Genomic DNA, 66858 nt, shown 5'->3' with positions numbered 1-66858 from the left:
AAGGATTGCCAGCAACAAAGTTACAGTCATACAATCATAAGTGGAAAGAGATTGGTGATGGGAACTATGAGAAGATTAATAGTAATGCAGATTTAGTAAATAGTTTGACAGTGTTGAAGGAATTAATTGTTTAGCAGAGTGATGGCCTTCGGGAAAAAACTGTTCTTGTGTCTAGTTGTTCTGGTGTGCAGTGCTCTATAGCGTCGTTTTGAGGGTAGGAGTTGAAACAGTTTATGTCCTGGATGTGAGGGATCTGTAAATATTTTCACGGCCCTCTTCTTGATTCGTGCAGTATACAGGTCCTCAATGGAAGGCAGGTTGGTAGCAATTATTTTTTCTGCAGTTCTAATTATCCTCTGAAGTCTGTGTCTTTCTTATATATGATGTAGTTACACAATTATCTTCTTTCTAATTATTGTTGCACGTGGCTAATATGGGGAACAATTACCCAAGAACAATAGTTTAAGGAATGGATTATAAACCTTTTATTTATCAACCTACAAGGAGAAGAGGACTACTACTTGCTAAAATATATTATCCTATCAGTAGAAATCATCTGTTTCATAGAACTTCAGATCCAACTTTTAGATGTATTTACCAGAAATACTAACTGCCTTAGCTGAGACAGAGGATAGGAAAAAAAGCATTTTCAAATTTGAGAGATTATAATAGCAGTGCTATTATATACCATATTATGATGTTTGGAAACTCTTTTGCTATTCTAGTGCTCCCTCTAGATTTTCTCCCAAGCATAATGCTGGCTCCATCAGAGCAAAATACTATTACATTTTTTTGTAGGTAGTTTTTAGTAAACCCAACATTATTTAAATTTTCCATAACTGAAGAACATATTGTCTCTGCATCTTGTTTTTTCAATTCAACAAGCTCAACAAAAATTGTTGGTGGGTTATCTGAATCCTCAACTTTTACGAAAACTATCGCAACTGGTTTGCATGGTATCATTGAGGCTTTGTCAATAATCAAACATATTTTCAGATTATGTTCAATAATGCTAGTAAACATTTTGGTTTTAATTTCTTTTGCAATGAAATCAACTATTTTCACTGCAGTCGACCGTGAATGCAATAGCAATAGCAATAGCACTTAGACTTATATACCACTTCACAGTGCTTTACAACCCTCTCTAAGCGGTTTACAGAGTCAGCATATTGCCCCCCAAAATCTGGGTCCTCATTTTACTGACCTCAAAAGGATGGAAGGCCGAGTCAACCATGAGCCTGGTGAGATTCGAACTGCCAAATTGCAGACAGCCAGCAGTCAGCAGAAGCAGCCTGCAGTACTGAACTCTAACCACTGCACCACCATGGCTCATCATAGAGTGCAATCCTATTTCCACATCTACTCCATTTTCAGTTTTCAATTCTATCACATTTTCTATGTCTGAAAATGATTTACATCCTTTTGCCAGGCTGAAAACTGTTTTGAATATTCTACAAGTGGTACCTAAATATTTTTCAGACCTCTTATCGATTCCTTTTGTTATAGCATCCTGCTTTCTTTGTTTTAAGTTCACTACGCAAATGGTGTGAGCTTTTGATGAAAAATGCTCCTTCATTTTTTTCCTTAGAGACGCTTGTTGCAGGGGTGAAATGCTCCCCGTTCAGACTGGCTCGGCCAGTCTGGTAGCAATGGAGGCGGGTGGTTTGGAGAACCGGTAGCAAAAATCCCTCCCCCGCCCATGCCCACCCAATCGCCCGGTCACCCACTTGCCCGCTTGTTGCTTCTTTCCGGCTTGCTCGCTTTTTCCGCCCGAATGGTAGGAATAGGTTGTAAAAAAATGCTTTAAACAGGTTTAAAAAAGGCTCTGATAATCACAGCTGAGTGCGCAATCCTCAGAACCTTTGTTTTTTTTACTTTTAAAAGCATTTTTAACAACCTATTTGTCGAATAGGTTGTAAAAAAATGTTTTTAAAAGGTAAAAAAAAGCTCTGACGATCACAGCTGAGCTGCCTGATTGTCAGAGCCTTTTTTTTTACGCATTTACCTGGGTGACATTCTCATATTCAGTGAGACCCTAGATGGACATTTAAAATTAGTATGACAAGTACTGAAAAAACTCCTTGCTGCCAAACTCTATGCCAAGCTGACAAAGTGTGAATTTCACAAAACCTCCGTAGATTATCTAGGCTACCGGATATCAAGCAGACGAGTGGAAATGGACCCAGAGAAAGTGAAAGCGGTGCTTGACTGGCAACCCCTACGCACTCCTGCTAAGCCAAAGGGTCCCCCTGGGGGAGGAAGGGATGGTTAGATTCATAATTCTAAAACCCTGTAATACTCTCTTTGCAGGATTCAATCTTCTTGGGGGCGGGAGGGCAGCCTGTCAGGCCATCTTTTACATTGGGGCTTCAGGCCTGCCACATTTTCTACTGTGGGAAAATGGGAGGGGGGATTATATGGAGACTAGCCTATGGGAGATATATAGTCAAAATAACATTCCTTTCTTAGAGAGTCAAGAACATCTTGCCCTGGCACCTGGAGTCAGATGACTGGGAGGCATCTCCAGTTGGGACAGTGTTTAATTGGGCCATGTGATGGACATGTGGGTGCTGGTCAGGGACTTGAACTTTCATTTGGGTGGGGAAAACTTGGAAATCTTCAGATTCGGGTTTTCCCAGATGTGCCAATGTGACATCTCTAATAAAATAAAACTTTGAGGAATTTCGAGCCTCGGAGTTTTCTTTCATTGGGGGTGTTACTTGGAACCCTGACAGAGTGATAGTCAGAATGGTACATAATATACCAAGTGTGTTTTCTTCATAGATATGTCCAAAAGTATTATTATACTGTCAGTTACATTTTCAATTCTTCTCCTAACAAATCCCACCTTCAATTCAATTCACCTGGGCTGATATTTTCATTGAGCTGTTAATCGATATCCTTTTCTGGTTAAACAAAGTTGGGAATATTTGTCTTAAAAATTTCCTTACACTGAACACTTACTGACATCTCTCAGAAAAGATTCAAAGGCATCTGGATTTTATGCTACCCGCAGACCAAATGTACTTTTTAATCACTGATATGGATGGTTGTCCAACTCAGGAAGAGTTGAGACTCTGGGAGATGTACAAAAAGCATCAAACACAAAACACAAAAGAAAACAATACCGATCAAAAACTGAAACAATTAAATGTAGATTGGAACTGAAATATTCTACAGGTAGTATTTGTCAAAGTTATGATAGACAGCAAAAAAGGGACTTATGACCTGGATTCAAAGGGCCTCTGGTGGCTCAACAGACTAATGCAGTCTGTTATTAACAGCAGCTGCTTGCAATTACTGCAGGTTCAAGTCCCACCAGCCCCAAGGTTGACTCAGCCTTCCATCCTTTATAAGGTAGGTAAAATGAGGACCCAGATTGTTGGGGGCAATAAGTTGACTTTGTATATAATATACAAACGGATGAAGCCGCCCTGAGTCTTCGGAGAAGGGCGGGATATAAATGCAAATAAAAAAAAAAGTTCCAACATCTGCCTATTTCCATGCTCATGTGCCCACATTCTGGGCACTTGGCAACCAGCCTGCATTTAGGATCGTTTGCAGTGATTGCAATTTATGGTGGGTTTTTTTCTGGAAATTGACATTTACTTCCAGTTTCTGGGAAAAAGAATGAGTTTGCTTAATGACAGTGGCATTTGCTTAATGGCCACTGCAAAAAAAGCTCAAAAATCTCACTTTATGAATGTCACAACTTATGACCAAAATTGCCAGTCAATTTCATTTGTAAGCTGAGGACCATCTACATAACTCCTGGAAATTGGAAATTCTGCTCATCTGGGGAAAGTGCCAGGTTTGGTTTGCCTTTTTGAAAGCCTGTAGGATTCTCAACCTGTTGCCTGGGTGTAAAAACGATGGCTCTGTTTTAATAAATTGCATCCTTAAAGCAGCACAATTACTGATTCAGAACCTAGAACTAAGAAGAAGTTTCCTGACAGTTAGAACAATTTGCCTCCAGAAGTTGTGAACGCTCCAACACTGGAAGTTTTTAAGAAGAGATATTGGACAATCTGAAATGGTAGGGGGTTGGACTAGAAGACCTCCAAGGTCCCTTCCAAGTAGTGGTAGGATTCCATTTTTTTTACTACTGGTTCTGTGGGCGTGGCTTGGTGGGCGTGGCTGGGTAGGTGTGACTGGGTGGGTGTGGCTGGGTCATCATGTGAGAGGGTGGGTGTGGCCAACTCCACATCACTCACCTCAAGGGGCACCTTGCCTTGCCCCTCTTGCCTGGCCGCCCAAGCTCTTCTGGTCTTTGTCTAATAATTTGTCTACTACTACAGTGTCTGGTTGATTATCTAATGCCTGCCTGTCCTTCTGGATCCGGAACGCTCACAAATTCTTAGCTCTATTATTCTCCACAATCTTTTGTGGAAACTCCTTGATGGCTGGCTGGAGAATTCTGGGAGTTAAAGTCCATACACCTTTCAGCTGAGAGACACTGATCTACCCCTTGGGTTCTACTTAGTGTGGTAAATCCCTGCTTCTATGGATCTGGTGCAGGGGTGAAATCCAGCAGGTTCTGACAGGTTCTGGAGAAACAGTAGCAGCAATTTTGAGTACTTCAGAGAACGGGCAAATACCACCTCTGATTGGGCCCAGGATTGGGGAGGGAATGGAGATTTTGCAATATCCTTCCCCATCCACGCCCACCAAGCCACGCCCACAGAACTGGTAGTAAAAAAAATTGGATTTCACCACTGATCTGGTGCTTAGTGCCTGTTCTGGTGCTGCTATGACTAGTAATCAGTGCTGCCTTTTACACATACACCACTTCAATAATTATAAAAATGATGATTTCTCACTCATTTCTTTACTAGTAGTAGAAACAAATGTCACCTAAAATTGGAACCCTATATTTAGATTCTGATGCATATTTATTGTTGTGAATGCTTTTGCAAAACAATGGCTGGGAAGACTTGCCACAGATAAAGTACCTATTTCAAATAACATTTCTTAATTGTGTATTCTTACTTGCCCTCTTGTACTGTACCACTGCATTTTGGATTCAAATGCAAAAAAAAAATATTTTGGAGAGCACAGAGAAAGGAATGCTGCATTTGTTTGCAATTCTTTAAAGCGAGTGCCAAGGCGCAGCAAAGGCGCGTCAGCGGCGGGGGGCAGTAGTGAAATGTTACTGGTTCGCACCGGTTCAGGCGAACAGGTAGTAAAAAAAAGCTACTGGGTCCTTTGAACCGGTATTTCCAATGGTCAGCTGTGCCGCGTGATTTAAAATTGCTAGAAAGCAGGAAATCTTGCTTTCTAGTGAATCTAAATTGTGCGGCACAGCTGATCCCCCCCTTGCTGTTCTACTCATCTTCCCAAGCCTCCTTTTGGTATGCACTGCACATGCGTGTGCACGCAGCTCACATTTGGTGCGCACCACGCACCACGCAGGAGCGTGCAGGAGCATGCAGGAGCGTGCTTGGCATGCACCGCACATGTGTGGCCAGTGAACTGGTGGCAAACCATTTCAGATTTCATCACTGGTGGGCGGCCGCTCGCTGAAGGAGGGTCTCCTTGTGCGTGTGCATCTTCCTGGCCCTGCCACAGCCAGTCAAGGAGTTGCGAGCAGAGGAGGAAGAGGAGGGTCACCGGAGCCTTAATGCAGGAATGGAGCGGCCCTGTACCTTTGCATCCTGCCGCTTCGGGCTGGAGCTCACACCCTCTGCACTCGGCCGAAGAGCTGCCAGGGGATGTGGGGAATAAGGCAAGGTGATGGCCGGAGCTTTAGTGCAGGAGAGAAACCGTGTCCTGTTGCGAGAAGAAAAGGAAGGGGGAGGAGAAGAAGGGTTGCCCGAAGGGGCCATGTACAAATCCTAGGAGTTTGTCTGAGCTAAGCTTTGGTGAAGATATAATGAAAGGGCTTGTTGGGCAATTCCTATTGTGGCTGAAGGATCAGACCTTGTTCAGACCTTGCTGCAGGGAATTTGCTTATGAATAGAGCTAGCTATCTCTTTATCTCTTAAGTGCTGACATCTGCTGAGGGCTATTAAGAAAGGTGGGGATTGCTTTCCAAGAGCATGTTTCTCCATTTCTCATCCAGGGAAATATAATATTCTGCCTTTTTAATATTTCCTAAAATTTTTCATTCTTCTAGGAGAGGGGTGGGTGCTAACTTTCTACAACTGGAAACTGGAAAAGACAAAACTGGTTTGACATGTTATCTTTGACTGAATTGGCATATAACAATCTGCTCTCTTACTCAGGCTTTCCAACTGCCAATGGTTTTTGTCTCCTCTCTCCTTTCCCACTTTGATTCTATGAACATCCACTTTTTCACAAGTACTTCAAACAGTGCAGCTATTTCCTCAAAGAATAGAAGAGAAGAATAGAATAGAATAACAGAGTTGAAAGGGACTTTAGAGGTCTTCTAGTCCAATCTCTTCTTAGGCAGGAAACCCTACACCACTTCAGAGAAATGGTTATCTAATCTTTTCTTAAAAACTTCCAGTGTTGGAGCATTTACAACTTCTGGAGGCAAGTTGTTCCATTGATTAATAGTTCTAACTGTCAGGAAATTTCTCCTTAGTTCTAAGTTGCTTCTCTCTTTGATTAGTTTCCAGCCATTGCTTCTTGTTCTACCCCAGGTTCTATGGAGAATAGTTTTATTAATTAAATTAAAATTAATTAAATAAATATTTTTATTAATTAATTTAAGAAATTAAAATGTATGTAGCTTTATGGGTTGGCATTAGTCCTAAGAGCCCCGAGTGCCTCACTCTGTTAATTTGCAGGCTTTGGGATTAATAGAATGGTGGTTTTCACCTTATGCAGTTGCTGGAAATGTCTTTGTTTTCCACCATTTACCTGATAGTCACAGAGAGGTAGAATAATGTTGAGACACAGGAAGTCCTCCCAGGTCAGTCCCATTAGGACAAAATTAGGACGTTGTTGAAAATTCAGACTGTGTGATGGGGCTTTTCTTCTGGCCTGACTAGCTGACCAATCACATTGACCTTAATAATGCAAAGGCTGGAGGTAGAAGCCCACTGGATGGACTTGCTAGGGCATGAAAGCTTATTTTTGTATAATATTCTCTTCTGTATGTGTGCTGTGCTTCGAGCCTGTGCTGACCCCTAGCGACTGCCTCAAAATTCCCATATTTTCCTCTGCAAGACTTTTGCACTAGAACAGTGGTTCTCAACCTTTATAGTGCTGCAACCCCTTTAATACAATTCCCCATGATGTGGCGACCCCTTTAATACAATTCCCCACGATGTGGCGACCCCCAACCGTAAAATTAATTTCGTTTTGAATTTATCGCACCTGAAGCCGTATTGGCTAGCGATCTGAACTGCTTGCGATTGCCTTGAGGACGGAAGCATTAAAGCGGAGACTCCTCCCCTATTAAGTTTATCGCGCCTGAAGCCAGATTAGGCTAGCGATTGGGAGTGATTGCAGCTGGCTTGAGAGGGAGACATCAAAGCAAAGATTTCTCTCTTTTTTAATTGATCGCGCCTGAAGCCGAATTCGGCTAGCGATTTGAAGAGCCTGCAGCTGGCTTGTGGAGTCAACCATTGGAGCGTGATTCTTCAACTCACAAGTATACTTCCCATATTTCCGATGGTCTTAGGGGACCCCTGGCAAATTGTCATTCGACCCCCAATGGGGTCCCGACCCACAGGTTGAGAACCGCTGCACTAGAAGATGGGAACCCACTGGTGACAGTAAAATTAACAATTGTAAATAAAAACTAAGCAAGGCGTCAAGAGCGTGGGAGGTGAAAACTGCACTGTTTTTTAAAAAGCAGGTTAATTTCACTAGAAATTAATACCAAATTGTGAGGAGACATGGACAAAAATGACCAAATATCTATCTCTATAGCACTGTGAACCATAAACTACACATTCAGAATTCTTTCTGTAATTACCGTATTAACAATTATGACTTTTTGATTGAAGTATTATGTTAAAAGGATCCTTTCTTGACTTAATGCCATCCAAAGATATTATCCTTGAAAGGATACCAAGTAAGGAACAAGGTAGGCTTAAGAATATTTACCTCTCTAAGTGGTTTATGGAGTCAGCCTATTGCTCCCAAACAATCTGGGTCCTCATTTTACCCATCTCTGAAGGATGGAAGGCTGATTCAACCTTAAGCCAGTGAGACTCAAACTGCTGAACTGCTCACAGCCGGCAGTCAGCAGAATTAGCCTGCAGTACTGCATTCTAACCACTGCGCTACCATGGCCCCTAATCCAGTGTAACAGTGTCTACAGATTAATTCAGCATAGAATAGTATGGTATGGTATGGTGTGGTGTGGTGTGGTGTGGTGTGGTGTGGTGTGGTGCTTCATTCCACCTTACATCTTCCAGTGTGCACACCTTGTCTTTCTTCATTTTAAACAAGGGTGTCTGCAGGGAATTATTTAAAAAAAAATCAAGATGGTAGTCACCTAAATATGATCAAAGATCAGTTTGTTATATGTGTTACACTATTATGGCTGTTAAGTTCAGGCAATGAAGAGGCAGGAGACCAATGAGTGACAACAGCTCTTTAGTTTATTGTGACCCAGCAAAGAACAACCGGCAAAAACCCCTCTTTAAATACTCTTTTGGTTGAGGCTTCAACCAATCAGCAACGTGCAATTTTCCCGCCCAAAATTCCCTCTCAAAGTTCAAAATAAATTACACTCCTTCCCTCCCAGAACGCTTTGTACCTCTATTTACATAATATTTACATGCTATTTCTCTACGTAGTCACGCAGGTAGACAGGGCGTCTCCTAACTCTTTCTGACCTGCGCAGTTCATTCTCTGGGAGAGAGTCGAGCTGGTCGGAGGGACTGTTTGTTCCTCCCAGCTCCTCCTCTAGGCCGTCCGGCCCTGGATTATTGGCTGAATCGTTCCTGTTGCCTTCAGGAGGAACCGGTTGGCGTCGCTGGACTTCATCGGAATCAGATAAGTCCTCCGCTCGCCTCGGGTTTGAGTCAGCTGCAGATTCAAACGATTGGTAGTCAGGGCCTGGTTGTTTGGTTTCTAGTTTGTTTGGTATACGTTTTCTTAATTGGTCTATGTGGCGTTTCCATACCCGGCCGTCCTCCATGTCTACTATGTATGATTTGGGCCCGGTTATGCCCAGAATTTCCCCCTTTAACCATGTTGGGCCCTCGCTATAGTTGTGTGCCCATACTGGGTCACCCACTGTCATTTCCCTGGTTTTTCCTTGAATACCCTTGTACCCGTCTGGGGTATAAGTTGGGTTTAGTCGGTCTAGCGGGCACCTGAGTTTCCTGCCCATTAAGAGTTCCGCTGGGCTGCGGCCAGTTGTTACACAAGGGGTCCTATGTTGGACGGCCAGGAAAGTGTCTATTTTCGTTTGCCAGTCGCCTGGACTTATCCTAGATAGCGCTTCCTTGGTGCTCCGAATGAAACGTTCTGCAAGTCCGTTCGTCGCCGGGTGGAAAGGCGCCGAGAAGGCATGTCTGATGCCCTCTCCCGCTAAATACCCCTCAAACTGGTTTGCCGTGAATTGCGGGCCGTTGTCAGAGACTAGGGTGTCGGGCAGGCCGTGTGTTACGAATAGATGCCTTAGGACTGTGATTACTGCTTCGGCCGTTGTGCTTTTCATGAGGATGATTTCTAACCATTTTGAGTAGGCATCTACCACAATTAAAAAGGTCTGCCCATGGAACGGCCCCGCAAAATCTATGTGAATCCTGGACCAAGGCCCCTGGGGTTTCTCCCACTCTCTAACTGGGGCTGTAGGGGGTAGCGACCTCGACTCTTGGCAGGATTGGCATTTCCCTACCCTGTCGCTGATGTCCTTATCCATTAAGGGCCACCATACATAACTCCTCGCTAAACTCTTCATCCGCACAATCCCTGGGTGGCCCACATGCAACAGTTCCAACACATTTTCGCGTAATTTTTCTGGGATAACTACCCTATCCCCCCATAACAGACACACCCTTGAACAGACAGTTCTGATTGTTTTTTCGCAAAGTCTTTGAAACGCTCGCCCGGGCGGGCCAACCCCTTTGCACCCAACCAATTACAGTCCGAATTGTAATGTCTCTATACGATGCCCTAGCCACCTGCTTGGATGTGACTGGGCCAGAGTTCAAAGAGTCAATTAGTAAGACGGGTGTCCCCGGGGTGGGGTCCTCAATTGTCTCTGGTAAAGGGCATCTGCTCAGAGCGTCCGCATGCCCTAAGTCTTTTCCTGGGCGGTGGAGCAATTTGTAGGAGTATGCCGCTAGGAAAATAGTCCATCGGGTCAGCCTGGGAGAAAGTGCCACGGGTGTTGGGCGGTCACCCGCTAAAAGCCCTAGAAGGGGTCTGTGGTCCGTGACTATCTCGAAATCTCGCCCGAACAAGTATTTGTGAAATTTCTTAACCCCGGAGACTATGGCCAACGCTTCCCTATCTAACTGGCTGTAGTTCCTTTCCGCAGAGGACATAGTCTGGGAATAATACGCTATAGGGGCTTCTGTTCCATTCGGTAACCTATGGCTGAGCACTGCCCCCACCCCATATGGTGAAGCGTCGCAAACTAGCACTAGTGGCAACGTGCCATTGTACTGGATGAGGAGGCTATCGCTGGACAAAAGGTTTTTTACCCCCTCAAATGCCCTAGCCTCTTCTCTGCCCCAGGACCACACAGCTTTCTTTGCTAGCAACTTATGTAGCGGCTCGGCTACTGTTGCTTTATTCTTCAAGAATACCGCATAAAAATTAACAAGCCCCAAGAATGCCTGTAATTCTGTTTTATTTTTGGGGGCTGGGGCCTTTCTAATGGCCCGTACCTTGCTCTCCGTGGGGTGGATCCCTTCCCTGTCTATTCGGTATCCTAGGAATTCTACAGATTTCACCCCAATGTGGCATTTGTTGAGCTTAACTTTAAGCCCCGCAGACCTAAAAATGCCCAACACCTTCCTTAGTTTTACCCCGAGTTCCTCTAAGTTTTCAGCTGATACATCGTCGAAGTATGGTACCACTCCTGGCAGGCCCTGTAATAATCGCTCCATTAGGTACTGGAAGAGCCCTGTGGCCACGCTAACTCCGAACTGGAGTTGCGTACATTTGAAAGCCCCACGGTGCGTGACAATTGTCTGCGCCTCAGCTGTGCTGCTATCTACAGGTAGCTGCTGGTAGGCTTGAGCCAAATCGAGTTTGGCGAAGACCTGCCCTTGCCCTAATGAGTGTAGCAAATGTTGCACCACTGGAACGGGGTATGCACTTTTCTGCAATGCTTTGTTAAGCGTTGCTTTGTAGTCAGCGCAAATTCGGACCAAACCGTCCGGTTTGACTGGGGTCACTATGGGTGTCTCCCATTTTGCATGGTTGATGGGGACTAATATTCCCTGGCTTACTAGCTTGTCCAATTCTCAGTCAATTTTAGGCTTTAGGGCGAATGGAACCCTCCTAGCCTTTAACCGGATGGGGGCGACTTGGGGGTCAAGGTTGAAAGAAATAGGGGTCCCCACGTACTTGCCCAGGCAATCCTTGAATACGTCCTCAAACTCCTTCAGTAGTTCGTCTCTGAGAATGACGTCGCTCCTGTGGACTTCGGTCACTCCCATGCCCAACGCTCGGAACCAGTCCAACCCTAGCAAACTCGGTAGAGTTCCGTTTACTATGGTGATCGTCAGGGTCTTTGTGAATTGTCCATATTTGACTTGGACGGATGTGGCTCCTCGAACAGGGATCCGATTCCCCTGGTAGTCCTGCACTCTCAGCTTCTGGGTTTGTAGCTGACGTTTAGCGATTGCTGGCAAGTCTCCCACGATGGTGTCCCAGGACATAATTGTGATTGACGACCCAGTGTCTACTTCCATGGGGCACTGCACCCCTTCAATGTAGACTTGGGTAAATATTTTCTTCTCTAATCGTGTCGATGCATGGCCCACTCTCACAGTGGTCTGGTTTAACTTCGCGCCCTTTTTAAATGGACCAATCCCAGGCCGCTTCGCTGCTCCCGCGCTCTGATTGGTCGGTTTGAATTTTTGGCGGGAAGGTTGGGGGGCTCGGCAGGCCCGAGCTATGTGTCCTTTTTTTTCACACCGCCGACAAACCGCGTCCTTGAATCTGCAGTTTTGCCGTTGGTGTTGCCCCCCACAACTCACACATTCGTCCCGGTCACCTCTCTCCAGCCTCCCGGTGTGGAACACCTCTTCCTCTTCCTCACCTTCCAATTCGGCCTGGACTTCCTCACTGTGGACCGGTGTAGTCTTTGTCCCGGCACCCTGCGCGTTTGGCTTTCGCAAGGTCTCCGCCGCCTTGGTGGACATCTCATGAGCTCTGGCTTCGTCCAGGGCTATCGCTAGAGTCAGGTTGCTTTTAGACAGCCGCCGCCTTTGTAGTCTGATGTCTCTGACCCCACAAATGAGCTGTTCGAGTAAGGAATCCTCCAAATCTCTGTACTCGCAGTGGTTTGCGGCTTTCCTTAATGCGGCCATGTACACGCTTATTGATTCGCCTTCTCGCTGTACCCGTTGCCTCAATTCAAAACGTTGGACGAACTTTGAGGGTACCGGTGCGTAGTGCGCTCGAAGTGTTGTTTGTAGTGTCTGCCACGGTACCGATTGTACCGGCGTTGGCTCTGAGAGTGACTCCGCCGTATCGAAGACCTCTGGACCGCAGTGCCTCAGGAAGTATGCTCGCTTCCGATTGTCCGAGACTCCCTGTAGTTCGTTTGCTTCGAGGAAACACTCGAAGCGAGCCATGTACGACCCCCATTTCTCCTTGGCTGGGTCGAATGGTGCTGGCGGCGTGTAGCTGGACATCGCTATTTTCCGCCTTCGAAAACTGGCTGGGTTTTTTGAATTCCTGGTTCCTTCAGCTCTTTCTTTCGATCTCACTGCCTCAATATCCCACCTTCGTCGCCAATGTTAAGTTCGGGCAATGAAGAGGCAGGAGACCAATGAGTGACAACAGCTCTTTAGTTTATTGTGACCCAGCAAAGAACAACCGGCAAAAACCCCTCTTTAAATACTCTTTTGGTTGAGGCTTCAACCAATCAGCAACGTGCAATTTTCCCGCCCAAAATTCCCTCTCAAAGTTCAAAATACATTACAATGGCCACCATCTTGGGTTTTTGACCTTTTCTGTGGAAATCTCTGTGTGCTTTATCAATTATCTCATTGATCCTATTTGCCTCTCTTTTGTATGTGCTTTTATTTTATGTTAATCTATGGTAGGCCAAAATGAGAAGGAATCTTTGGAAATTAACACATTTAGTCTAAGGCATAAACCTTCCTGAGTAGTGTATACATTTAAGTAATGTAACTCTTCTTCAGAAGAAAGCATTTACTGTGAGTGATATAGTCTATTTTTTAATTTAAATAGTCACATGCAATTTAGTTTAGGGATTTCTCTATGTAGATAGTAGTCTTCTGCCACTGCTGTAAAATGATTGGGAGAGGTATCAACCATCTAATAGATATTCTAATCAAACTTTGTTTCTGAATGGGGGTGGCACTATCACTTGTGAATAAATTACGATAATCTGATTTAGTGTTTCATCATCCATTTCCTCCTTCTCTCACTCAATTGATATATTCATGTTTCTTCTTCTGGCTGTTACTTTATTATTCATTTGTCTATTCTCCTCCTTAACTTTGTATGCCATTCTTTCCTTTTGTTAAAAGGCAGATTTTTATTTTTTAGGCCTATCCTTCTTATCCAATCCTCCTGAAAATCATTCATGTAGTCATTTCTATCTTTTTAAACATTGCTATGTCCTCTTGTAGCAGTATGTTCAGCCTGTTCCTTGGGCCATTCTAAGAAATGTGTCTTTTATTGTATTCGACATTATCATCAATGGAATCCAGATTGAAAGCACAAAGAGTAGAGATGGGTCTTCCCCAAAAACTTTCAAGAGAAACATTGGGAGTTTGGGATATGGGAAGGTAATGGAGGTGGTTTCAGTGGATCGTTGCTAAGGGGAAAACTCTGAAAAGCCCAACACTTAATGCGATGAATTTCTGCTAACCATAACCTTAACCCTACCTTTCCAAACCAGGACACATGGATGTTTTTACAGCATATGAGAAAACATCTCTAATTGATTAAGATAATGTTTGTATCTGAAAAAGGTGGTGTGAAAAACAAATCTAAAGAAATATATTGTTTTTGGTAAAATGGTAAAATGATTAATAAGAAATGATAAATTGGTCCACCGTAGAATAATCGACATTAAGAGATAAATCTGAAATATTAAGCTATAATAAAAAAATGGAAACTAAGGATGGATGTGACTATGTTTAAATCAAAGGGTTTCAATAGAAAAAAGGAATTAAGAGGAAACAAATTGATAATTTACAAATGTGCTGATTTTGAGAAATATATGTGATAAATGGAGAAATAAGATAATGAAATGAAATAAGATTAAGGAGATTAGGGCAGATGGTAATATTGATTATAAATTAAATATATAAGTAGAGATGAAAAATAAAAAAGTAGAAAAAAAGAAGAATATTATGGCAGAAATTAAATTATATAAATTATATTTGGGAAGTACTTTTTTTTTTTTACATTTATATCCCGCCCTTCTCCGAAGACTCAGGGCGGCTTACAGTGTGTAAGGCAATAGTCTCATTCTATTTGTATATTTACAAAGTCAACTTATTGCCCCCCCAATCTGGGTCCTCATTTTACCTACCTTATAAAGGATGGAAGGCTGAGTCAACCTCGGGCCGGGCTTGAACCTGCAGTAATTGCAGGCTGCTGTGTTCTAATAACAGGCTTGTTACAGCCTGAGCTACCACGGCCCCTTACATTATAAGTTGTAAATTTTGACTCGGTCAATACTTTATTCAGAAAAAATGCACTGTTTTTTGTTTTTTAATATATATATATATTAAATATATATATTTGTTTTCTGAGGTTTTCACGGGTGTTTGTATGTAGGTCTTTGGTTGTTCGGGTTTTCTCCCGCATAAGAAAAGGAAGAAACAGCTGCGATCACACATTGCTCCCAGAAGCACGAAGCTGAAGCCTGAAGATGACGAATGAGACTTCGTCGAAACGTTGCCAAGACATTTCCAATTTTACACGGGAGAAAACCCGAACAACCAAAGACATATATATATATATATATATATATACATATATATATATATATATATATATATATATATATGTATGTATAAATATATATATATATATATATGTTTTCCGAGGTTTTCGCGGGTGTTTGTATGTAAGACTTTGGTTATTCGGGTTTTCTCCTGCATAAAATTGGAAGTGTCTTGGCGACGTTTTGACGAAGTCTCATTTGTCATCTTCAGGCTTCAGCTTCGTGCTTCTGGGAGCAATGTGTGATTGCAGCTGTTTCTTCCTTTTTAACTGCTCGTATGGGTTTGAACTGATTGGGTGGGAGCTTGGCTGTGCTCTGATTGGATGGGGGTTTTTTTGTGCTCTGATTGACTGGGGGTGTGTCCTGTTTGGGTGGGGGCTTGGTTGTGCTCAGATTAGTCTGAGTTGCAGGGGGATTTGAGCTGGTGAGCTGCATTGCTGTTGTTTGGCTTCGTGTTCGTGGTCGTGCTACATCTTCATAGTACAACTTCTTCCCTAGTCCAACACCTTAAAGCCACAGGACACGATATTGACTTTAAAAAGACCAGAACTATCGCCAAAACTAAACACTTTAACAACAGAATAATCAGAGAAGCCATCGAGATAGAAAAACGCCCACACAGCATGAACAAATGAGATGATACTTCCCGCCTACCAGCCATTTGGAAACCCGCCCTTATTGACAAACGAGTCCCTAACATGAGGAATGACACCAGACCCACACTCACGAGGTCCACACAGGATGTCACCACCACACATCCACCCAGAAAGCAGACCCAAACCCACACTGACAGCAAAATTACATCGATGGTGGAAACGGAACACCAACCCCACTCTTTTCTCTCATGCTTAGGACTTGGCCTTGGACTGTCTTATACTATTTCTACCCTGGATTTAAGACCTTATATTCATTGGACCGAATTAAGATCTTGGTCCGGATATTGACCAGGAGATACCATCATGACTGTCCAGTATTTGTATTATTATATGCCCGTCCTTAACTGAGAACTAATTTTATATTACCATTCTAGCCAATTTCGAGATGGAGCCATCGTTTTGCCGATTTTTATCATGCGGTATTCCTCAAATGAACTCTTGCGCCTGCGAGGTGCCCCTGCCTCGCAGGAATGGCCCCCTACATTACCGAGGGCCGGCCTCAATGACGGGTCTTCGGACCCACAGAGGTGACATGCGTGTAAAAAGAACCTGTGGGGATTTTTAGATAGGGTATTTTTAAGGGGAGGGAGGGTAAGGGCGGGTGCTGGGGGTAGCCCGCCAAGGGAGGGGCCAGTCACTGCGCGTACTCGCGGCGGGGTTTTAATAGGTCCGAAGGTTCTGGGGGAGGGTGATGTTCCTGACGATAAGGGTGGTTCCATCTGTTTGGTTAGTGGGAGGGGCAGATATGGCAGAAGTGAGGGGCCGTATCGATCTTTGGGGGCGCATGCTCGCTGTTTAAAAGCGATCATGCGCCCCGGCCCTTCAGACTTTTTCCGTTCCCTGGGCGGCCAGGATCCTCAGAGCTTGGGCCTCCGGTTGATACTATGCAATGCACGGTCTGTGGTCAATAAAGCCCCCCTGCTTTGCGATCTTATGCAGGAGGGATCCGCGGACCTTATGGGCATTACGGAGACCTGGTTGGGCACAGAAGGGGGAATTCCCCTTGTCAAAATGTGCCCACCGGGTTTCCGAGCATTCCATCAACCGAGGGCCCAAGGTAGGGGTGGGGGGGTGGCGGTTGTGATTAAGGAAAGTCTGGAACCGAGGGAGACCACTGTACCTCAGATAGCCGGTTGTGAATCCCTCTTTGTGAAGTGGGGTCATAGGGTGCAGGTGGGCTTGTTGATCACGTACCTGGCTCCTTGCTACATGACTACAGCTCTGCCCGAACTGCTGGAGGTACTTGCCGGGGTGGTGGTGGAGACCCCCAGACTTATAGTCATGGGGGACTTTAACTTACCATCAACCGGCTTGGCATCAACGGCAGCTCGGGAGTTCATGGCCTCCATGACGGCCCTGGACCTGACACAAATAGTTGATGGCCCTACTCACATTGGGGGAGGCACACTGGATCTGATTTTTATCTCTGGACAGTGGTTAAATGATCTGGATTTAGGAGATTTAATTACCGAGCCAGTGTCATGGACAGATCATTTTCTCCTTCGTCTAGACTTTCGGACTGCCGCTCAACACCCCAGGGAGATGGGACCAACACGTTGGTTCCGTCCCAGGCGCCTGATGGACCCGGAGAGGTTCCTGATGGAGCTTGGGCCACTTCCTGAGGATCTAGCCCACGGCACGGCTGAGGAGCTAGTTGCGGCCTGGGAATGGGCCGCGACTGGCGCTTTAGACCGGGTCGCGCCTTTGCAGCCTCTGACCCGGCGCAGATCTCAACCAGCTCCTTGGTTTTCCGAGGGGCTGAGGGAGATGAAACGCCGGAGAAGACGCCTAGAGAGTGCCTGGAGATCCAGCCGTTCCGAGGCTGACCGGACACTAGTTAGGTCCTATAGTAGGACTTACCTAGTGGCACTGAGGGAAGCGAAGCGTTCTTACGTTTCCTCCCTCATTGCGTCGGCAGATAACCGCCCGGTAGCCCTGTTTCGGGTTACCCGCTCCTTCATCAGGAGGTGCGGGATGACCCCTTGCAGGGCCGTGCCGAGGAGTTTAGTGGTTATCTATACGATAAAATCGTTCAGCTTCGGAACGGATTGGATCAACACTGGGTAGATCCAGGTGAGAGGCTGGAGACACATCTTGTTGAGACTATTTGGGATGGATTTGACCCTGTGACTCCCGAGGACATGGACAGGTTGTTGGGGCGGTTGAATGCCACCACGTTTATTGGACCCGTGCCGCTCCTGGTTGGTGCTGGCCACACAGGAGGTGACACGAGGCTGGCTCCAGGGGATTATCAATGCTTCTTTGATGGAGGGGGTTTTCCCCGCCGCCTTGAAAGAGGCGGTGGTGAGGCCCCTCCTCAAGAAGCCCTCCATGGACCCGGCTGTTTTAGGAAATTATCGTCCTGTCTCCAACCTTTGCTTTGTGGCGAAGGTTGTTGAGAGTGTGGTGGCACGTCAATTACCCCAATACCTGGATGAATCTGTCTATCTAGACCCGTTCCAGTCTGGCTTCCGACCCGGGTACAGCACGGAGACGGCTTTGGTCGCGTTGGTTGATGATCTCTGGAGGGCCAGGGCCAGGGGTTGCTCCTCTGCCCTGGTCTTACTAGATCTCTCAGCGGCTTTTGATACCATCGACCATGGTATCCTGCTGCACCGGTTGGAGAGTTTAGGAGTGGGAGGCACCGTTTATCGGTGGTTCTCCTCCTATCTCTCTGACCAGTCGCAGACGGTATTGGCAGGAGGGCAGAGATCACCCCAACGAAGCCGTCGAAGTGCTGTCCCGGTGTCTGGAAGCTGTATGGGTCTGGATGGGGAGAAACAGGCTCAAGTTCAATCCCTCCAAGACGGACTGGCTGTGGATGCCAGCACCCCGGTACAGTCAGCTGCAGCCGTGGCTGACTGTTGGGGGCGAATCATTGGCCCCAGTGGAAAGGGTGCGCAACTTGGGCGTCCTCCTGGATGGGCGGTTGTCTTTCAAAGATCATCTGACGACCGTCGCCAGGAGGGCTTTTTACCAGGTTCGCCTGGTTCGCCAGCTGTGCCCCTTCCTTGACCGGGATGCCTTATGCACAGTCACTCATGCTCTGGTTACCTCTCGCTTGGACTACTGCAATGCTCTCTACATGGGGCTCCCCTTGAAGAGTACCCGGAGGCTCCAGTTGGTTCAGAATGCAGCTGTGCGGGTGATAGTGGGAGCCACACGTTGCTCCCATGTAACACCACTCCTGTGCAGTCTGCACTGGCTACCTGTGGTCTTTCGGGTGCACTTCAAGGTTTTGGTGACTACCTTTAAAGCGCACCATGGCTTAGGGCCAGGGTACTTACGGGACCGCCTGATGTTACCGAATGTCTCCCACCGACCTGTACGCTCGCACAGAGAGGGACTCCTTAGGGTGCCGTCCGCCAAGCAATGTTGGCTGGCGGCCCCCAGGGGGAGGGCCTTCTCTGTGGGGGCTCCCACCCTTTGGAACGAACTTCCCCCTGGACTTCGGCAATTGCCGGACGTTCGGACTTTCCGCCGCGAGCTGAAGACCTATTTGTTTGTTCGCACAGGACTGGCATAGGATTTTAATCAGTTTTAATGTTTTTAATATTTTATAATTATGGGGTTTTATTCTAAATGTTTTAATTCGGCCATTTATGTAATAAGTTTTTTAATTATGGTTTTATGTGTATATTGCTGTTGTTTTACTATGGCTGTAAACCGCCCTGAGTCCTTCGGGAGAAGGGCGGTATAAAAATTTAATAAATAAATAAATAAATAAATAAATAAATAAATAAATAAATAAATAAGAGGTTCTTTTTGAGGGAGTGCAATTAGTTAAAAGCTTGTCTCAAATCAAGATATAACAAATTACTACTAGCAATTTATTATTTTAACAACAAAAGTGATGTGGGTTTTAGTTGTCTCCTTATTTGTCTCCCAGTCAGTCCCTGAAAGGACAATCGATCCTTCTGGAAGGTTCTCTGGTGCAGCTTGTTATCATTTCCCCAGGCTTTAAAGAGAAGTCTTGATTGATTCCTGGGAAAAATAAACACACAATCACTATTCTGAAGCCAACAAAACTGTAACTTGGTTTTCCAATGGTGCCTTTGAGATATGGGTGCCATTTTCAAAGAGATTCAACCAGGGTGAAATCCAGCAGGTTCTGACAGGTTCTGGAGAACCGGTAGCAGAAATTTTGAGTAGTTTGGAGAACCGGCAAATACTACCTCTGGCTGATACTACCTCTGGTGGGAATGGAGATTTTGCAATATCCTTTCCCCAGGAGTGAGGTGGGAATGGGGATTTTGCGGTATTCTTCCCCTGGAGTGGGGAGGGAATGGAGATTTTGCAGTATCCTTCCCCGGCCACGCCCGCCAAGTCACATCCACAGAACTGGTAGTAAAAAAAATTGGACTTCACCACTGGGTTCAACCTAAGTGGCAGCCCTTCATAGTAGGCCAGTTCAAGACACAGGCAGAACAGAGATTCCAGGATGCCCTTCTCTGAAGTAAAGTAGAATAAGAGAATGTTATTTATTTTTGTTTATTATATGTATCTCTCCTTTATTATTTTTACAAATAACCCAAGGTGGAGAACATACCCCACACTTCTTCCTCCTCCTATTTTCCCAACAACAACAGCTCTGTGAGGTGAGTTGGGCTGAGAGAGAGTGACTAGTCTAAAGTCAGCCTATTTAGTATAAAGGGAACACACAGCACCTTTTTGGGGGTTTTTGAGATTAAGGCACCAGGCTAAAAGTTATCAAACTGTGAATTCTAATCCTATCTTTTTGACTTTCATGGCTAAGGTAGGATCAGAACTCACAGTCTCCTGATATCTAGCCTGATGCCTTAATCTTAACCTTAAAAGTCCACCTAAGGTGCTCTGCATTCCTCTTATACTAAACATGGAAGGGTTTGTAGAATCAAAATGCAGGACCCAAACAAGTAATCAAGGCTCGCTGCAGTATCTACTGTTAACAGTGTGCACTGGAGAAATTCCCTCGAGAAAATCGTGGGAGGAAGTCTTGCAGAGAAAAGGATGCTGTCAGGCTTCTCCCAATTTGGATATTTAGGAAAGAAAGACCCTCAAATCCATTTGCAGCAAAAGGTATACTTTTACTAAAGTCAAGTGGTTACAGCGCAAGAAAAGCTGGATCTGAGTATTCCTGCACAAAGCCTACCCTTTCCCCTTCTCCCAGGTCCTCCCAACTTGACCAGTTTAAGACTCCAATAATATTAGGAGTTTGGGTAACAGCTTTAAGGTTTGGTGCTGCTTTGGTGGAGTTTCGCATTCCATTCTCATGCTCATGATGTTCCAGATTGACACCTCTGGTTTCTGACATCCTGTCATCCCCCTTCTCTATGTCCCCCTTCTCCTCCCCCCTCCCATTTTATGGCAAGATGCCAGCAAAGTGAAGTAGGCTGAAGCCATTACGATGGCAGACCTGACACATTCATTCATATTTATATATTTCAAAATGGAGGGGGATTTATATGCATGCATACTCATTGGTAATTAATAACCTAACTGATCTCAAGTTATTTCCTGCCCTTCTGTTATCTAGAGAGGACAATGCAGAGGTGGGTTTCAGCAGGTTCTGACCAGTTCTGGAGAACGGGTAGAGGACATTTTGAGTAGTTCGGAGAACCGGTAAATACCACCTCTGACTGGCCCCACCCCACCCCATCATAATATAACATAATAACAGAGTTTGGAAGGGACCTTGGAGGCCTTCTAGTCCAACCCCCTGCCCAGGCAGAAAACCCTACACCATTTCAGACCAATGGCTATCCAACATTTTCTTAAAAATTTCCAGTGTTGGAGCATTCACAACTTCTGCAGGCAAGTTGTTCTACTTATTGATTGTTCTAATTGTCAGGAAATTTCTCCTTAGTTCTAAATTGCTTCTCTCTTTGAATAGTTTCCACCCATTGCTTCTTGTTCTACCCTCACGTGCTTTGGAGAATAGTTTGACTCCCTCTTCTTTGTGGCAACTCCTGAGATATTGGAACACTGCTATCATGTCTCCCCTAGTCCTTCTTTTCATTAAACTAGACATACCGAGTGCCTGTAACCATTCTTCATATATTTTAGCCTCTGGTCCCCTAATCATCTTTGTTGCTCTTCTCTGCACTCTTTCTACATTGTGGCAACATCTTTTTTACATTGTGGTGACCAAAATTGAATGCAATATTCCAAGTGTGGCCTAACCCCCATCTATTCTCTGCCTCCCGAGTCCCAGCTGATCGGGAGGAAATGGGAATTTTGCAGTAACCTTCCCCCAGGAATGGGGAGGGAATGGAGATTTTACAGTATCCTTCCCCTGCCATGCCCACCAAGCTATGCCACGCCCACCAAGCCACACCAACAGAAAGTAATAGTAAAAATGTTGAAACCCACCACTGGGATAATGGTCTTAGAAGAAATATTTGCATCTTGAGATTCAGGGGTGCCTATGGAAATATTCTGATAACATTTATCACTGGGCTACAAGGACACATTCCCAATATCTCCAAAAGTAAAAAATAATAAAAAAAGCTTCTTCCAACATGTTAAAAACAAGAAAAAAGTCAAGGAAACAATTGGCCCATTGCTGGGAGAAAGTGGCAAGAAGATGACAAGCAACAGGGAGAAAGCAGATCTACTTAACTCATATTTTGCATCTGTCTTTACACAAAAGGAAAAAACAATCCAACCTATCAAAAACAGCACTACAAAAAACAGATTAGAAACACAAGTTAAAATAGGGAAGAAAATGGTAAGTGAACACCTGTCTACCCTAGACGAGTTCAAATCACCAGGACCGGATGGATTACACCCCAAGGTTCTGAAGGAACTGGCAGACGTGATCTCAGAACCACTGAACTATATCTTTCAAAGATCCTGGAGCACAGGGGAGCTGCCAGAGGACTGGAAAAGAGCTGATGTAGTTCCCATCTTCAAAAAAGGAAAAAAAACAGATCCAGGAAACTACAGACCTATCAGTCTGACCTCAATACCAGGGAAGATTCTGGAAAAGATAATCAAGCATCGAATCACCGAACACCTAGAAGCAAACAAAGTAATAACCAAAAGCCAACATGGGTTTGTCAAAAACAGATCATGCCAGACTAATCTTATCGCATTCTTTGACAAAATGACAAAATTAGTAGACCAGAGGAATGCTGTTGATATAATTTACTTGGACTTCAGTAAAGCATTTGATAAAGTAGACCATAACCTACTACTAGATAAAGTAGAAAAATGTGGGTTAGACAGCACCACCACCAGATGGATTCGTAACTGGCTGACCAACCGCACTCAACGTGTAGTCCTCAACGGAACTACATCCACATGGAGGGAAGTATGCAGTGGAGTACCCCAAGGCTCTGTTTTAGGCCCAGTACTCTTCAACATCTTCATCAATGACTTGGACGAGGGATAGATGGGGAACTCATCAAATTTGCAGATGACACCAAGCTGGCAGGAATAGCTAACACTCCAGAAGATAGGCTCAAGTTACAGAAAGATCTTGACAGACTTGAACATTGGGCGCTATCTAACAAAATGAAATTCAACAGTGAAAAAGTAAGGTTCTACATTTAGGCCAAAAACAAAATGCACCAGTACCGTATATGTGGTACCTTGCTCAATAGTAGTACCTGTGAGAGGGATCTTGGAGTCCTAGTGGATAACCATCTAGATATGAGCCAGCAGTGTGCAGCAGCTGTTAAAAAGCCAACACAGTTCTGGGCTGCATAAACAGAGGATAGAATCAAGATCACGTGAAGTGTTAGTACCACTTTATAATGCCTTGGTAAGGCCACACTTGGAATATTGCATCCAGTTTTGGTCGCCACGATGTAAAAAGATGTTGAGACTCTAGAAAGAGTGCAGAGAAGAGCAACAAAGATGATTAGGGACTGGAGGATAAAACATATGAAGAACGGTTGCAGGAACTGGGTATGTCTAGTTTAACAAAAAGAAGGACTAGGGGAGACATGATAGCAGTGTTCCAATATCTCAGGGGCTGCCACAGAGAAGTGGGAGTTGGGCTGTTCTCCAGAGCACCTGAGGGTAGAACAAGAAGCAATGGGTGGAAACTGATCAAGGAAAGAAGCAACTTAGAACTAAGGAGAAATTTCCTGACAGTTAGAACAATTAATCAGTGGAACGACTTGCCTTCAGAAGTTGTGAATGCTCCAACACTGGAAATTTTTAAGAAAATGTTGGATAACCATCTGACTGAGATGGTGTAGGGTTTCCTGCCTGGGCAGGGGGTTGGACTAGAAGGCCTCCAAGGTCCCTTCCAACTCTGATGTTATGTTATGTTATTTGTCTATTAAATAGTCCCATTCATCTGAAAACTGATTTCCCCCACAGGCTGAATTTCATTCTTATGCTTTCTCTGTCTCAGCACTGAGTAATCTTCTCTGTAAGTTACTCTTGCTGGCTCCTTCCTTCCTTCCTTCCTTCCCTCCCTGTGCCCAAGATCTGAATTTGTTTATGCCGAGATCTAGAGGTTTCTCCAGGTTCCTCTTCCACAAAGGCCATTGGCATCAGCTTGGAGAGCTTCCATTTCACACAGTGAAGCTGAGCCACAAAAATGCTACTTAAAATGGTTTAGATTGCCAATGTGAAACTACTATTTACAAAGAAGTCTAGCCCCCTTCTGAAATCATCCAACTTTATCCCAACTACTACAACCAAGAACTGGATTCCTACCTTCTGTCTTCTTCTTAGTCTGATGAAAGAAAATCACATTGGGACACCTCTGCAGAACAATGAAAATATTTATTAAATATATATCAAAACATTATTGTTTGTCATATGGTCAGCCAGATGTTTAGACTGGATTTAACATTTTTTGTCCACCTACTCTGTCCTTCACAAAAAATTGGAATGGGCAGATATTTTTTGATGATATTAAAATTATCATTGCAGGATGTAAGCTATTCCAGATAAAGCTGCCTTTTACAATTGCCTGAGAGGAATTTTGTCAATGACGATGATGGTCAAGCAGTGATCCAGATATTTTGGAATTCATTGCTGTTGTTGTTGTTGTTGTCTTTATGTGAGCAACTAAGGCTTACTTAGAGGACATTACTAGAGACCTAACTCTTAGGACATCATGAAATATGCTTGCTCTACAAAATGTATCACTAGCATTACAAAATTGCCCAGTGTAAAATCAAATGAGTATATTTCAGCAAAGAGTGGCAATAAAATCAATTTTTAGAGATTGCTTTATGAGTGAGATGGGCGATCTCTATAGTTGATATATTTAAAAAAATACCTTTTTCATCAACCAGTACTCCCTTCTAAAGGCAGAACTAAAAGCTGAACTTACGTGTCTCTTCAGCCTTTGAAAAAAGCCTCTTTAAAAAATCACAGTGTTCTATCACCCTTTCCTGGAATGGCTCCGTATTAAGAAGGAAGAGATTCTTCTCTATGGCATTATAGAGTGGCCACTCATCCTTGCTGGCTGCTGACCCAGTGGGATTCCTATGGAGGAAGAAAAGGACATTGATGGAAACTAATCAAGGAGAGAACCAACCTAGAAATAAGGAGAAATTTCCTGACCATGAGAACAATTGATCAGTGGAACAGCTTGCCTTCAGAGGCTATGTGTGCTTCATCGCTGGAGGTTTTTAAGAAGAGATTGGACAGCCACTTGTCCAGAATGGAATAGGGTTGGATTAGAAGACCTCCAAGGTCCCTTCCAATTCTGTTATTCTGATGTAGCTTTCCCAAAGAGACTGGTTTTGACTTGAGAAACGACAACCAAGAGGAACTCCCAAAGGGGACTTTGAGGGAGTGAGGGATTTTGGTTTGGTGAAATCTCTTGGGTCTCCTCCTTGCTGATCCAAACCCAGGTCAGCTCTTCGTAGATTCTTGGATCTGCCAGTCCCAATCCTCACACCCTGAGCACCCTCCCTCTTGTGAGTTTCCCCTTCCCTACTTATTCCCTTCCAAGCCTTTGCTCGTTCTCTTAATGGAAAGGTAATGCTCTGTTTCTTATCTCCCTTTTTGCCTCCTTTATTCCACTTGGAGAAATAATGTACCCTAGAATATGTGTGATACCACTGAGCTCATAAAAGAACAATTATCTATAAGTGACATTATTAAGAATCCTTAAAAATTTTATGGCTGTTTCCAATACAGGTAGTCCTTGACTTATAACTATTCATTTAAGGTCCATTCAAGGTTACAATAGCACTGAAAAAAGGTGACTTACAACTGGTTCTTGCACGTTATCAAAATTTGGCTGCTTGGCAACTGGCATGTATTTACAATGGCTGCAATGTCCCGGGGTCACATGATCACCATTTGCAACCTTTCCAGCAGATTTTCAACAAACAAAGTTAGTGGAGGAAGCTGGATTCACAAAATCATATATTGTACTTAACAGTTACAGTGATTTGCTTAATAACTGTGGTAAGAAAGGTTTTTAAATTGGGCATGACTCACTTAACAACTGTCTTGCTTAGCAACAGAAATTCTAGTCCCAACTGTGGTCGTAAATCATGAACTACTTATATTAACACAACCTGTAAACATACGCAAAGAATAGCGTGCATTACTTTTATGGCTTCATTGCTTTAGATATAAAGTGCCTTTGTTGAAGGGAAAGGCTTTCTTTGGATTTAAAATACAAATTTTTGAAAAAAAGGGAACCACTTACCCAGTTCTGGCAAATTCTGCCCAGTAATGCATCATCTTATGGCTCAGCCTGGATTCAGCCTCTGTGTATGTTTGATTGAAAGGCAGTGCTGATTTAAGGGTTCCAAAAACAAAAGGAATCTCAGCACTGTGAGATGCCCCAATCCATTCAGGCCAAACTGACCATGAAGGGCGATGTGCGAATAAATAGGCATATACAGGACTCCCAGTTTTCCTGATATTTCCTGCAGCCTCCCTCATTGGGCATGCAAACATCTGATCTGTATAGAAGTGGGACAGAGCGGAGCGGTATTTCGCTGGGCCGTGATTTCCTTCACTGTATTTGAGTGCAATAGTCTGAATAAAATCTTCAGTTGCATTTGGCACCAACAGCTGTATCCCTTTCAGAAGCTGCTCCTGATTGATGAGATTGTGGGTGATGTTAGGAAAAACAAAGTGGACAAACGAGGCTGCTTCATCAGAGGTTTCACCTATGAGGAGAGGTTTGACCTGAATTTGCCCTTCCTCCATGAGCTTTTCTGGTTCACCAAGCAAAAACTCCCCATCTGTGGTTGGCCTGAAGGGAAAATTCACAAGGAAGCCACCTTTTAAGAACAGAGCTATTTCATGCCGAATAAGTTCAGAAACATTTTTTGTTTGCAGACAATGCACTATGCTGGTATTGTTGTCCTCGGAGCAGCCTAGCAGATGAACAAATTCCAGTGCTTTTTGTTTGACTTCCTCAGGAGACCTCCAAGCCCAGAAGGCATTGGCTGTTCCGCTCTGGATCACTGCTTGGGCAAAAAGATCCTGGCTTTTTGGTGCAAGAAGATGGAAATTCACACAAGCTCCTCCAGCACTGTGGCCAAAAATGGTCACCCGAGAAGGATCTCCCCCAAAGGCAGCTGCATTCTCTTTTATCCACTTCAGGGCCAGCTGTTGGTCCCATAAGCCTAGGTTCCCTGGAGCAGCTGGTGGCAAGTACAGAAAGCCCATGGATCCCAAGCGATAATTGATGGTGACCACAATGACGTTCTCAGTGGCAGCCAAGGATGCCCCATTTAATGCATCCACAGAAGACGTGCCCATTAAATATCCCCCTCCGTGTATCCAGACCAAAACAGGGACTGGTGAAGAAGGTTGTGGGTGTGGCACCCAGATGTTGAGGGAAAGGCAATCTTCTGACAGTGGTGTTTTAGGAGACCATATATCTGCTTCGGGGACATCCCGGAAAATAAATTGAGGACAGGAATTGCCAAAACTGGTGGCTTCCAATGTTTGACTCCATGGCTGATGTGGAAGAGGTTTCTGGAAACGCAACTTCCCCAGGGGAGGCTCAGCATAAGGAATGCCTAGATAGGCTGTCACAGATCCAAGGCCAGCCAGGAACTGCTTGCCCTTAATAGGGCCACTTCTGGTTATGACCACTGTGTCCTCATTAGAAGCAGAACTGGAGGCTAATGGAAAGGGAAGGAGGAGGAGGAGGCAGCACAAGAGAGACGGGCACAGCAGACAAGACATTGCAATAGTAGGACGAGTCGGTGGACCTGAAAAAAATTACAATCAATATGAGATTATTCCAATACTGTAAAAGCACACTGTCAGACCTAGAAGCCATCTTTCTACCTTTGTGGCTTCAGGCTTGCCACAAATTCTACCATGGGAAATTGGGAGGGGGGATTGTATAGAGTGAAGAAGATATGTAGTCAAAATAAAATTCTTTATAGAAAGTCAAGGCCATTGTGCCCTGCAGCTTTGTTGAGAAGAATGAGGAGGTATCTTCTGTTCCAGACAGCACCTCATTGGAAGTATGGTGGACATGTGGGTGGGGGCAAGGTCTTGAACTTTCTTTTGGGTGTGTAAAACCCGGAAGTTTTCAGATTCAGGTTTTCCCAGATGTGCCAATATGACATCTCTAATAAAAGTTAGCTTTGAGGAACTTCAAGCCTTGGAGTTTGATTTTTTGGGGGGATGTTACTTAGAACCCTGATATTAACCTGAATCCCCTTTCAAACTAAGGCAGCTCCCCCGAGTCCTGAACCCCAAGTGTTGACCCAATAACGGGCGGCATGAAGACTCAGGGAAGATGGAGGAAGAAAAGAAGTCCACAGAGGGAGCAGCAGGTACGGGCTGAGCAACTTCTTCTGAGACCCTCTACTCTCTTCTCCAGCTATGGAGAAAGCCATGAAAGCTGCAGAAGCCGAACGCCAGCTGGGTACTTAACGCAAGGAGCTGATGCCAGAGCGGAGGTCACAGCATACCTGACTCTGCAGACCAGAGCTGTGGGAGTTACCCCGATACAGGAATTGCTATTGGAACCATGAGTGGGTGCAGGGCAACCCTCGATCCTCAGCTGGGGAGTGCAACAGCAGCCGTACTGCAGGCGCTCCAGAGAATGGGACTTCCTGCCACTGTCATGCAGCCAGTCACTGGCCGGTCTCCTGGAGCAATTGAACCAACTCAGCATGAGAGACAGCCCAGCCCCTTGGCACCGGGCAGCTCAGGTGGACATTGTTGCAGCCAAAGTTCACCTTTCCAAGCCAGGGAGTTGCAGCACAATGGACAGGAGCATCAGCCACTTTCCATTCAGCCCCGAGTGGCTCGACTCCCAGCCTTACGCTCCAGCCCAGTCTGGTGGTGGATTCCCTCCACCAGACTGGGCACAATTTCTGGGAGGGCCATCCAGCAATTTAACTACCAGTTCGCCCGAACCGGGCTGAACTGGCTGAATCCCACCATTGCTTCCAACTCTGTTTATTCCATTCCATTCCATTCCATTCCATTCCATTCCATTCCATTCGTTCATGTTTAATGAATAAAGATATAATAATAATAATAGTAATAATAATAGTAATAATAATAGACAAATTCACCATCAGTCAATTGCAAAAGGCAGCTTTATTCGGAACAGCTGACATCCTGTGACGATACCTCTAACATCATATAACATCAATATCTGCCTATCCCAGGTCCTTAGGAAGGACTTGATAAGTGGACAAAAATGCCAAATCCAGTCCGAACATCTGGCTAATTTGTTACAGGCTAACCAGTAATAAAAAATGTCTTATCTAGCCTAAACATTCGCCTGACTATGCTTCGAGCCATAATATATTAAATAATGCATTCCATTCAAGCCATAATTCAGTTAGTGAGTCTTAGGCAAAAAGGTACTTACAGAAGACATTCATCTTGTTGTCTTGGAGACTGTCAGTGGCAATGCTTGGAAGAAGATTTGATGATGCTACGTAAAGTGCTCAAAACACTGTGATTCACAAGTTGAGAGGATGCACTGCAGAATACTTTTATATGCTAACCTTCTCGCCTACACTTTTATCCTCCCCTCCCATTCTAATTATACATAAAACAAGGAACAAGGAAATCAGCTCTTGGATTTACACCCATGAGGAACACCCATGAAAGGAACATATCAGTTCTGAGAGTTATTTAGGAATTTTAGATGCTGCTTATACCTAATTGGACCTAATTGTAAAATGAAAATAAGTTTCAGTTGACTATTCTGTCATTTCACATCCAAATTCCTCTTGCAATCATCTAAATTCTACCCTATTTAAAAAACTTGATTGATCAAGCTGGTTGAGGAATTCTGGGAGTTAAAAATCCACACATTTTAAAATTGCCAAGGTTGAAAAACACTGATCTACAGGAACCTTTCTCAAGCTTTTTATCCTGGAGGAACCCTTATAATAAGAGGAGATTAAGGATTTCCTTCATAAGTTTCATGAGACATTTTAATTGGCAAGTCTTGGTTGAAGGATTAGAGTAATATGTTTCAATCCAATTAACAAAAATAAAAAGCTCTCTGTATTTTGTTCAGAAATATGCTTTGTATCTAATAAGGCCACTAATAAATTCATTTTTTTCTGAAGGAAGATATAATATAATATAACAACAGAGTTGGAAGGGACCTTGGAGGCCTTCTAGTCCAACCCCCTGCCCAGGCAGGAAACCCTACACCATCTCAGTCAGATGGTTATCCAACATTTTCTTAAAAATTTCCAGAGTTGGAGCATTCACAACTTCTGCAGGCAAGTCGTTCCACTTATTAATTATTCTAACTGTCAGGAAATTTCTCCTTAGTTCTAAGTTGCTTCTTTCCTTGATCAGTTTCCACCCATTGCTTCTTGTTCTACCCTCAGGTGCTTTGGAGAATAGTTTGACTCCCTCTTCTTTGTGACAACCCCTGAGATATTGGAACACTGCTATCATGTCTCCCCTAGTCCTTCTTTTTATTAAACTAGACATACCAAGTTCCTGCAATCATTCTTCATATGTTTTAGCCTCCGGTCCCCTAATCATCTTTGTTGCTCTTCTCTGCACTCTTTCTAGAGTCTCAGCATCTTTTTTACATCACAGTGATCAAAACTGAATGCAGTATTCCAAGTGTGGCCTTACCAAGGCATTATAAAGTGGCACTAACACTTCACGTACTCTTGATTCTATCCCTCTGTTTATGCAGCCCAGAACTGTGTTGGCTTTTTTAGCAGCTGCTGCACACTGTTGGCTCATATCTAAATGGTTGTCCACTAGGACTCCAAGATCCCTCTCACAGGTACTACTATTGCGCAAGGTACCACATATACGGTACCTGTGCATTTTGGGTTTTTTTGCCTAAATGTAGAACCTTACTTTTTTCACTCTTGAATTTCATTTTGTTAGATAGTGCCCAATGTTCAAGTCTGTCAAGATCCTTCTGTATCTTGAGCCTATCTTCTGGAGTGTTGGCTATTCTGCCAGCTTGGTATTATCTGCAAATTTGATGAGTTCCCCATCTATCCCCTAGTCCAAGTCATTGATGAAGATGTTGAAGAGTACTGGGCCTAAAACAGAGTCTTGGGGTACTCCACTGCATACTTTCCTCCATGTGGATGTAGTTCCGTTGAGGACCAAAACCAAGCATTTAATAGTGGCACTATTAAATATGGCACTATTAGATCAAACAACCCTCCCCATCCTCCACTGTCCCGCAAAGCAATCTTAAATTCACACTCATTGCCTCAATGACATTATCTAACCATCGCATCCTCTGCTGTCCTCTTCGCCTTTTGCTTTCATTTTGTACTTGAGCTTCAGCTTCCAAAGGACTGTCAGGGCTGATTTTTCTTTAGGAATGGAGGCAAATTAAGGAAGGGGGAAAAAAACAAAAACCCAATGCGCTAGCAGTGAAATCATTTCCCATGTGCGTTCCAGGAGAGGCTAGAGAGCCTTTGGTTGCCATGCACTGGGTAACTGGCTTGTTATCTTATTTTGTTTCAAAAATATCCTAAATCCTGAATCCACCTTTTCTCTCTCTTTGGAAAAGAAGGTAACAAAGCTCACTCAACCATCCATTTTAGGGGACCAAATGGCCGATAGAACGGCCTCCGGATTACCTGCCACCCCACTTCCCCCCCCCCGGAACACGCCGGTGGGATCGCTTGAGACAAGAGCGAATTGACAGCTTGTTAAATCAACCCTCGCCGAAACAAGAGGTTCATCTGCGATATCTGGAGGGCTGCCTTGGCTCCGTCTTTCTTAAATCGAGAGTCGCTTTTCCGTTCGAGCTGCTTGCTAAATAAAAGAGAACAACAGTCGGCGGGTGTGACTGGGAAATAAAAATCCCGTAGCTTTCTTTGGAAACGGAGAGGCTGCCGTATTGTCGCCTGCGCAATGACGCTTGCGAGGAAGTTGAGTCTGGGGCGAGACATTTGAGGTTTTAATGTTGAAAATTTCCGCTGGGAAGAGGGGGGAATGGGTCAGGTCGTTACTCGCGATTGCTGCAGAAGTTTATAGCGAAGCTTGAAAGGGAGAAATTTGGGGTGGGGAGGAAAAAGGTTTATGTCAGAAGTGGGATTTGAACCCACGCCTCCATTCGGAGACCAGAACACCCAACACTGGGAAAGGAACGAACCTTGAGTCTGGCGCCTTAGACCACTCGGCCATCCTGACATCTGGGGAAAAAAATGCTTCTGAAAGTAGTTACCTAATTGTTCCCATGCTAATTCATTTATGTACGTGTTTCGGATCTTCGGTAATTTGGAGGTGCTTCCCTTTCTTGTTACAAGGCGTCGCCTTTTTGATATTGCCGGGAAAAAAGGGCAGCATCTATATTAATGTATGTGTGTGTGAGGTCAACAGTAGCCAGTCTTAGCTTTTATATTGTTTTACATTGCACAAACCAAATCACTTCCAGTTAAATCCAGTCACTCTTCCTTGTGAACAAAAGGGGGAAAACGTGAGGCCTGGCTAACTGGTCTTTCCTCTTACTTAATTATATATAATTGCAAAATCAAAATTATTTGTCAGGTATTGAAGATATTTGCAAAAATGTTTAAAACAAAGCCACTCTTCTTATGATTAGTATTGCTTAAAAACACAGGGTGCGCGGTTTTATTTAAGTTAATAATGATTTAATATTATTGTTTTTACACAATGCAATTTCTCTAAAAGTGGCGATTTTAATTTTTAATACAGTAAATATTGATAAATATAACACATGTAATACAAGGGTTCTTTTGGGATCCTCCATCATTTTTAAAAGTGGGAAGGGTTTCTGAGGGAAAAATAAATGCTCCTCTACATAAATACTTGAGATATCTTTCTTCCCTGGAGTTGACATTATAGCCACCCACCCTTGAATGGGTGAAGAAGCTCATAGGTACCCAATGACCTCATTGCCAGTCTTTTTCCTGATAGAGTCCTTTTTTAAAAAAGTGATCGTAATTTCTGTTTTCCAAGGATATGGGCGAAGGAAACCCATTTTCCATCTGGTTTCCATCTTTCTTGAGATGTGAGATAAGAGGAAAAGGCTATGTCAGCATTAGTACAGCTATGGATTATGGAACCATGGGTTAGACAGGGGAAGGTCATGTCATGGGCACTTATAGACAAGAGTATTTGTAGCTCGGGGTTGAACTGTGGGGTCTTTGGTGCTCTTTCAGCAGTGGTCTGGTGACCACTGAAACAGCAGTCCAAACTAAACACAAAGAGTGGAACCACTACATCTGTTTAAAAGGACCAGTGGAAAAACTTAAAAGTGTGACACGTGATTCTTGGAGAAGCCCCACTGAGAATAACCCAGTGATGAAATCCAATTTTTTTTACTGCCAGTTCTGGGGGCATGGCTTGGTGGGTGTTGTGTGGCTTGGTGGGTGTGGCTTGGTGGGTGTGGCAGGGGAAGGATACTGCAAAATCTCCATTCCCACCCCACTCTGAGGCCAGCCAGAGGTGGTATTTGCTGGTTCTCTGAACTACTCAAAATTTCTGCTACCAGTTCTCAGAACTTTTCAAAATTTCTGCTACTGGTTCTCCAGAACCTGTGAGAACCTGCTGGATTTCACTCCTGGAATAAACATTTCCAAAAACTGATGTGGCCATTTTGGTATGCATGGGTTTTGTCTGTGATTTTTCTCGTTGCAGGAGTAGCAACTTTTTGGTCTTTCCGGCCTGAGTGGTGGCCTATGTTATTCTATCTGAAGATCCCAAAAGCAGCTGTGGAACTTCGCCCTCTACGGATTGTGTTGGTTTTGTGATTGTTAACTGTATCACTGAATGTTGTTGTTACTATTGTAATTGTGAACTGATACATGCCTGTGGGGAATAGTGGGGCACTGTGATTGTGGAAATGTGCAAAGGATTGCTCCCAGGGGTGAAAAGGTAAAAAAAAAGGCTCTGATGATCACAGCTGAGCCCTGCGATCGTCAGAGCCTTTTTTTTAACTTTTAAAAGCATTTTTTACAACCTATTTGGCCGAATAGGTTGTAAAAAAATGCTTTTAAAAGTAAAAAAAAAGATCGCGCGCCATAGCTGATCCCTCCCCCCCCCCCGGTGCACTGTTCTACTTACCCCATGCTTCCTTTAGGCATGCAATGCGCACGCGCACCTTGCATTTGGTGCATGCGCAGCCAGCAAATTGGTAGTAAAGCGGTTCAGATTCCACCACTTATTGCTCCCCATATAAACTCTATATATTGGGACAATGAATCAGATCAACCTAACTTGAACACAGTAGTCCTAGGAGATAGTGATATCATAATCCCTGACAATGTAAAACGTATTGATTTAATGCAATGGTTCAATATTTCAATATTCAAAATATCACCGGCTATGGCAAACCTCCTTCCCAGGCTGAAGGTAATCAACAACTGGCAGATGACTTGAATGAGTTTTACTGCAGGTTTGAAAGGAAACTACAGCCACCTATCTCCACAACCCCCATCTCAGACACACCAACAACAGCCAAGCCTCCTACAATTGACCCCATTTCATTGGGTTCACAACCCCTAGTGATCACAGAAAAGGAAGTGCAGGACCTATTTCACAGACAAAAGCCAGGAAAAGCTCCAGGCCCAGACAAGATAACTCCTTCTTGCTTAAAAGTCTGTGCTGACCAATTGGCCCCCATCTTCACCCATATTTTCAATAAATCACTAGAGATGTGCTATGTTCCTTCTTGCTTCAAACGCTCTACCATCATCCCAGTGCCGAAGAAGCCCACCATCAAGGAACTGAATGACTACAGACCAGTTGCTCTAACATCTGTAGTCATGAAAACCTTTGAAAGGCTAGTGCTTTCCTACCTGAAAACCATCACAAATCCGCTCTTAGACCCCTTGCAATTTGCATACCGAGCAAATAGATCAACAGATGATGCTGTTAATATGGCTCTGCACTACATCCTACAACATCTTGAGTCTCCAAAGACCTATGCAAGGGTCCTTTTGTACACTATAGTTCAGCATTCAATACCATCATTCCAGACATTCTTCTAACTAAGCTAAACCAGCTACAGGTACCGGAACAGACTTGTAAGTGGATCACAAGCTTCCTAACAAACAGGAAGCAGCAGGTGAAGCTAAGCAAGATCACATCAAATACCTGTACAATTAGCACAGGGGCCCCCAAGGCTGTGTGCTCTCCCCACTTCTCTTCTCTCTGTATACCAATGACTGCATCTCCAATGATCCATTTGTTAAGCTACTGAAGTTCGCAGATGACACAACAGTGATTGGTCTCATTCGAGACAATGACGAATCCGCATATAGACGAGAGGTCGAACGACTAGCCTTGTGGTGCAACCAAAACAATCTGGAACTGAACACACTCAAAACCGTAGAAATGGTGGTAGACTTTAGGAAAACCCTTCCATACTTCCACCTCTCACAATACTTGACAACACAGTATCAACAGTAGAAACCTTCAAATTTCTGGGTTCTATCATATCGCAAGATCTCAAATGGACAGCTAACATCAAAACATCATTAAAAAAGGACAACAAAGAATGTTCTTTCTGCGCCAACTCAGTAAGCTCAAACTGCCCAAGGAGCTGCTGATCCAATTCTACAGAGGAATTATTGAGTCTGTCATTTGCACCTCTATAACTGTCTGGTTCGGTTCTGCAACCCAACAAGAAAAACACAGACTTCAGAGGATAATTAGAACTGCAGAAAAAATAATTGCTACCAATTTGCCTTCCATTGAGGACCTGTATACTGCACGAATCAAGAAGAGGGCCGTGAAAATATTTGCAGATCCCTCGCATCCTGGACATAAACTGTTTCAACTCCTACCTTCAAAACGACGCTATAGAGCACTGCACACCAGAACAACTAGACACAAGAACAGTTTTTTCCCGAAGGCCATCACTCTGCTAAACAAATAATTCCATCAACACTGTCAGACTATTTACTGAATCTGCACTACTATTAATCGTTTCATAGTTCCCATCACCGATCTCTTTCCACTTATGACTGTATGACTATAACTTGTTGCTGGCAATCCTTATATTTATATTGATATATTGATCATCAATTGTGTTGTAAATGTTGTACCTTGATGAACGTATCTTTTCTTTTATGTACACTGAGAGCATATGCACCAAGACAAATTCCTTGTGTGTCCAATCACACTTGGCCAATAAAATTCTATTCTTCTTCTTCTTCTATTCTTCTTCTTCTATTTGGAAATAATTTTCTTATGCGTAGGACTAATAGGAGGAGAATATAATGCAATGATAAGTGTGAAAAATCAAAAACAAACAGGATGTGGTAACTCTTAATTGGCATGCTCCAGATGGCTTATCTTGGATATGTGGAAAGTTTGCCTATGTGCAATTGCCTAGCTGATGATATGAAGCACGTGTATTAGGAACTGTGAAACCTTTGTTTTCCTTCCTCCTTTTTTCTACTGCCCATACAAAAATGTGACCAACTGGGTGAACCTGTTTATGAGGTAGTAGGCCATAGAAAAATGACTGGCCTCTAGACAGAATAATTCAGGTATACAGACCAACCACCTGAGCAGAAGCTGGAATGTATGGTTATAGAACTCCCATTTATATGCCGAATAGAATTATAAGGTTACAGGCAATGCTTGCAATAATAACTAAGGCAACCGCTATTGCTCTACATTTCATAAGTAAACAGCATACTCTGTTTAAAACAGCAATATCCCAGAATAGATTTTGTTAGGTTCGGGCAATGAAGAGGCAGGAGATGATACAAGTGACAACAGCTCTTTAGTTTATTGTGATCCCAGCGGAGAACAACAGGCAAAACCCCCTCTTTTTTAATCCCAGAGACTATAGCAAGGGCTTCCCGGTCTAGTTGGCTATAGTTCCTTTCCGCTGCGGACATCGTGCAGGAAAAATATGCGATAGGGGCTTCTGACCCGTTCGGTAACCTGTGGCTGAGGACAGCTCCTACCCCGTAGGGTGATGCATCACAAACTAGTACTAGTGGCAACGTCCCATTGTACTGAATTAAAAGGCTGTCGCTGGACAGAAGATTCTTAACGCCTTCGAATGCCTTAGCCTCAACCCTGCCCCAAGTCCAAACAGATTTTTTCGCTAGCAGTTTATTTAGCGGTTCGGCTACCGTTGCCTTATTTTTTAAAAATACCGCATAGAAGTTTACAAGCCCCCAAAATGCTTGTAATTCTGTTTTGTTTTTGGGGGGTGGGGCCTTTCTAATGGCTCGCACCTTGCTCTCCGTAGGGTGGATGCCTTCCTTATCGATCCGGTAACCCAAAAATTCTACAGATTCAACTCCTATCTGACATTTGCTGAGTTTAACCTTAAGCCCCGCAGACCTGAAAATGCCCAAAACCTTCCACAATTTGACCCCTAATTCTTCCAAGTTCTCTGCTGATACTAGTACATCGTCGAAATATGGAACTACTCCCGGAAGACCTTGTAGGAGCCGTTCCATTAGGTTTTGGAATAACCCGGGGGCTACACTAACTCCGAACTGAAGTCGAGTGCATTTAAAAAAGCGCCCCGGTGTGTAACAATCGTCTGTGCTTTGGCCGTTTCGTTGTCAACTGGTAGTTGTTGGTAGGCTTGAGCCAGGTCTAGTTTGGAAAAAATCTGTCCCTGTCCTAACGAGTGCAACAAATGTTGGACTATGGGGACGGGGTAAGCGCTCTTCTGCAATGCCCTGTTAAGTGTTGCCTTATAGTCAGCACAAATCCGGACCGATCCGTCCGGTTTGACTGGGGTCACTATTGGTGTTTCCCATTTTGCATGGTCGACGGGGACTAGTATTCCCTGGTCTACTAGTTTGTCTAATTCCCTGTCTATCTTGGGTTTGAGAGCGAATGGAACTCTCCTAGCTTTTAATCTCATGGGAGCTACCTGGGGGTCTAAGTTGAATGAGATTGGGGTCCCCATGTACTTGCCCAGGCTGTCTTGGAAAACGTCCTCGAATTCCTTCAACAATTCGTCCTTCAGTTTGACTTCATTGCTGTGGATCCCCGTTATGCCCATTCCTAGGGCTCGAAACCAGTCCAGTCCCAGTAAGCTGGGCAGGCTCCCGTCAACGATGGTGATTGGCAGTGTTTTCTTGAATTGTCCATATCTTACTCTGACTGTTGTGGCTCACAGGGATCTGGTTTCCCTTGTAGTCTTGCACTCTCAGCTTTTGGGGTTGCAGCTGTTGTTTCGCGACTTCTGGTAGGTCCCGTGCGATCGTGTCCCAGGACATAATCGTGATTGATGAGCCGGTATCCACCTCCATTTTACACTGTACTCCTTCGATGTAGGTCTTGGTGAATATTTTCTTTTCTAGTCGTGTCGATGTGTGGCCCACTCGCACGGTGGTGTGGTTCGACTTCGCGCCTTTTTTGAACTGGCCAATCCCTGGCCGCTTCGCGTAGCCGGCGCCCTGTTGATTGGCCAGTTTGAATTTTTGGCGGGAAGGTTGGGGGGCTCGGCAGGCCTGAGCTATATGTCCTTTCTTTTCACACCGCCGACAAATTGCGTCCTTGAACCTGCAATTCTGTCGTTGGTGCTGGCCTCCGCAACTTACACACTCGTTGCGGTCGCCTCTTTCCAGCCTCCCGGTGTGGAAAACCTCTTCCTCTTCTTCCTCTTCCCAATCTGCCTGGATCTCTTTGCTGTGGACCGGCGTTGCTTTCGCTGAGGGACTTTGTGCGTTCGGCTTCTGTAAGGTTTCCACCGCTTTGGTAGACATCTCGTGTGCCCTGGCCTCATCCAGGGCTATCGCCAGGGTTAGGTTGCTTTTCGACAGCAGCTGCCTCTGTAGTCAGATGTCCCTGACCCCACAAATGAGTTGTTCTAATAAAGTGTCCTCCAAGTCTCTATACTCACAGTGGGTTGTGGCTTTCCTTAATGCGGCCATGTACACGCTTATCGATTCGCCCTCTCGCTGAACTCTTTGCCTTAACTCGAACCATTGCACAAACTTCGATGGCACTGGCGCGTAGTGTGCTCATAGCATCGTCTGTAGCGCTGGCCATGACACCGACTATACAGGCGTTGGTTCCGACAGCGATTCGGCGGTATCGAAGACTTCTGGTCCACAGTGGCTCAGGAAGTAAGCGCGCTTCCGATTATCCGATACTCCTTGCAGTTCGTTCGCTTCGAGGAAACACTCGAATCGAGCCATGTACAACCCCCATTTCTCCTTGACTGGGTCGAATGGCGCTGGCGGTGTATAGCTCGACATCACTATGTATCCGCTCTGGATCGCTGGCTGGGTTTGAAACTAAGTTGTTCCTTCAGCTCTTTTCCTAGTCTCACTGCCTTCAATATCCCACCTTCATCGCCAATGTTAGGTTCGGGCAATGAAGAGGCAGGAGACGATACAAGTGACAACAGCTCTTTAGTTTATTGTGATCCCAGCGGAGAACAACAGGCAAAAACCCCTCTTTAAATAGTAATTTGGCTGAGGCATCAGCCAATCAGCAACGTGCATTTTCCCGCCCAAATTTCCCTCCTAAAATTCAAATACATTTACAGATTTGCTTTACACTATTTGTTAGCAAAAGTAGTAGGGGTGTGTAGAAAATTTAATTCACAAACTGTTGTGTTTGCAAATAGGTTTTTGTAAATAGATGACCAACAACAAGCTTTAGAGGAGAAAACTGCCAAAGTATGAAAGGTCGCACACGTTCCAGTGCACACTTGAACTGGGCCAGTTGACTTCACCTGGTTTGGCAATCTCTTCTCTGACTGGACAAGGATTGGATTTCTTGTGTTGTTAACCTTTGGAGATCTCCTCCTCCTCCTCTGTTTCATCCTTTTAATCCAACGCATAGTGTCTTCAGCCCCTCCTGATAAACTGGTGAATATCATGGTCCTCCAGACTGTCCCCATTAAATATACACCCCTCGTCCACCATTGACAGGACTTGTCCTGTCCCAAAACGAAAAGGGAGGAATGTAGGGACAAAATAATAGTAAAATGGATAGAATTTCTGAGACATAATAATAACTTGCTTTTTTGCTTCTGTCAGAATTGCTTTGCTAAGAACTGGAATTGCCTCGGCCATTTGTTTCTACCAGTGATCTAACTCCTGTGTTTTTGTGTAAAAGTCACCGCCTGGTGCGGGTTATATCATGGTTTGGCAGGGTTACATCAGGCAAATACCTGTGTTGCTAAGCGCCCAGACCCTCTGTTGCTAAGCACTCAACCGCCCTGCTCCTTGCTGCACAGCCAATGCAGGGCTACAAGGAAGGCATAGGCCAGGGGTGCAGAATTGGGTACTGAGCTGATGACTGACGGTATAAAAGGACAACATACATTCCCCAAGGTGTGGATATCCCTCACATGCGTTGTATCTGTATGTTCTGGATATAGTTTTATGCAGTATTTTGTTTTTGGCCAAAAATAAAATCTGCTTCTTTTTGCAAACCTCATCTCAAGTCACACTCTCTTTGGCATCTCAGTGGCTTGGGGAAACTTCTGGGACCTTAAAAAACTTAGCACTGTTTTCTATCTTTCTTGAGATGTGAGATAAGAGAAAAAGGCTATGTCAGTATTATTATAGCTATGGACGACTTAAGGGTGTCCCTCTCATGGGTTAGACAGCGGAAGGTCATGTCATGGGCACTTACAGAAGAGAATATTTGTAGATTAGGGTTGAACCTTGGGGTCTTTGGTGCTCTTTGAGTTTGATTGTTTCCTTGCAAACATTCCATTACCCAACTAAGTATAACATCCTCCTCCACAAGTGATAGCACTGATGATATTACCTACTTGGGTAATGAAATGTCTGCAAGGAAACAACCAAGCTTAGAAACCACCAAGGACCCCATATGGGGACAGGAAAAAAAACCGCTGACAGGGAAGGTTGTGTCTGGGTTAAGTACAAATAGGATCATGACAAAGACCAATCCTTCTCTTCATCAAACACCAGAACTGGACAGTGGGCCTACTGATTAAATTAAATGTGCCACAATGTTTTAAAATAGTTTTGTCCAGATTTTAAAAAGATGAATTTGTCTGTTTTGTTTTATAAAATTTTTAATTCCTGTGGAATGTTTAAAAAGTTATGGCTTGGATTATATTGGTCCAACCCTGGTTTTAATGGTTGTTCAATATGCTTAGTAAAAAGACTCTGAAAGTAAAGCCTAAAGCATATATATTTAGCATGCACTTTATAACAGTAACAGAGTTAGAAGGGACCTTGGAGGTCATCTAGTCCAACCCCATGCTCATGCAGAAGACCTATACTAGAGATTCAAACTGCCAACTTTTCTGATCAACAATCTCAGCGTCTTAGCCACTGAGCCACCAGCCAGCTAATACTTTCAAAAACTTTCAAGAACTAACATCTGCTGCAACCATGAAGAAAATGCAGAAAGTTCAGGACCTTGCTTCTTTTCCACCAGATGTTGCATTTCCTGGGTGATGTACCATTTGGTACTCACTTGTGGGGTGCCGCAGGGGTCGATTCTCTCGCCCCTTCTGTTTAACATCTACATGAAGCCGCTGGGTGAGATCATCAGTGGTTTCGGTGTGAAGTACCAGCTGTATGCGGATGACACCCAGCTGTACTTTTCTACACCGGACCACCCCAACGGTTATCAAGTGCTGTCCCGGTGTCTGGAGGCCGTACGGGTCTGGATGGGGAGAAACAGGCTCAAGCTCAATCCCTCCAAGACAGAGTGGCTGTGGATGCCGGCATCCCGGTACAGTCAGCTAAATCCGCGGCTGACCATCGGTGGCGAGTCACTGGCCCCGATGGAGAGGGTGCGCAACTTAGGCGTCCTCCTGGATGAACGGCTGTCTCTAGAAGATCATTTGACGGCCGTCTCCAGGAGAGCGTTCTACCAGGTTCGCCTGGTGCGCCAGTTGCGCCCCTTTCTGGACCGGGAGGCCCTATGCACGGTCACCACGCCTCGTGACATCTCGCCTGGATTACTGCAACGCCTCACATGGGGCTTCCTTGAAGGGCATCCGAGGCTACAGTTAGTCCAGAATGCGGCTGCGCTGGTGATAGATGGAGCCCTCGTGGCTCCCGTGATAACACCCATCCTCGCAGGCTGCACTGGCTACCTGTGGCCTTCGGTGCGCTTCAAGGTTTGGTCACCACCTTTAAAGCGCCCCATGGCATAGGGCCGGGTTATCTACGGGACCGCCTACTGCGACCAGATACCTCTCACCGACCCGTGCGCTCTCACAGGGAGGGACTCCTCAGGGTGCCGTCAGCTAGGCAGTGTCGTCTGGCGACGCCCAGGGGAAGGGCCTTCTCTGTGGGGGCTCCCCCCCTCTGGAACGAGCTCCCCCCAGGACTCCGTCAACTTCCGGACCTTCGAACCTTCCGTCGCGAGCTCAAGACACATTTATTCATCTGTGCAGGACTGGCTTAGATTTTAAATTTTACAGGGGTTTTAAATTGATTTTAATATTTATATTTCTATTTTTAATAATAGGGCATTGGAATAAGTTTTTTAAAGATTATTTTAATTTTGTATATTGATGTTTTATATGCCTGTGAACCGCCCTGAGTCCTTTGGGAGATAGGGCGGTATATAAATTTAAATAATAAATAAATAAAATAAATAAATAAGAAAGCCCACACTGGAGAACACTAAGAGCTCATTTAGTTCAGCAAACTGCAGATATAGTAGGCAACCAGATGCAACCATGAAGCTCGCAAGGTTGGGCAAAAATGAATAGCTGTTGTTCTCTAATTGCTAATAGTTAATATAAGCTTTTTCCTACCTTCTGGAGGTAATAAATAGCCACTATCTAGTAACAATTGATAAATATCTCTCTGATGAAGGCATGAATTTGCCCAGTTTCTTTATAAGGTAAAGTTAGAGGCTTCATCAATTCAGTTTAATTATTGGACATTCCTATGTTGTTTACCTGGGTGAAATACTGACTTTTTCACTGTCTTCTTTCAAGAACTGTTTCTTTTACGTTTAGCTTTTTCTGACAATCTTTGATTCAAGTACTACAGGTAGTCCTCATTGGTTGCTTAGCTTAATCCCCAAAAAGCTTGTTACGTCTTGGATTTGAAGTTCCAACTTTCACATACCCATCTGCCCTGCAGTCATATCACCACATTTTGGGTGTTCAACAACTGGCCTGCATTTACAGCCATTTGCAGTGCCCTGTGGTCACACGATCACCATTTATGAGGGTTTTGCCAGAAACTGGTGTTTACTTAAAGAACACTGCAAAAAGGTTCATAATGTGATGACCCACTTCATGAGTCATGATTTATGATTGCAATTGTGGGCTCAATGATGGCTAAAGTTGTGGACTATTTGTAATTAAATTCTTGCCTGCTTAGCTTTGAGGAATCAGTCATGTTTCGCTAGATGTTAGCACCTGTTGTGATACTCCCTTTCAAAATGACTAAACTGTTAGGCACCCTTACCCACAATGCAATTAATTTCACAACTGCATTGATTGGGTGGATAGAAAACAGGGTTTAAATGTTTATTCTTTCCATTGCGAACTTCAGCACCACCTTTGTTGCTGCCCTAGTTCTCTAGAATATTTGGGGAAGAGGTCTGCGAAGGGCATTAGGTGTTAGAAGGGGTATTCTGCAGAGGGAAGCAGCGTTTTTTCATTGCAAGGAAACTTATGCTGGATTCATCTGTGACAAATATGTAAAAATATATGATATAGTTACATAATTAACTTCTTTCGTAATTATTGTTGCTTGTGGATAATATGCGGAACAATTATCCAAGAACAATAGTTTAAGAAATAGATTATAAACCCTTTATTTGCCAACATCTATAAAGAGAATAGGACTACTACTTGCTATAATATATTATCCTATCAGGAAGAATCATCCATTTCATAGAACTTTAGATCCAACTTTTAGATGTATTTAGCAGGAAGTGCCTTAGCTGAGATGGAGGATTAGGGAGGGGAAAGCCTTCTCAAATTTTAGAGATTATAATAGCAATGTTAATTGTATTTATAAACTTTGGCTCTTTATAATTGTTAGCTAGCTTATATTTTTCATGCGAAGGCAGGTAAGAAAATATAGTATCAAAATTCTAACTAATACAATGCTTTTGCATTGCATACCAAACAACAAATGCAGAAGAAACTGCTAAGATATTGAAGGTATTCGTTCTAAATCCCACTTTATTAGTTTTTGTTTAGTTTAATTGTTTAATTGTTTTATCTTCTCTTGATTGAAGTTTTCTTACATGCTGGGTAAGATAGAAAATCCAACATCCAATCCAATCCAATAGGATTTTTCTTCTAGTGAAAACTAGGATTCCTCTGGTGATTGAGCAGTTTGTAAAATCTTAAGGCTGGCTATGTTGTTTAAGTCTTTAAGAAGTGGGCAAAGTCATTTTTTTTCCAGATATTAGACTTGGTTTCTTGGTTTCCTAGGTGCAGGGTGGAGGATGGGAAGATCAGGCTGGCCAATTGTTCTCTTATTTAGACCAGCCAGGGAGCCACATGCAGTTAAAAAGGAGAGGCATTGGGATCATTGGCAAACACACATGGTATCAACTGACGGGGCACCATCTCGTTTCCTTCGTACTGGAGATCCTTGGAGCTGAGAGTGCAGACATTGTTGCCCATCTTGCCACAGAGAGCTGGAGAAGGCACTGGGTTGCTAAGGATGCATTGCTGCCCAGCTTGCCACAACTGGTTGTTGAGGGAACTGTGTTGCGGAGTACACATTGTTGCTGGCCAACTTGTCATGGATGCCTTGCCAGGCCATATCACTGCCGGGGTCCCAGCGCTGGGTCCCACAGTGGCTTGTGAGGACATATAGTTGCTGAGGAAACATTGCTTCTGCCCATCTTGGGTTGTGAGGATACAGCGTTGGGTAAAGATTGCATTCTCATTGGCCTTAGCCAGCTGAGATGCTTTTCCTTGGCACAGATTTTGCAGCACCTTTGGCACAAAGGTTTTGGAAGGATGTTTCACTGGCTTTGTGTTCAAGTTGTTCTGACGTTGCTTTTTTTGCGGCTTCCTTGGCTGCCGTTTCTTTCTTCGCTGAGGCTGCTTCTTCTTCTGGTTGTAGGTAACAGCCATGGTTTCAATTGTCTATGTTCACTCCTGTGTCTTGGTGATGAATGCCTCTGTATCTCCTTTACATTTGTTATGATATAAGGGCTTGCATTCAAATGAGGGACTAGCTCTTGGCCTTCTGATTGGTTGGCTAGAACAATACTCTGTTTTGAGATGTAACCATAGTACCTGAGCAGATAGCATCTCCTCATAATATGCCTCTGTGAGCCATTTCTCTTTGCTACCTGCGAAGGTGGGTGAGGTGGTGACATAAAATTTGGATTAAACAGGAAGAATAAATTTGATAGAATGTCATGTCAGAATCTAACTGCTGTTAAACCATAGTCTTTCTGCATAAAAAAAAATAGGTGGTTTCCCCCCCCCCCCCCTTGTCTTGCAATCATTGGAAGAAAGCAGATCCTGGTCTTTGCATGGCATAATGGATCCCAGTGGAAGTCAGCTCCCCTGCATTAAATCTAATTTCTACAGGGTTTGAGAAAATGGATGCTTCTTTGTTCATTGAATAAACACTTTTTACCCAGATCATAAAATGTAATGAATTACTTATTTGGAGAACAGTGACATCTTGAAGAACCACTGTCATCCCCATTAGGTAGACCAGACCACGAAATCAACTACATTTTTTATGGAGATTGGCTATAATAGAATTTTGCAAATCTGATTGTGCTGTACCTCCTTATATTTCAGTGAATTAAGGAGGTGTCTGCCTGAGCCATTTCCAAATGTTATCATGTTGCTTTCGATTTGAAATATGTTCCTTTTGCCCATGTAGTGGTTCCTGAATATTTCCATCAAGGTCACCTTCCTTGCTTTCCACAAACAATTATTACTCAAGTTCCTTGATGTAGCATTGAGGGAATTTTCCATAAAACACTGTGATAAAACGCTCAGTTTAGCAATCTTGATAAGGTCATTTAGGATTAAAAACTCACTTGGTAATTTAATCCCCTTCATGGGAAGGGAAAATTCTGGAGTGCTTGGAAGCAACATATTCAAATACTGGCACAAATAATGACAGATTTTACATGATAAGATAGCAGTCTTGTCTTGTAATTAGTGACTGTAAGAGAGAAGCATGATGTGGGGTCCTATAATCTTAGTTTGTGTAACCTACAAAATCCTAATCAAATGTTTGGGGAAATAGCAATAGCAATAGCACTTATATACCGTTTTACAGTGCTTTACAGCCCTCACTAAGCAGTTTACAAGGTCAGCCTATTGCCCCCAACAATCTGGGTCCCCATTTTACCGACCTCGGAAGGGTGGCAGGCTGAGTCAATCTTGAGCCTGCCAAATTGCAGGCAGCCAGCAGGCAGCAGAAATAGCCTGCAGTACTGCACCTTAACCACTTCATACCACAGTGGCGCATACCACAGTGGCAAAATGAGAGCCATATGTTCCAGAGTTTAGCATCGTGCCTGTACAGTATCCTTTTTGGCAAATATTCTGGCCTCCTTGCCAAACAAAAGGCACAATGATTTTATTTGCAATAAAGTCCACTTTTTCTCATAACAACAACAACAACAACAGAGTTGGAAGGGACCTTGGAGGTCTTCTAGTCCAACCAAGAAATAAACAGAGGGCCTGATTCTTGCAGCCCAAGAACAAGCCATTAGAACAAATGTAATCAAAGCCAGAATAGAAAAATCTGCTGATGATCCCAAATGCAGACTCTGCAAAGAAGCAGATGAAACCATTGATCACATACTGAGCTATTGTAAGACAATAGCTCAGACCGACTACAAACAATGTCACAACACAGTCACTCAGATGGTCCACTGGAACTTGTGTCACAACTACCATCTGCCTGTGGCAAGAACTGGTGGGATCATAAGCCTGAAAAAGTGACTGAAAATGAGCATGCAAAACTACTGTGGGATTTCCGAATACAGACTGATAAAGTTTTGGAACACAATACCCCGGATATCACGATTGTGGAAAAGAAAAAAGTGTGGATAGTTGACATTGCTATACCTGGTGACAACAGAATCGACGAGAAACAACTTGAAAAAGTCACCAGATATCAAGATTTGAGAATCGAATTGCAGAGACTCTGGCATAAACCAGTGCAGGTGGTTCCAGTGGTACTCGGCACACTGGGAGCTGTGCCTAAAGACCTAGGCAAGCACTTAAAAGCAATTGGTGCTGACAAGATCACCATTGGTCAGCTGCAGAAGGTCACCTTACTGGGATCTGGTTGCATAATTCACCAATACATCACGCAGTCCTAAACGCTTGGGAAGTGTTCAACTAGTGGTCTGTGATACGAAATCCAGCATAGTTATCTCGTTTGCTGTGTATTCTATCATTTTGTGTTTAATAACAACAACAACAACAACAACAACAACAATGCCCTGCACAGGCAGGAAACCCTACACCATTTCAGACAAATGGTTATCCAATATTTTCTTAAAAATTTCCAGTGTTGGAGCATTCACAACTCTAGAGGCAAGTGGTTCCACTTATTAATTGTTCTAACCATCAGGAAATTTCTTCTTAGTTCTAAGTTGCTTCTCTCCTTGATTAGTTTCCACCCATTGCTTCTTGTTCTACCCCCAGGTGCTTTGGAGAATAGTTTGACTCCTTCTTCTTTGTGGCAACCCCTGAGATATTGGAACACTGGTATCATGTCTCCCCTAATCCTTCTTTTCATTAAACTAGACATACCCAGTTCCTTCAACTGTTCTTCATATGTTTTAGCCTCCAGTCCCCTAATCATCTTTGTTGCTCTTCTCTGCACTCTTTCTAGAGTCTCAACATCGTGGCGACCAAAACTGAATGCAATATTCCGAGTGTGGTCTTACCAAGGCATTATAAAGTGGTATTAACACTTCACGTGTTCTTGATTCTATCCCTCTGTTTATGCAGCCCAGAATTGTGTTGGCTTTTTTGGCAGTTGCTTATCTAAATATATCTGTTTTCTTGGGACCAGTTTGTTTAAAAGATTTGCATGATCACCCATTAAAAACACAACTCTGGGCAGATCACAACCACAACAATTCCCCCTTCTCCAATTTGTTACAATAGGCACGGTGAAGACAGTTCTGAGCACTGTAGCAGGTTATTATTTGGATGGCCAATATCTGGAATATGGTTGTCTGTGTCTGCACTGGTCAGACCGATAGATGCTCTGATTCAAAACTGAAGCTGGAGGAGAAAATAAGGGCTTAAAGGACCTTTGATTAGAAAAAAGAGAGTAGACAGGCAGTTAATAGCTGGGGAAATGGTATGGCTCCTTGTGACTGGGCTCCAGGTCTACTCTAACTGCTGATTTGGGACAGGTGAAAAGTAAGTTGTAAGCAATTCACAATGGATTGGTTCTGGCTGGAAAAGTACTGAAATCCTCTGCTAGACTGGTAAAGAAAGAAAATGATGCACATTCAAGTTTAAGAGACGCATTTCCCCTAAAGTAGGGGCACAGGAATCTTTTGATGTTGGACAGATTTTTTTTAGCAATAAAGGCTATTTATTGTTAAATAAATTATTACTAATAATTGCTAAATTATTACTGTTATTTCTCAATAACAGGGTGCTCCCACCCTCTGGAACGAACTACCCCCAGGACTTCGTCAACTTCCGGACCTCCGAACCTTCCGTCGCGAGCTTAAAACACACTTATTCATCTGCGCAGGACTGGACTAGATTTTAAATTTTGGTTTTAAATGGGTTTTATTATTTATATTGTTTTAACAATTCGGCCTTTTTAGAATAAGTTTTTTAATTCTTATTTTAATCTGTATTTATATGTTTTTATTTGCCTGTGAACCGCCCTGAGTCCTTCGGGAGATAGGGCGGTATACAAATGTGATCAATAATAATAATAATGATAATAATAATAATAAAGTCTCTTGCACTGATTTTTATTACAAAACTGGTGTAAACCAATGAGCAAATTGATTGCTAAGGATTTTTTAAAAAAACAAACGAACTATGATGTCACTACACTATACAGATCAGAATTGTGCAGACCATGGATGGCATTCCCTGTAGCACTCTATGGAAGTGAAAATTCGAACTTTGAAGAAGCAGGATAGGAAGACTATGGACAATTTTGAAGTTTGGTGCTGGAAAGACTCCTGAAAATATTGTGGACAGCCAAGAAAAATCAAACCAGTTCTCATTTGAGGCACAAATGACTAGGCTCCAATTATCCTACTTCAGACACATGATGCAAAAGACGGAGCTCCCTGGAGAAGGCTGTAATTCTGGAAAAGATAGAAGGAAAGAGAGGAGGATGACCAGCACCAAGATGGATCAACTCAATTACAGCAGTGATAGGTACAACATTAGAAGACCTGGCAGACCAAGTTAGGTACAAATTGTTATGGAGAAAATCTCTCTAAGTGTACACTAAGTGACTAAGTGACTAAGAGTCAATACTGACTTGATGGCACATCATCCATCCACATCATCCATTCATCCATCCATTATTACTGTAATATTTAATTAGATTGTTTGAAACATTTTTTTCCCCATTGTGTCCTTGGATGCACTGTGAACTAGGTGACTCCTTACCACTCAGTTTCTTAAAATCTTCCTATTATTTCTTTAGCTCCAGAGTCTGAGGTTTTATAGAGCCAAAGGTTCAAAAAATGCTGATTGTAGTTAACGGACCCCTTCTATAATAAACTCAAAGGCCCGCTGCACTAGGAAGATTCTGGCAGGCCTGTCTGATGGGAAAAACTGTTCCAGTTTGAAGGAAAATGGGGCAGGATTTTTTCCATAGGCCCTTCTGTAACCCCTTGCTTGCAGCAATTCTGGTAGCAACGTGACTTTTCCAAATGAAGATTGTTCTAGCATGACCTCTAAATTTCTCCTATTTGTATTGCTTCTTGCCAGGCCTTGGTAAAACCACGACTGATGTATATGTTAAAGCACACCTTATATGCATAAAGTGGCAACCTTCTCTTCTACTCGAAACTTTCCTTTGTTCCTCTCTGAATTCAGTGCACTATCACTGTGTACTGGAGAAAATAAATGTACCAAATAACATGGAGGTTTCACCCAGAGGTGAAATGCTCCCGGTTCAGACCGGATCTCTCGATCCGATAGCGATGGTGGCAGGTGGTTCGGAGAACTCGTAGCAAAAATCCCTGCACCTCCACCGCCGCAGCTGAGCCATGTGATCATCAGACGGTTTTTTTTTACTTTTAAAAGCATTTTTTCTTTGGCCAAAAAAATGCTTTTAAAAGTAAAATAAAAGCCTCTGATGATTGCGCGGCTCAGTTGGGATTGTCAGAACCCTTTAAAAGCATTTTTTCCTCTGGAGATCCCAGCTGAGTTGCCTGATCGTCACAGGCTTTTAAAAGCATTTTTTAACAACCTCTTCGGCTGAAGAGGTTGTAGAAAAAATGCTTTTAAAATTAAAAAAAAATAGTTGGCCATGCCCACCCAGTCACACAAACCCCCCCACAAGCTACGGCCACAGAACTGGTAGTAACGAATTTTACATTTCACCCCTGGTTTCACCCTTTTTCCTCCCTGCTTTTTGGACATGAGCAGGGCAGGGGTGGGTTCTCCTTACCTCCGCTACTGGTTTGCATGTTTGCACGTTACTGGGAGTGTGTGCGCGCGCAAGCGAAGCAAGCACACGTGCACTTCTGCGCATGCGTAGATCGTCTGTGATGATGTCCGGATGGGTGGGCGGAGCCTCCTGTCACTATTACCACCAGTTCGCAAGAACTGGACCGAACCGGGAGCAGCCCACCCTGGAGCAGGGTCAAACTGAGCTTCTGTTTTTGTCTAGTCCTGTCAAATCCGAATTGGTCCTCCCTGCTTCCAGATAAAACCCTCCTGTAAGCCCTTCAAAAAAAGTCTCCTCACCCGCTCAGAGAATAGCCCAAGGCAGCTCTTACAAGGGAGTTGCAACCTAGAGGAATCCCAATCTTTCATCCTCAATCAGCTTGATTGCCTCAACATTCCTTCTCCTTCACAATGTTGCCCTCCTGAAAGGACCATTTTGCCTAATAATAGAATTAACTGAGATACTAACAAGGGCCTGCCTAGCTTCCTTAAAAAAGGTAAAGGGCAAAGGTTCCCCTGACACATATGTGCTAGTTGTTCTTGACTCTAGGGGGTGGAGCTCATCTCTGTTTCAGCAAAACTGAGCCCTGAAATTTCATGCCTTATAGCTCTCAACTTAAAAATCTTTGCTTTCTCTTTGTTCAGGATTCCTCTTTCTTACAGTATAAAGCAGGAACCCAATGATTGTTGCAATCAACATCATTCTGAACCTCAGGAGAACCTCAGGAGAGCATATCTTTCTCCTTCTATCCTGGCCACTTTTTAACAGAGGCATGATTGAGAGCATTTTAGCAAACTGTATTACTGTTTGGTTTGGTGGCAGCAGTGCCTCAGATAGAAAGTCCATACAGAGAGTGCTAAGGATAACCGAGAATATTATAGGAAGATCACTTCCCATTATTCAGGATACTGATTATAAGTGCTATGTTCTTAGAACTCAAAGCATAGTTAGATACCCCACACACCTACTTAACAGTCTGGCTTGGTCTAAAAATTGGCAGCTCCAAATTTCAACCAGCAAATGCTCAGTCTTACATATAGGAAAAAAGAACCCAAACACTAAGTACATACTAGATGGACATTACCTTACAGACGACCCCCATCCCGTTAAAGACCTTGGAGTTTTCATGTCAACTGATCTAAGTGCCAAAGCCCACTGCAACTACATAGCAAAAAAGCTCTAAGAGTTGTAAACCTAATCTTGCGTAGCTTCTTTTCCAAAAACACCACACTACTAATCAGAGCATATAAAACATTTGCTAGACCAATTCAATAAAATACATAAAATACATAAAATACATAAAATAAAATAAAAATACAGCTCGCCTGTTTGGAACCCTCACCACATCTCTGACATCAATACAATTGAACGTGTCCAGAAATATTTTACAAGAAGAGTTCTTCATTCCTCTGAAAACAATAAAATACCTTATCTCACCAGACTTGAAATCCTAGGCTTAGAAAACTTGGAACTCCGTCGCCTTCGACAAGACCTAAGTTTAACTCACAGAATCATCTATTGTAATGTCCTTCCTGTTAAAGACTACTTCAGCTTTAATTGCAATAATACTAGAGCAACTAATAGATTTAAACTTAATGTCAACCGCTTTAATCTAGATTGCAGAAAATATGACTTCTGTAACAGAATCATCAGTGCTTGAAATACTTTACCTGACTCTGTGGTCTCTTCACATAATCCTAAAAGCTTTAACCAAAAACTTTCTACTATTGACCTCACCCCATTCCTAAGAGGACCATAAGGGGCGTGCATAAGCGCACAAACGTGCCTACCGTTCCTGTCCTATTGTTTTTCTTTTCTTCTTCCTATATATATATATGCTTTTACCTCCTTATATTTACTCATATATGTGTTTATATACTATATAATCTTTTTTGTATGATACCTACATATATTGTTGTGACAAAATAAATAAATAAATAAATAAAATAAATAAAAACCAGATTCAAAGTGAGGAGCAATATGGTATACATAGAGAACAATTGGATATAGACAAAATTTTATTAGGATCAGGGGGAAAAATGATCACAAAAATTTACAATTTTCTCTTAAAATGCAAAATGGAAGATGAAACAGTAAAAGAAACAATGATCTGTTGGGCAAAAAACTTCGGGCATAATATAGAATTAGAAAAGTGGGACAAATTGTGGGATAGAAATTATAAATTAACAATGGCAGTAGCCTATAAAAAAAATCTGTATAAAATGTTCCATAGATGGCATTTGGCACCAGCGAGATTGGCCAAAATGTTCCCAAATTTACCACCAAATTGTTGGAGATGTGGATATAAGTGAGGCACATACTACCATATGTGGTGGATGTGCCCCAAAATAAAAATTTTTTGGCAAAAAATCAAAAATTGGCTAGAGGGAATTACCCAACTAAAAATAGAATTTAAACCGGATTTCTATTTATTAGGAATAATTAACCCAAAAATAGATAAATCTTTGCAATACTTAATACTTCATATATTAACGGCAGCAAGGATCGCTGTCGCATATGGATGGAAACAAAACAATGTTCCAGGAGAGGAAATAATAATCCGAAAAATCTTACAGTGTGCAAAAATGGACAAGATGATGCTAGAAATTAAGGAAAGAGTCGGAAAACTACGAAGTGTGGAATAAATTATATGATTGGTTAGAAAAAAGAAATCAAAATTATAAATTGGAATGTTAACCTAATTAAGTTAAAACTAGGAAGTGTAAGCCATTGAATTGTGTTAACTGGATAAGGACGGATTGGTAAATAGAAACCAATGTAAATATAAACATGTAGATGAACGAGTAAATAAGAACAGAGAATATATATCATCGCCGATATAGGCAAGCTGTAAAATATGTAATATGTCAGTTATGTGTTTTTAATGTTTTTTGTTGTATTTTTCTTTATTTTGTTTTTAAAAATTAAAAGTTTAATAAAAATTATTTTATAAAAAAAAACAGTCTGTTTCTGTTGCTCCCCTCTGGGAGGGGGTTTCAAAGTATTTCTAGCAGGACTTCCAGATTCTGTAACAGCTTTGTTCTCTATGCCATCTGTCTGGTAAACTCGCAAGATTTGTTTCTCTCGCCATGTACATGTATACATCTGAACTAGACTGTATTGTTTCTCCATGTCATATATGTGGGTATATGCATAATTTTTTATTTGTTTATTTATTTAGTCATGTTTATGTAGTGTATATTAGAGGTAGAAACCCTCTGAGAGTTGTATGCAATGAAATTTCATTTTAATGTATGCCGATTAGTATACATTCAAAGTGACAAAGATATTCTAAGTCCAAGTTCTTCTCTTCTGTACTTCTAAGTTTTCCATGGGAATCTGGATTCCAAAACAGTTTCTCATTGACTTCTGGACTCAAGGCCATTATCATTGTTATATATCTTCTTAACTGTAATTTTTATACTCATGTTACTTTTTCTGGGGTGGTGCCTCTAAAGGTAAAGGTAAAGGTAAAGGTTCCCCTCGCACATATGTGCTAGTCGTTGGTGACTCTAGGGGGTGGTGCTCATCTCCATTTCAAAGCCGAAGAGCCAGCGCTGTCCGAAGACATCTCTGTGGTCATGTGGCTGGCATGACTCAACGCCAATTACTTCCCACCAAGATGGTCCCTATTTTTTCTACTTGCATTTTTATGTGCTTTCGAAACTGCTAGGTTGGCAGAAGCTGGGACAAGTAATGGAAGCTCACCCCATTACACAGCAGCACTAGGGATTCGAACTGCTGAACTGCTGACCTTTCGATCGACAAGCTTAACGTCCTAGCCCCTGAGCCACTAAACTACTATCTATATCTTGTATGCCATACTAATGCATATCGAAGTAATTTTCCACAAGACATTTTCATGCCAAAATCAGCTAGTGGACATGTCATTAGGATTAAAAGTTCACTTCGAAACAATTGCATCATTTGGGATAAATGGTTTGCTGGAATGCAACGAGAGAACTTGTTCACCAGGAAATTGTTGCATAACTGGGGATTAAAAATTCATAGGGAAATCGAATCAAAATCCTGTCGTTGGGAGGGGAAAATTACATGGCTAATTCTGAGGTAACTGAAACTTAGCTATTTAAATAATTTATTTATTGAATTTATATTGCTGCCTATTCACCTATGGTGACTCAGATAACAAAAGTGAATTGTCATTGCAGAATTTATTATAAATTTATTATAATATATTTATAATATTTATAATATTATTATTATAAATTTATTAATTTATTTATAAATTTATTATAAATAAAGAGCATGGCATTTTTATATGCAGTAAAACACACTTTTTTCCCCTCTTCAGTATGTGTGTCTGTCATCTTAGAATAATGGATTTCCTCCCCTGGCTTGTTACACCTGCTAGTATCAAAAAGAATATCAACCCTTTTCACTTTTATCAATTGTAATCGGAACAAATGATCACTAGCACGAAATTAATTCATGGTAGAAATTTAGAGCATAGTCCTGTGTGCTGTACATGTATGTTTGTAAATTTAAGGGACAAAACTCACATGTGTCAGTCATCTAGAATGCTTGAGAAGATGTGAATTTGGGAAAAGGTGTCAGAATCATAAACAATGTATGCAAACCCCCAAATTTTGCAATAAACATGGCCAAGATACACCACACTGTTAAACAGGTGTCACTCATTCTAAATCCCATTTTATTTGTATGTCAATAACTAGTTGCTTTTGCTGTTTCTGAAGGGAAATTCTTCAGTCACAATATGAATGTTTGGAAGTACAACATCCTGAGGAGTAAGATCTTTTTCTAATGAAAACTGTGTCCTCTGCTTGGCTGATTTTCCTTCTCAAGGCCATTCTGTGTGAAGAACTGCTATATTCTTTGACTATTGTAGGTGGCAAGGTTGTTGTCTTAAAATGATTGGGTTTGGGAGGTACTTTAGATGGTCTTCCATTTGGTGAAAGATGGGATTTTTCTCAGGCTGGCCACTTGTACTCTTCCTTCTCCCCTTCAGAGACTAGTTTAGGCCAGGCAGGGAGGAAGGACATGACTCCTCTGCTAATAAGGAGAGATGCTAGTGTCACTGGCAAACAAGCATGGTATCAACTGCCTGGATATCATCTCATTCACTTCGTACTGAAGGTCTTTAGTGGTGAGAGTACAGAGTTTGGTCCCCATCTTGCCACAGATAACTGGTGAGGGTACGGCACTGCTGAAGACATATCTTTGTGGGTCATCTTGGCACAAGTGGGTGGTGAGGGCACTTTGTTGCTGATGTCTCACCGTCACTGGCCATTTCACCACAGGGGGCTTGCATTGCCACACAATTGCTGGATACACCTCACTGATGCCCATGGTGGCTTGGGAGTAATTGCTGAGGTAGCACTGTTGCTCCCCGTCTTGTGTTGCCAGGAGGTATCGTTGTGCAAAGACTGCCTTTTTATTCCCCTTCATTGACGGAGGCATTTTTCGTTGGGAAAGGAAAAGAGGTGGAAAAATCTTAGCCTCAAAACTCTCACATTTCCTAATTTGACTGATTGCCAAGTTCCTTCGTTGCCGATTTCTTCCTTGTTTCCTCTTCTGTTTCTGTCTCAATTTCTTCTGAGGTAACTTTTTCTGCGCTTGGACAATAGCCATTGTCTCAATCTTCTGTGCTTATGCTCACCTGAAGTTTGTAGTGATCAAGTGCCTCAGTAATGTCTCTCCCTTTTCTGTGATATACTGACTTGTATTCAAATGAGGGACTAGCCCTTTGCCCTTTGATTGGTCAGCTAGAACAATGCTTTACCTTGAGAGTTAACAGTAGTACCCGAAAAGCCCAACACTTCATAATCAGTATTGTGAGCTCTCCCTCTCTCCCACAGGAGAATAAAGAGGGCTGTGACATCACACATGCCCATTGACCAATAGGAAAGGATAGAACAGACAGGTTAAGAGAATTTTGAAAAAAAGAAATTAAGAGGGTTTATTTAGTAGCCCTACTTCTATTTGATGTTCTTACTAAAATGTAACGAATAAATGTAGTAGTAGTAGTAGTAGTAAACAAATACATATAGATGTTCCTCACTTTTATTTCTTTGCCTGTCATGAAACATAATATATATATATAATAGTTTGTGCAGATAAAAGCAGGCATGCAAAATGAGACCCATTTAGTTCTATGGAAAATGATAAATGCTGAGGACTAGCAACCATCCCACATATTTGCCTTCTTTGTTGCGCAACAATTTCTTCCCAGAAAGAAAGAGATAGGAATTGTGCATACATCTGGAAACAGCCACACGGGGAAATCTAATTTAGGAAGTTTTGAACCAAGAAATGCCATTAATGGCTGTTGGCTACTCTTTTGCTATGAACAGAATTGGCAACTTTGTTCCTTTAAATTAACATAAACTAAATCTATTTCCTAAATCTGGTTTACCAAATTCTTAATGATCTATAGATCATCAGGAAGGCTGTACTAGAATGATTTTTAATTAGTCAGTAATAATGGGAGTCTTTATTTTGGTCACAGACCAGCATAAGATAACATAAAACCAAGAGGATATAAAAATTACAGCCATTTGAACAATAACTGAAGTTTAATATTGTAGCTTAATATTTTATAACATTACAGCTCCAATTCCTATGAATTAATAATACTAACATAAACTGTATGTGAGAAAATATAAATACTATGGTACAAAGTTATAAAATAGTTTTTGTAGAAATAAACTATACATCTAAAATAAGAGATTATCAGTTTAATGTAGATTGCAATAAATAAAAGTTTATATACGGTAACATACACACAAAAAGAATTTTGGATGTTATCGAAGAAATATAGTCAAATCAGTTCAATTTGCAAATGTGCCTGATCAGTATGCCCTGTTGGCCTTGCTGATTCATTCATTCATTCATTCATTCATTCATTCATTCATTCATTCATTCAAAAACAATTGTTACCAACCTGCCTTCCATTGAGGGCCTGTATACTGCATGAATCAAAAAGAGGGCTGTGAAAATATTTACAGACCCCTCACAACCTGGACATAAACTGTTTCAACTCCTACCCTCAAAACGACGCTATAGAGCACTGCACACCAGAACAACTAGACACAAGAACATTTTTTCCCCAAACGCCATCACTCTGCTAAACAAATAATTCCCTCAACACTGTCAAACTATTTACTAAGTCTGCACTACTATTAATCTTCTCATCGTTCCCATCACCCATCTCCTTCCACTTATGACTGTAACTTCGTTGCTTGTATCCTTACAATTTATATTGATATTGTTTCCTGATTGCTTATTTGTACCCTATGACTATCATTAAGTGTTGTACCTTAGAATTCTTGATGAATGTATCTTTTCTTTTAAGTACACTGAGAGCATACGCACCAAGACAAATTCCTTGTGTGTCCAATCACACTTGGCCAATAAAAAATTCTATTCTATTCTATTCTATTCTATTCTATTCTATTCTATTCTAATTCTTTCAATGTATGTAGCCAACCATCTCACTTTTATATGATCCTAGGGGGGTTACAGTAAAATAAATAAAGTAAAATCTATAAAATACACAATATCAAAAATACAAATAAAACACATAGCAGCCAGACTTTATCGATTAAATAATGGGCTCTATTCCACACTCAGGGCCCCAAGCCAAACTAATTTCAGGGGGGATGATGTTCCATTGTGGGGAACTAATTAACTAACTTCATACAGCAGACAAGGACATGCTCATCCAGCTCAAAACGCTCAGTGCAACAAAGGAATTTCATATTCAGGATCTTCTTATATCTCAGTTTTGAAACCACAGAATGGGAGGCATTCAGGTGCATTAATGCAGAGGTCCCCAAACCTTGGGCTGCAGCCCATTGGTAACCAGGCTGCACAAGTGGCGGGTGAGTGCGCAAAGCTTCATTTGCACATGCATGAGAACTAGGCTGTGCATGTAAAACCATACCCTCCCCTGCCACAACTGCTGCTGCCAGTCCGTGGAGTGAGAAATGTTGTATTAATGTAATTGCTATATTAATGTACAAATCCTTCTTTTCTTTGGGACGTATAATTTCATGGGACATGCTGCTGGCATGCAATGGTATACAGGAAAGACCTTGGGATGGTGAGAAATGCAGCCTAGGGAATAGTCAGAGAGCATAGCCTGCAGCTGGAGAATGGTTGGCTTGGTGCATGATGTCAGCCTTAACAGGCAGACCACACAGGAAGCACAAGCAGAAAAGCTACATTAACAGAAGCTTACAAATATGAAAGTACAATCCTCTCACCATTTCCTTTATCGCCTGAGAAATTAGAGAGGGTCTCTTCTGAGTCTCTTGTTCTACTCAGGATCCAGCTGTAGTCTAAGTTCCCTCTTATCTGGCCATTCTCTAGGCAGCCTCTCCTTGTCTCCCAAGGTCTTTCCCACATTCCATAATTCCATTCCATAGTACTATTCTGTACCTATGATTCCCAGCAATGGTAGATTAGGCATCCTAAAAGACAGGACTGTTGCTCCATATTCTAAAACCTGATGCAAAGTGTGCCAAAGACTTTTTGCATCTCAAAGGTTGTGAGTTAGTCAAAGTTCAGAGCCAATTGAAAACCATCTCCAAGAGTTAGCTTGTTTATTAGTTTATTATATAGATTTATCTTATCAAATAGCTCTGGGTGACACCAATAAAACATCTGAAACATACATATAAAAATAACAGAAAAATAACAACAACACAAGATGCCAGGCAAAGAATAAACCACATCATCCCAGGGCAAGAATGCAAGCTGGCTTCTGCCAATATGCAGGCCCTCAAGCCTAGAAAAAAAATCCAGGTTTTTAAAGGCTTTCTGAAGGTAAAAACAGGGTGTTTCAGATCAAGGTTGTAGGGACTAGCCGCACAAGAGAGCAAGAAAACTCTAGCCAGTGTTTATAGCTATCTGTATCTTAATCTCTCTTTTTACTATGCCCACTTCAAGGTGCAGGCTCTCTTGAAACAAATCACTGGACTTAAAGCCCTGAACTCACACATTTAGCAAGATGTTTTCCAGTGGTCTGAAGTCAGCTAAAGAACCTATAGGTAAGAAGCACATAAAGGCTGCATACAGAGAACTGCTGGAGCAACTACAATATTTTATTCTTTTATTCTTAAAACGTGTACCTAGCATGCAGTTTACTATTGATGTCAGGAATGGCATCATTCCTTTGGGAATCAGTGGATCAAATATTCGGAAAATGCCTAATTATTCTGCCGGTGTTTCAAATCCCCACCCCCCGCAGAATAAAAGAGTAACAATTCTTTATCACCCCCACATCTAGCCTACCTTGAACAGCAGCACTTAGCAACAAACAGTATTGCAGGAGATAGTGGAAAAACAAGGTTCAACTGGCTTCAATGTGCATTAAAAAAATGACAGTTAATTATTTTTGGGCAAATCGTTTCTTACAACTTTACCTGAACTTGAAAAGTTGTCACTTTAAAAAAAAGAATCAGAATGGCTGTAGAACAAGAAAATGGAAATAATTGTGAATATTCTCCATTGGACTTCTACAAAAGTAAGCGACCTTCAACAGTGCGAGGCTTGGTGGAACATGGTGATCATTTTCAGACAACCCTGCTGACTGGTGTCCTTCACCCAGTTACTTTCCTCCATTCCATTCATTGCTGGGGGCGCACCAGCTGTCTGGCCACTACATCTAAATCAACAGTCATCCCAGCTGCTGCCCAAAAGGCCAGGATTCCTGGGCTTCCGTTTTGCTGGAGGGGAGATCTTGCACTGGCATAATCACCACCAATCCACCATGGGCAACATTAAAGGCCTGAACGTATCTACTATGTTCTTTCTCTTTTTCAGTGTTTCTATGTGACTCTGGTGGTAAAAGCCAAAAGAACCACAAAAGTGGAATGCCTAGAATGTTCATAACTTGTAAGTTGACTCTAGCACTAGGCTATGGAAGATAGACGTATTACTTAACCTTCAGGTCAGCTGCGTAGACAATCCAGCTTAAACATTGTGTGTTCTGTACACTCACACACGTGCTACTTGATTTCCAGAAAACTAGAACTGCTTGATTTAAAAATAAACTTTCTTAGGGCTAATGGGTGGGCGCCAATCATACCAGTTTTTCTGTTCACACAACACATTACCTCTCATGACTCAGTTAATTTAAGCAAGTTGGGTGAACCCAGCTGTTATGCAGTCATCTGGCTGAATAAATAGACTGGAACAGAAATCAAAACTCAGGAGGAAGGGGACTTTCTTTTTCGACTGATGTTCCTGAAGCAGCATCTTGAAGTGATTGTCTACATTTCTATCTGTCAGTTTTTGATTTTGTCCAACCTGTGCAAATTTCATATATCTCATTTTGAATCCCGCTGAGCACAAAAGGCAAGTCTTAAAATGCTTCTTCTGTCTTATCGCTACCAGATTTAGGATATTTTTTTCTGAAGTGTCTCATTCATTTCAAGACAAGCTTCAATAAAATAGCCATGCTTGAGTGGGAAACAAATGCAAAATTAATCTAAGGGTTTGTCATAGTCCCAAATGAGGCTTTTTTAGAGAACAGCAATAACTATTACTTAGTTTCAGGTTATCCTGGAGTGCAGAACTACTTATCTGGAAGATAGTGCCACTTGTTCCTGGGAAAATCAAAGCCAGCCAGCATGGTATCAATGCTTTCACATGGAATGTCTACTGTTTATTAAGCTCCTTCAGGCCAATCCTTAAAAAGGCATTTTAAACAAGAGGCCTGCAGTTCTTATAGAAGATGGACACAAAATTTAAGTTCCAAACGCGCACTGCTTCCCTCTGGCTCCATAAAAGCATTTGCAAGAGAATTATTAGTGAATTCCTGGAAAACGATCATATGAAAAATTTCATGGAAATATTTCCCAGTGCATTTCCAGTGCTTACAGCAACATAGACAAGGGTTTTTTCATGTCTGAATTCTTTCATGCTTAATAAAATCTGATCTGTTGCAAAAAGTATTCTGACATTCAAAGCACATGCAACTTTTCTTCTCAGAGTGAAACAGCTGGTGTTTAATTAGCTGAATTTTTTTTCTCAGGAGAGACATTTATATGGCTTTTCTCCTGTATGGATTTGCTGATGCCTAGTTAGACAAGATTTTACCCGGAAGCTCTTCCCACAGTCTTCACACTGAAATGGCTTCTCACCTGTGTGGATCCTGTAGTGTCCTTGTAGATGGGATTTCATGTTGAATTTTTGGCCACAATCAGGACAGCCATAAGGTTTCTCTCCAGTATGGAGACGTAAATGGACATTAAGATTAGACTGCTTATTAAAACGTTTCCCACATTCATTACATGGATATAGCTTTTCTCCTGTGTGTATCCTCTGGTGTGTAGTAAGGTGTGAAGATTGATCAAAACTTTTCCCAGACTCACGACAGACAAAATTCCTGTCTGACACTGTAATTCCTATTGGGGGCTTCTTACTTATATTTTCGATGAAGTTTTTTGGTGCAGGAATTACATGTGTCACCTCTGGTAATATTGCCTGAGTATTGCCTTTTGATTTGATCTCAATTGGTTTGGATAGCTTGGGGTCTCCTATATGGATTCGGCGGTGCTTATTTACAGAAGCTTTAACAGGGAATCTCTTCCCACATACTTCACATTCATATGGCTTCTCCCCTGTGTGCATCCTATAGTGTCCAAGTAAATGAGATTTAGTACAAAATCTTTTGCCACATTCAGGACAGCCATAAGGTTTCTCTCCAGTATGGAGACGTAAATGGACAGTAAGGTTAGATTGCTTATTAAAACGTTTCCCGCATTCAATACACGGATATGTCCTTTCTCCTTTGTGAATCCTCAGGTGTTTAGTAAGGTGTAAAGGCCGTTCAAAACATTTTCCACATTCAAAACAGACATAATTCCTGTTTGACACTGTTATCCCTATTGGGGAATCAGTACTGATAATTTTAACTATTTTTTCTGAGTCAGGAACTGTGCACACCTGTATCACTTCTGGTAATACTGCCTGGGTATTGCCTTCTGATTTGATCTCAGATGGTATGACCGGCTTGGGGTCTCCTGAATGGATTCGTTGGTGCTTATTTAGAGAAGCTTTAACAGGGAATCTCTTCCCACAATCTTCACATACATACGGCTTCTCCCCGGTGTGTATCCTGTGGTGTACACGTAAATGATATTTGGCATTGAATCTTTTGCCACAATCAGGGCAGCTATAAGGTTTCTCTCCACGATGGAGCCGCAAATGGACATTAAGATTGGACTGTTTGTTAAAACGCTTCCCACATTCAGTGCACGGGTATAGCTTTTCTCCTGTGTGGATCCTCTGGTGTTTAATAACATGTGACGGCTGATCAAACCTTTTTCCACACTCATAACATCCATATTTTTTTCTTGTTGCAATAGTAGCTAACCGGGAGCTACTTCTAGGTATTTTCTTGTTAGCCTTGGAAGCTTGGGATAACTCCTGCGATAACTCCTGCCACCTTCTGGGTTTGATCCCCATTTTTTCAGAAGGTTTGGGACCAAAGGAAATATCCCACTGCAATGGTTCATGAAATTGCTCTGCTCCAGGGTTCTCTTGATGACCATTCTTTCTTGTATCCACATTTTCTGCAAGAACAACAAGGATGCAGAGGAAATACTGGAAACACCACAGGAAAATAGATTTCTTCTGTAAGTCTAAAAGCATCAAGCTCTAAAGATGTACATTATGCGATGGCCACTTGGAAAAGACAAGCTGATTGGGTGGAGTTTAGACTTACTGGGACTTAGAGTTACTGAAGCCACAATGGGCCAATTAAAACAGGCTTTGGCAGGGGGCTGATGAATTGGAATGGCTGTTACTGAATGTCCCTCTGATTCTGCTGAAGGGGTCCATTAGGATTGCTGAGCGGCTAACTCTCAGAAACAGTCTCTGATTCAGTACAGCCAACTCAGCTGCTTGAAAGTGGGAGGTAATGAAATTGGCAGGGCAACAGTTACAACTACAGTAGTGGCCAAAATTGTGGAAATCTTCTGGGAAAAGTGTATTTTTGAGGTTTGGTGGCTAATAACACCACTTTTTTTAAAGAGTAGTACCATAAAATTATATATCAATGGAAAGATAATTTAATCAAGAACATAATGCAACAAAGTTTGTTCAATTATCTGTATTCTATGAAAAGCTATAGCCAAATAACCAGAAAAAGAAAGCACAACTTGCTTAGGTTGATATCAGGTAGCTTTCCTTCATCTGATTGTAGCCAATGAGCACGAGTGTTTAGACAGCCAATCAGATGTTGTTTTGTTTTGTCCATGAGCCAATCAGATCACTGGAGGATTTAGTTATTGATGTCATTTATTGAAACTGAGGGGAGGACATTTGTCAGCGTCTTAATGTGATTGCTATCTAGTTGGTTGGGTTTTTTTGTGTTCTTTCATTTAGTGACCTTGTAAAATGTAATAAAATTAAAGTAATGGTGTAAAGAGTTGACTAGTCACCCAGAAAGTGATGTAAAATAGTATTATTAAGTGAACAAGGCTACAGTTATAAAGAAATTAGAAGAAAAATTGGTGGAAACTTAACCAAAGGTGGCATTTCTAAGTTTTTGAAGGGGTATAAGGAGACTCAGTCACTGCAAAACCACACTGGTAAAGGCAGGAAAAGGTGTACAACAGCAAGTGAGGATAGAAGAATTAAGTGACTGTGCCTAGGCATCAGAAGAAAATCATCTGAGTGTATACAAGATGAAATGGCACAATGCAATGTGAAGTTGAGTGCAAGGACGGTTCGGCGCAAACTGCAGGAATTTAGCTTAAAATCTAGAATTCCACGAAAAAAGCTACTTTTATCTCTCCAACAAAGGTAGAAAAGACTAAACTGGCATAAAACCCATGTTACCTGGACAGAGGAACAATGGGGCAGTGTTATTTGGAGTGATGAGAGTGCCGTTATTAGCCATCAAACTTCAAAAATACTGTATACTTTTCCCAAAAGGTTTCCATAATTTTGGGCACTACTGTATGTTAATGGAAGAAAAGGAATATGTCATCCCGCACATGAGCTATGTATTTGGAGATATTCTGATCAATTAGTATCTTCCAACTGCCCTGGGTCTGGGCAGTAGACAGATTTAAAATGTTTGAATTAAAAAATAAATAAATTATATGACCCAATAAAATGTAACAAAAGGATTCTTTTGTCAGAAAAAGAAAGACCTTCTTACCAATCACAGTTACGTCCTCACAATTTACAATCCCTTGATCAATAGTGACTTTTCCTTTCACTGTCTGGAGATCAGCTGTCAGTGATACTTCTCCCCAGTCAAGCTGGAGACATGGATCTGGTTTGGAAATTAAGAGCTCTAGAGCAAGAGAAAGAAACACAATAAAAGAGAAGAGAATTATTGATTCTTTTATAGCCATTTAACACAATAAAATATCCTGGGTCTGGCTGGTTATTTAGTTAGCTTAGAATTTCAACACCTCACAATGCCCAGTTCAGCAACTATTCAAAGTGACAATGCCACATTGGCATTTGAAAAAAATAACATAATGATCAGCCCTCACATTTATGACCATTGCAGTGTCACCCCTCATAACCATTCAGGAACTTCGCAAGTGGACAATGTTTATAATCATTACAGTATCCCACAGTCATATGATCACTATTTATGCACTTCACAACCAAGTTCCAACAAGCAGAGTCAATGAAGAAACTGGCAGGTCGTGGCCACGTGATGTTGCTTTACAACTTACGGTTACTTGCTTAACGATCAAATGGGAACTGAAGTCCTAAATTCATCATGGTCATGTATTATGCTTAGTGACTATGGTGCTTAGTGACAGACTTGCTGGTCCCAATTATTGTCACTAAGCAAGAACTATTTATAGTAGTGAAGATATGTAGCTCAACGTTGAACTGTTTATTTCTTGGACCTCTTAATTTGATTGTTTTTCTGCAGGCATTTTATTTACCAGGCAAGATATCATCATCAGTGCATGAGTGTGTGGAGTATGCTGGTTGTTTATAGACACTTGGTTGGGGTTCAGTTGCTTTCATGATTGTGCCTCGATCAGAGTATTTTTTCTTCTCTGGTGCTGCTTCCTGCAGTATAAAACAATGATACCAAACCTGTTGGTTGTCTCAGGGATATTTGTAGGAAATCAACCAAGCTCAGACAGCACCAAGAACTGAATAGGTTAGAATTGTCTACTAGTTTAGCGTAGTAAAAGTAATGGATTAGACTTGGAGAGAACCAAGTTAAAATCCACCTGTGCCATGGAAACTCCCTGTGACCTAGCATCCGTCCTCTCTGAGCTCAACCTACCATACAGGGTTGTTGATAAAATAGAGATGCCCAAGTAAGCTTTAGCTTCTGGGATAGAAATCTAACTGACATTTTCTTTTTTAGGCTATTTAATTCACTATTTGTATTTCTGACATCCTCTCCCTTTCAGTGTCTATGCTAATTTCCAGCCACTGGAAACAGTCCTGGCTGAGGTAGTTCTGGGTGTTCTAGATTTCTTTCTCTTGTTAAAAAAAAAATCTTTATTAAAGTTTTAAAGATGGTAAGAACTAACAAAAATGAAGATTTAGAATAGAAAAGGAAGAAAGAAGGAAAGAGACAAGAAAAAGACAAAGCCAGAAGTACAGAAAAAATGAAAGAAAATACAGTATAAAGAAGTGATTTTTCATTTTCTTTTAAAGCAGTTGTAAAAATGTAATTTAATCTCTTATTCTCTCATTACAGCATTGCTTACAATTTTAGTATCAACTGTTTTTATAATCAAATATATAATTATTATATAATCATTTACATAATTATTATAACGATTTCCATTTTTTCCTGTTTCATGCAAAAAGTCAGTAAAGGGGTTTCCAATCAGCATTAAACTTAATAGGTTTTCTCTGACCAAAGCTGTCATCATCTTTACCATCCATAGTGGGTAAGTCAAATCTTTCACTCGTTGCGCATATAATAATCTCAGTGCAGTTATTATATATAAAAACAATGTTCCACAGGCATTATAGATTTCAACTGCTGGTCTCCTTGGCCAATACTGGATTGTCAATGGCAAATCCTAATTTTCAGAAATATGATGAGTTTCACTTAGACTATGTAGCATGAGGTAGGAACAGCCCTTGGGAATATGGAGACGGTTCAACAGAGCTTGCCTAAAAACTTTAAAAGTAAGGAAGATGACTTTACAAAAACATGCAATTTGCCTGTTACACCTAGGCTAATCCTTGGTTTTGGACTGACACATTCAGGAAGGTTTGTATGGTCTTACAGGAATGGGAACTTTACCTAAGGAGGTCACGTTCTCAGAATTCTCTTGCATGACCGTGTAAT

The 66858-nt window shown here is 42.4% G+C and overlaps 2 protein-coding genes and 1 non-coding gene across 4 annotated transcripts in view; all 3 read right to left on the bottom strand.

Moving 5' to 3' along the window:
- Positions 1-19499: 19499 nt before the first annotated feature.
- LOC131190290 (cholinesterase-like) lies at positions 19500-32249 on the bottom strand. 2 transcript variants are annotated; one of them, XM_058167543.1, is made up of 5 exons: positions 32195-32249; positions 26309-27833; positions 24974-25128; positions 24349-24397; positions 19500-19677 (listed from the first exon to the last, which is right to left on the bottom strand). In XM_058167543.1, exons 1-4 carry the CDS (start codon positions 32232-32234, stop codon positions 24363-24365), a joined length of 1755 nt encoding a protein of 584 aa, XP_058023526.1. In that variant the 5' UTR covers positions 32235-32249; the 3' UTR covers positions 19500-19677; positions 24349-24362. The 2 variants fall into 2 exon arrangements, with proteins under 2 accessions (XP_058023526.1, XP_058023527.1); XM_058167544.1 differs by lacking the exon at positions 32195-32249 and adding an exon at positions 29462-30805 and having other exon boundaries at positions 19501-19677.
- Positions 32123-32232, bottom strand: TRNAL-CAA (transfer RNA leucine (anticodon CAA)). The gene is made up of 2 exons: positions 32195-32232; positions 32123-32168 (listed from the first exon to the last, which is right to left on the bottom strand). It is a non-coding gene; the product is annotated as a tRNA-Leu (tRNA).
- A 22907-nt stretch (positions 32250-55156) lies between the features above and the next one.
- The window catches only part of LOC131190289 (zinc finger protein 492-like), a 13679-nt gene continuing 1977 nt past the window's right edge, over positions 55157-66858 (bottom strand). The window contains exons 3-5 of the mRNA XM_058167541.1: positions 66814-66858; positions 64729-64866; positions 55157-63133 (exon numbers count right to left, since the gene is read on the bottom strand). The exon at positions 66814-66858 is cut by the window's right edge and continues 82 nt beyond it. Coding sequence (XP_058023524.1) covers positions 61587-63133; positions 64729-64866; positions 66814-66858 — 1730 coding nt within the window. The 3' untranslated portion in view covers positions 55157-61586. The remainder of the gene's footprint in view (positions 63134-64728; positions 64867-66813) is intronic.

The sequence above is a fragment of the Ahaetulla prasina genome, chromosome 2 (assembly GCF_028640845.1).
Source record: "Ahaetulla prasina isolate Xishuangbanna chromosome 2, ASM2864084v1, whole genome shotgun sequence".
NCBI classification, from domain to species: Eukaryota; Metazoa; Chordata; class Lepidosauria; order Squamata; family Colubridae; genus Ahaetulla; species Ahaetulla prasina.
This window is presented reverse-complemented; position numbering and strand designations above follow the sequence as displayed.

Excerpts from the sequence above, each read along its gene's own strand:
- LOC131190290 (XM_058167543.1), bottom strand. The coding sequence starts at position 32,234 with ATGTCAGGATGGCCGAGTGGTCTAAGGCGCCAGACTCAAG. Across the intron at positions 25,129-26,308 it reads GCAGAATTTGCCAGAACTGG|GAATCCCACTGGGTCAGCAG; the intron begins GTAAGTGGTTCC and ends CTTCCTCCATAG. Across the intron at positions 24,398-24,973 it reads TTCAAAGGCTGAAGAGACAC|AGGTGTCCCAATGTGATTTT; the intron begins GTAAGTTCAGCT and ends ATTGTTCTGCAG.